Genomic DNA, 57,088 nt, shown 5'->3' on the forward strand with positions numbered 1-57,088 from the left:
CAATAAATCCTTAACCGTCACATTTCCATTTGTCTCTTCCTACCATTAAATGTGAAAGTCAGTATCTGTGAAATCACTCCATAGCAGGATTCTGTAATTTTGTATATTACACATATGTGATGGTAAGTCCCTATTCCGGAAACATCAATCCAAGCTTGTTTGGAATCCTAGTTTCTGGTACGTTTTCCAAATCTTCACAATCAAATCCTATCCAGGTTGCTAAATCTTGGGGTGTCACTACAAAGTTCTATTCTTTAATTTAAAAACATTGTATACGTATGAAACTCATCACTGTCTGTCTCTACAACTTCCAAACTATCAAAACTCATATATCAAATGCCTATATCTATCATATCTCATACTGACCAAACGGTCCCATTTCAAATGATTAATCCAACCATTGATTTCATCACCTAAACCTAAACTTGTTGGAAGTCTTAAATCCAAACTTCTTCCAAGCAATATCTCTTTTCGACACGTCCTCGTATTGTTTTTTAGTCGCCAGTCTCGAAATTGAAGTGCAAATGAGGATGTGCCTTCCTGAGGAATGGTTGTATTTTTTGCCCTCACCATTTTCTGCTTTCTTCTAAAACCTATATACATAAAAAATCGTCATCATAATCTACCAAAGACACAGACCCAATTACTCTTAACGTATACACCTTTGAGATAGAACAAGACTTTACAGCATGAAGACATTTCGAAGAAGATTCTAAAGCACAAATGGCAAAAGGTCGAATTGTGAAAAAATGAGCAGCATGGAGGCATTATCCGATTAGGTGGAGACCAGTAATAGAGCATTTACACCTTTACCATTTATACACCATCACTTAATAAACATAAAGAATTGTAAAATAAAAGTTTAAGGGTTTTTCTATCAAACCCCACATGTTTGCCATTCTTTGTCAGCCTAACCACAATTTTCCAATTTTTCCAGAGTTAGCTAAAGATAGGTGAACTTGACATTTTCAGGCAAATGCCTAATGAATTTATGAATGAGTATGAGAGTGCATCTATCAGAGTCACACACAATATTGAATTCAATACCATGTGGACTGAACTTATAAACAAATATGGCTTGAAAGAGAATCTTTGGCTCAACAAAAGTATGAAAGGCGTGATAGTTGGGTTCCATTGTACTTACGTGGCACCTTCTTTGTTGGCATCCCAATGGTGAAAACACTGAATCTTTCTTTGACACAACTTTACTGGCCAGACACCACTAAGAGAGTTTATCTCACGATACAATCAACCTTGAGAAACGGCGAGAGCAGGAAAGGAAAGAAGATTTCAACACACCTAATCTGCAGGCGGTTCTACAAACAAAGGAACCAATGGAAGAGCAATGCAGAAGGCTTTATACACTAGTTGTTGTCAGTGATGTAGAATCAAGGGTTTAGCTTTCAAGAACTCAGGGCCATAATGTTGTGGAGTTTAGAGAAACAGCATGTAAATACATAGAATCTGGGACAGGATCTTTAGAAATACAAACTTGCCTATAAGATAATGAAGAAGGCGGGAAACAAACTTTGTTGCAAAGGTAAACACATCGGACCCGAGTTCAGTGAAATTTTTGTATTTTGCACTACCTGTTTGGCTTCTTTCTATCTGAGTCTTAGTTATGTAACTAAAAATCATTGACTTGCTTTGGGTAAAATATTTTACAGTGTGTTTGGATCAAAACTCTAGCTATTTATGATCTGGATGGGCATCTCTTTGAATTATCTGGGCTGGAGATATTGTTATGCTGGATTAGATCATAATATTCAGGCCTAACACATTCATCCAATGGCGTGCAGTATAAATACAGAGAATCAAATTCAGACATTCATCAAAATAAACTACATTTCTCTTTATCAATGGCACAACAATTCTATTTATCAATCACACAAATCAGTCCCACCAAATTGACTGGATTTCTCTTCATCAACTCAACTCCATTTAACACATTCATCCAACTAAAAAAAAAAAAAATTGAAATTTTTTTTTGAAAAAGAAACTATCTAATTACCGATGGCAGATGACGAAGACAAAGAACAAGCGTAGAATTGCGAATCCAGAAGATCAACAGCGCAAAGACGAAGAACACCCTATAATGCAGATGGAAGACAAAGAAGATGGTAATGACTGTCTTTTACAAACTTCCCCAAAATGTTTTAACCTAACGCAAATTTTTTTTTTTAAATTTTAATAACATTATGGACGGCCGTCCATAATGAATGGACAGGTGTCCATTAAGTGTGGACGCCTGTCCACCATTAAGGGATGGCCATCCACAAGTTAGGGACGGTCGTCCAGTGTTAAATTTTTTTTTTTTTATTACGAATTACTTCCATTACTTACGGACGCCCGTCCACAATAAAAGGACGGTCGTCTACAAATTGTAGACGGCCGTCCATCGTTTTTATTTAGATTTATAAAAGCCAAATGCATGGACGGGCGTCCAAAAATTACGGACGCCCGTCCAAAAGTAAGGGACTGCCGTCCACAATTGGTGGACGGGTGTCCCCAAAGAAAATTTTTTTTTTTCATATTACAGGCGTCCATTATTTGTGGACACCCGTCCAAAATTAATGGATGGATGGCCGTCCCTAAGGTTTTACAAATTTTTTAATTGTATTTTAATCAGGGACGGGTGTCCTTTAAATGTTGACGCCTGTCCCTTGTATATGGATGCCGGTCCATATAATATAGACGGGCGTCCATGTGAGTGAACGGCCGTCCAAATTTGATGGACGACTATTCACTAGAAAAAAATTATAAAAAAATGGAGACGCGCGTTATACGTAGGCCGATACAGAAATTCGGTATAAACTTTTCGATGTCCGTAGTGTTATTGATTTGTTTGTAGCTTGATTGGTTCACGGTGAGCCGGCTGTGCCGACGTGGGCATATGAGTAACTGTAGCCACATTAAATTAAGGGCATTTTGGTCCTTATACAGTAAATTCTCTGTTAACCAATCCTATTAACGACTGTTAAATCTAGACTGACCTTGAACGGGTTAAAACCCTCTGTTCGTCTCACCAGTATAATCCTTTCTCCACCGACCCTCATTCGGCGTCTCCTTCCTCCTTCCTTCTCATTCATCAAGGTAACTCATTTTTTACTCTATCTTCTTCCTTCCAGTTGTTTCTATGGAGCTATATCTCGAACAAGTTTTTTTTTTTTTTTTTTTTTGCCTTTTTCAAAATTGGTCATAGTTTTATTTTAATTGTTTTGATCAGTTCGATTGGCAGTAATTGTAATTTCTGCTATTTTATTGTTATGCTATTACAGCTAAACCTTTTTCTTTAAACTGATTTTCTCTTAACTGAAAAAATTAGTGTTGCTTGCTTACTTAGAGTCGATTTTCTTTTTCATTGACTATAGAAACTCCACAAATCAATTCATTTTCTTTTTCGTTCTAAGCAAAACAGAATTGAATTCTACTAAGGAATCCGTTTCAAACTAGGTGACTGCAGGTTTTATAAGTTCAAAACAAGAAAATGGTGAAGATAAAATTTTTCTTATTTAGTAATCATACGTAGGATTTAAAGTTAACCTGAATATCGAACTCTGTTTAAATTTCAACGTATGTGGTATGCTTAGTAGGACAAGGCTTGTGAATATACTAGTTATGTTTCGTTTTATGTTAATTTATTTGATATTGGAAAGAAAAGTGCATAACTAATGCTTTTAGTATGTATATATTTTCATTAATTTTGGTTAAATGATGCTTTATTTGCAATGCAGGAGTGGTTGGATTCTCTAGTTTTTTACGTTGCAACGTATTCATGATCTTCCGTCTCCAAAAATGCCTTAAAAGCACAAGGTTCCACCTAAAATTATCAGTATCTTGTACCCTTTTCCATGCTTCCCTCAGGAATTGCTTTCATGCAGTTTCTTCATCTCCTTTTCAATCACAGTTGTTTAGAGCTGGATTAGATCATCAACAAGAACAATATGTAGACTCTACAAGACAACCTGACCTTGATGTTATCATTTCTAAAGTTCGTTTGGGAAGCACTGAAGATGAGGTCTTTCAATCTCTCAAGCAAGATTATGTATGTAATAGTATGCAGCTTTCTCATCGCCTTGTTGATAAGTTGCTTCGACGGTTCAAGGATGATTGGAAATCGGCGTTGGGTGTTTTTAGATGGGCAGGGTCATTTCCAGGATATGAACATACACCAGAGATTTATGATTCGATGGTGGACATATTGGGGAAAGCGAAACGAATGGATCAGATGAGAGCTTTATTGGTGGAAATGAATGAGAGTCGTTTTATCACAATTAATACAGTGGCCAAGGTTATGAGAAGGTTCACTGGTGCAGGGCAATGGGAGGATGCTGTGAAGACATTTGATCAGTTAGGAACTTTTGGATTGGAGAAGAACACAGAAACCATGAACATGTTGCTTGACACCCTTTGTAAAGAGTCCAAGGTTGAGCAGGCCCGTGCAATTTTCTTGGAGCTCAAATCACACATTTCACCCAATGCTCATACATTCAACATTTTCATCCATGGTTGGTGCAAAGTCAATCGTGTCGATGAGGCTCATTGGACTATTCAAGAGATGAAGGGACATGGTTGTCGCCCATGTGTCATTAGCTACTCAACCATCATTCAGTCTTATTGTCACCAATACAACTTCAGCAAGGTCTACGAGCTGCTCGATGAAATGCAGGCTCAAGGCTGTCCTCCAAATGTTGTAACTTACACCACTGTCATGTGTTCACTAACAAAGTCACAGGAGTATGAAGAAGCTATACAAATAGTTGATAGAATGAAAATGGTCGGTTGTAAACCTGATACACTTTTTTACAATTGCTTGATCCATACTCTGGGGCAAGCTGGTCGAGTCCAAGATGCCGTGCATGTTTTCCAGGTGGAGATGCCAAAGAATGGTGCAACCCCTAATACCTCTACCTATAATACCATGATTGCTATGCTTTGTCATCATGCTCAGGTAGAGAATGCCTTTCATCTTCTCCAGGAGATGGAGAATGTAGAATATTGTAAGCCTGACACTCAGACATTTTTCCCATTGCTCAAATCTTGCTTTAAAACTGGGAAAACAGATATTTTCTTGAGCCAATTATTGGATGACATGGTTAATAAGCATCATCTGAGTATTGATGTCTCAACCTACACACTTTTAATTCATGGGCTTTGTAGAGCCAACAAATGTGAACAGGCTTACCACCTGTTTGAGGAGATGATCGGTCAAGAGATAACACCTAAATACCTAACGTGCCGTTTGTTATTGGATGAAGTCAAGCTGAAGAATATGTATGATGCTGCTGAGAAAATTGAAGATGTCATGAAGAAATTATAATCGCCCAATTGCCCGGATGTCTAGGTGAAATATAATTGAGCTTAATTCCTATGCTATTTTCTGATGACCAAATTAATGGATTTTATGTTGTACTACAGCATAGATGTAGCTATAATCATATTTGGCATTTGTTTATTGCTTAAGGCATTAATGTTTTCAAGTGTGTAAATTTGTTTTGAAAATGTAGTACCCATAGAGGGTAATTTGGTATTTGAATTATCTAATAAAGAACACAGTATTAATATTAGCTTTGAATTTTTACGCTCTGAGCATTATTTTAGGTATTTCTGTTACGTTAAATAATATGGTAATGAAATGCGAGTATATAAAGATTATGAATATTTTCTGATCTTATGAAAATTTTGTATATTTCAATGAATTATTGATTATTTAATCATTCTTTGGCTGTGGCAGAATTATCAAGAGGTGTGAAAGCTGGCTGCTTGTGATGGTCATCATTCACAGAACCACAAATAAGCAGAAGTTTAATTAAAGTGTAGGTGATTACTAACACCCCTTCTTCCTTTAAGATTTTCCATGAAATTTCTGACTTTCTTTGTCATTTAACATAACCTGTTGTTTAATATATTGATTTTCGCAATCATACAAAAAAAAAAAAAAATGGCAGCTTTCACATGCCCTTCTTTATGATTATTGTTATTATGTTTTTGTGTGTTTTGACTCTTTGGTTTTCATAGGAGATACTGTGTTACGTGATCTTGTCCATTGGATCCAATAATGAGTCAATTGAATCAGACATCCCGGGATCCCATTATGTTTTTTAACATATGAAAGTGAAAATGGACCCAAGCACTAGACCCACGGCACCTCCTCGTTTTAGTAAAACCATGTGCTAGATGGGGTCAGATTTTTTAACTGATGCAAATTGTTAAGCAGTAATCAAATAGATGTTTTCTTTTTGTATTATCTGGGGTCAGTGACAACTACATCTACAGGCCTTCCTTGCCCTTGTCCCTTTGTGCTTATTTTTTATGCAGGTTCTCCCATTACAAGTTTGATTTGCCTTTGATTGTTGAAATTGATAAACCCAGAGCGAATTCCCTTAAAACAATTGATATCCACTCAAGTCAGAGGCTTAGAGGGGAAATTTTGCTTTAATAGAGTCAGTCGGCAGATGGAACATATCACTCTGAAATCATCATACATAAGCCAAAACTCCCGTTTCCACAATCACTTCCATTTCCATAATACGCCAATAAACAGGTGCAGTAAAACGCCCAATACCAATACTATACTATTATTTTAAACCTTGATAGAACTTTGAGAAAGCGGCAATGCATGAAAATGATCGAAGCCGGTGACAAGATTACAGAACAGACACAGATTATTACAATAACATTTGAACCAGTCACTGTAATCCTTGCTCGATGATTCAAGTGTAAAAACCCCCACTTTTGCTGGATTGGGTCTAGATACCTAGCCCAATTCCAAGGAACCAGAATCGGTCTGTTCCTTGGATTTGGAATTGGAATCGAAATCGATCGATTTCGGTTCCTGGGTACCCAGAATTGGAACTTGTGTTACAGGTTTCGGTTCCAGTTTCGGGTATCTTATAAATTTTTATACGCCTTGATAGTCTAACCGGAACCGACGGTTCCGGTTCCTGGGTACCCAGAATTGGAACTTGTGTTACAGGTTTCGGTTCCAGTTTCGGGTATCTTATAAATTTTTATACGCCTTGATAGTCTAAAAATGACAAATATACCCTAAAAAATTAGTACACCCCTAAAGGTTTATAAAAATCACAAATACACCCCAAGTACCTGTTGGTTCCACCTCGGGTACCCAAACCTCAGTTCCGGGTTTGGTTCCTAATTCTTGAAGTGGTGGAACTGGACTCGGACCCGCATAGGGTTGATTCTACCAAATTTGGAATCGAAACCGACCCTATGTGGGCTAGTTCCGTTCCTACCCAAAGCTGGTTTCAGTTCTACTTTTTACCCATGCTTACCCTGTAATATGTGGCCAGGAACCAAAGTGTAAAGTTGTATATGCATTTTAGGGTACATGCACCGGGAAACACTTGAATAACTAGAAATGAAACTGTGCACGTGCCTCAGATCCTCATGGTAGTGTAGTAATTGACGGAGAAAAGGGTCTCCATCATGGAGTGTTCCCCTAACTACTGGCCAGTCTTTTTATTTGTACTCCCAAGCAGTTGTTCCGCACTAAGAGAAGAGACATCAAGTGTTCAACTGCAAATAATAATTATATCAAAAGGATAGCTATTTATTGACATTTAGTTCTTTGTGGCTCGGTGGCTCCCCCTTCATTTCGTGCATGGCCTAAACAACTTCTCTTCCTTCTCTTATCTTTTCATGGCAAACTAAAGAAACCATGCATTGCATATTTGCATTGACTTGTTCAACTTCAACCCACCTAATATTCTCCTGTCCTAACTGGACAAGTACATGGCCTCTTTAATCAGTTTTCAATGCAATTAAAAAGACTAAATTAAGTCATTAACCACTGGATACATTCTTGCCAAACTTGCATAGTTGGTAGATAAACCTGCAAAATGACAATGTCTTGTGGGGACTATGCAAATAAGTATAAACAAAAGGGGTTTTCTAAAATATGGCAATGAAATCTAGAATGCATGTACCTACCTGTCTCTGTTTTTGTGATCTCCATTTCCAAAGAGTTAACTGAATCTATTAAGGTTTTTCTTTTAAAAGAAAATTTCTAGTTAACGTCGTCATCACTTGGATAACTATTCTTTCTCTCTCTTCACTGCCCCTTCACGGATATTTATAGGAATCTAACTTGTTTTTAGTTATTTTGGGCCAACTTTCTCCACTCTTTTTTTCCCCACCATAAAAAAGTGCTACAGAAAATCTACAATCAAGTGATCAATCTTCCGTTGTCATCTTCTGCAAAACAGTTGAAAGTATGAAGCTTCCTTCCTCATCTGTATTTCCTGTGAACCACAATGCCTCTCTTCGTAATAGCCTCCTTTCATCATCGTGAAACTTCTTTATCAATTGTTCATAACACAAACGTTAATGGTTCCATCTCTTTTAATTAGGTTTCAACTCTCTATTAAAGCTCGAACTTTCTTCTACAGAGACCAGTCATATCTCTCTTTTTTTCCTTTAGTTGTTAGGTGCTAGCTCTCTTTTGTGAGAATAAATTCTTGTCTCTGGATTCCAAGATTCCTGGTACCTTTATCTTTTCACAAACTTTACCATATAAAGAATCTTTTTGTTCTGTACATTCTTAAACTGGCTTCACTTTATCTGTGTCTTCTTGATAGTATCTGAATTCTGTTATCACTTAATTGTCTAAACAACTGGTATTCAAGTTGAACTATCTGCTACAATGCCTCCCTCATACTTTCCTCTTCGTTGGGAGAGCACAGGAGATCAATGGTGGTATGCATCACCTATAGACTTTGCAGCTGCAAATGGCCACTATGAACTTGTTAGGGAGCTTCTCCACCTTGACCCAAATCTCCTCTTTAAACTCACTTCTCTTCGCCGAATTCGCCGACTTGAAACTGTGTGGGACGACGAGGAACAGTTTGATGATGTTGCAAGGTGTCGCTCTCATGTTGCGAGAAAACTACTTCTTGACTGTGAAACAAAGAGAGGTCACAATTCTTTTATTCGTGCTGGCTATGGTGGCTGGCTTCTCTACACTGCTGGCTCAGCTGGGGATGTGAGTTTTGTTAAAGAATTGTTAGAGAGAGACTCTCTTCTTGTTTTTGGAGAAGGAGAATATGGTGTCACTGATGTTCTATATGCCGCCGCTAGGAGCAAGAATTCTGAGGTTTTCAGGCTAGTTTATGATAGTGCTACTTGTATCTCACAAGGGGAATTGGGAGAGAGTCATTCAGTTTTTAAGTGGGAGATGATGAATAGAGCTGTTCATGCTGCTGCTAGAGGAGGGAATTTGGAAATTCTTAAGGAGCTTCTTGGGGATTGTGCTGATGTTCTAGTTTATAGAGATGCGAAGGGATCTACCATTCTTCATTCAGCCTCCGGGAGAGGGCAGGTTGAGGTAAGGGTTCCTCTGTTTTGTACTTGTTCATGAGTTTATATTGCATAGTTTATGTCTTGTAGTTAGCTAGCTCATTATTAAGTTTTTTCATGTTTCTGGAACTGTGCCCACTAAGTTCGTTAGGTTAGGTGGTTATGTAGTAAAGATGTTGGTGGTGCTGTAAAGAACATTATTAGAAAATTAATTTGATCTTTTTGTAGCAATTGAGCAAAAATTTTACATGAGTGCTAATGCTTTTTGGGACTCTCTTAGCTTGATGTTTTGATATTTTATTTGAGTTGGTGTTCTTTCCAATTGGGAAAAGAGGATTAAATGTGGGAGGAAGGTATTCAAAACTAGATGCAGTAATTAAATGTTGATATATGGTCTCCTACTTGTGTGCATGATGTTAAGTTATATAAATGTTAGGCTGCCGATGCCGCTGAAGCGGCAAATGTTTTTTCATCTTTGCATTTCTTGAACTTGCTCAGGAAACATCTTGGTTTTCAATGTCCATATTGACTTTTACATAACCTAGATCCTAATCTGACAGTCCGGTTTTTTAATTTCAATTGAAATCTATGAAGTTCTATGTACTAAGATAACTACTCCATATTCACTTAGGATTTATATCCTTAGCCCTGTTATCTGAAGAAAACATGTACTGTGCTGTCGACTCATCTGGGTTCCTGAATAAAAGCTTATGAAAATTCTTATCTGTAAATCAATAGCCATTTACATGAGCTGGCTGCTGGCCTCTGGATTAGTAACGATTAGACTTATTATTTTTAATATTTGTTAAACTTACAGTTGTTAATTTTCATCCTTTTTGGACCATTGAACTAGGGAATCTTGTATATTTTCTGTATCTTAATTGAATCTTCACGTTGTGACTACATTTTCTGATTAGGGATGGCAAACAGCACTGACCTTTTTTAATTTTTCCATATAATGGAAATTTCGTGAAGCCTGTGCTCGGAGATTCAACCTTATTGCTCATGATTGCGTGTTACAACTCTCTTTCAGACTTCCTAGAAATAATCACTTACATTGTTATAGTTTTATTCAGGTGGTGAAGGATCTTGTAGAATCCTATGACATCATCACTGCCACAGATAGTCAAGGGAACACAGCATTACATGTGGCTGCTTACAAGGGATATTTGGCTGTGGTAAAGGTTTTGGTTGCTACATCTCCCTCGCTGATCTCTGTAACAAATAATTATGGAGACACTTTTCTTCATATGGCAGTGGCTGGTTTCCGGACTCCTGGTTTTCGAAGAGCAGACAGGCAGGTTGAGCTCATGAAGCAGCTGGTAAGTGGTAAAATAATAGACATGCAAGACATAATAAATGTCAGAAACAATAATGGAAGAACCGCACTGCACTTGGCTGTAGCTGAGAACATTCAGTCTAGTCTAGTGGAACTTCTCATGACAGTGCTATCAATTAATTTGAACATCCGGGATGGTGATGGACTGACCCCACTAGATCTACTTAAGCAACAACCAAGTTCAGCATGTTCTGAAATTTTAATCAAGCAGTTGATTTCAGCTGGAGGAATCTCCAATTGTCACGATAATGTGGCGAGACATGCCATTGTTTCACATCTGAAAGGACGAGGTATAGGTGTCAGTCCTGGATCTTCTTTTAGAATTCCTGATGCAGAGATATTCTTGTACACTGGTTTTGAGAATGCATCTGATGCTAGTTGTGATGCAGCAAGTGTAGAGTACAGTTCATGCCGTAGTGAACTAAGTGATTTTGACTCAAGTAACTCACTGGATGGTAAGAAGTTGAGTTATATTAATCATGCTGCAAGGCGTCTAAAGTTTCTTCTTCAGTGGCCCAAGAAAAAAGAGAGAAAAACTGCTAGTTCAGAGATGGGAGTTGATGATCCTTTGGAGGCCTCCAGTGAATATAAAATTTGGGAAAACATTCCCGTTCCACTTCGACAGAAGTATTCAAAATCTCTGTCTTTTCCAAACTGCAAAAGGGTTTTTTCTTTGAGGAGTGACTTACCAAGTCCATCTGCTAAAAAGAAATTTACTGCAGGGCTAACACATGGTGTGATTCAAGCATTGCCACATTTCATTGTTCCAGTCCAATCATCTTCAAGTCCTTTATCGGGGTCATCAATGTCTTCACCTTCAGCAATGGATAAAGAAAAGGGTGTTGATATTTCAGAACCCTCTTGCTCAAATCAGCCTCTGGATCGTAAATTTCCTCAAATGCACCGAAAACAAAATTCCTTGAATAAGAAGTTGATGAATCAGTATTTGTGTGTTGGTGCACAAGGCCTGGCAGTGGAAGTCCCGACTAGCTATATGAGGCCAGATAGAAGTTACAAGCATGTCAGTTCTTTAGTTGCTTGATCTGAATATGTCAAGTATTGTTTGTATAAAACCTACTAACATTCTGTATTAGATATACAGTCATTGATATTTTTGTGTGTATTTTTTTATGCAATGCTAAGAAAAACCTGGACTTGTGGAATATGTACAAGGCTTTTACTATATTTGTATCTACCAGTTTGTTGAGAGCTCAAAGTTACATAAATTTCAATCTGAAACAACTTTTTTCCTTTTCAAATCTTTTTAACCAGTTATAGTTCTGTTTTATGTTTTATTGAGGATAAAAGTACCCAGTTTCTGACACTGAAAATCTTTCAGTGATGAAAGTATGGATTGCGAGATTTGGCGTTGACAGTCGGTAATGTTGAAGCTGTACAAGATATCAAGAATCCCAATCATGAGAAGGCATAGTAGCACACAACTGGATTGGCTTTCCTTCAACTGTTATCTACTCTTGAGGTATTCATACCTTGTCGCTAGGCATTTTGTTGCTTCATCCAAGCGTTGAAACAGTTTCCCGGCTTGTCAAACGAGCACGGTTGCAGCTTTCTTTAATTCTTGTAACATATGTGATTCTCTTTTTCTTGAGTTTTTTCAGAACCCTTTTTCAAGTTCAAAACTTATTAATCTTTCCAAGTCCAAAACTAATGAGAGATCATCTAATTGTGACTTGTACAAAATTTTCCATTATAAGTTTTGATCTTGTATTGCATGCCTTAACCTACACCAGTGAAGACTTGGAAAAATAAACATTGGATTCTATGATTATGACACAGTTTTTCATGAATCAATTCTTTTTTTGCATCAAAATCTCCATGTTCGATTACATAACATGTGAGATGACACTTCAAAACTGTAATTAGGTTAAGCCTAACAGACGTAATCCTACACTAAAATTCGTTTAAGACCAACTAATGGCTAATTATAGTAATATTTCACTTAACAACGATATTTCCTCTTGGAGAATCCGGATTTATTGTCTTTCAAGGAACGAAAAAGAATCACAACCAAAAGATCATAGTAAATCTTTCTAAACAATTTTTTTCTGATATCAGTCGACTAAGGTAATTTTCCTTGGAATCTGGGGACACCATATCCACCAAAGTCAAAAGATTGAATCTGTTTTAAGTGGAAAAACATGGCATGATGCTTAAGAAACCTAGGTTATGGTGATTCAACACGTAAACGGAGCCACCCTGTCAACGAATGGTTGTCCAAGATTCAAGAATCAGTTAATAACAGAACGTAGCAGCTAAAGCCAACACTAACAAACCCACAATTTTGCTTATTATTAGCAATGCCGTTAATGGTTTATGTCTGACTCTTTATCAACGCCCTATCTATATATTGTAGCCATAGGATATGCTGTTCTGATGTCCATCATTCTGTGGCCAACATTGTCGAATCGAATAGCTTTAATTCTTTTCATTCAATTTTTTTAATTTAATTTATTTTTTGAATATGGCGAATCAGCCACAGGATGATAGAACATCAAAGCAGCAGGCCATTGATGATTGGCTTCCTATCACCTCTTCCAGGAATGCAAAATGGTGGTATTCAGCATTTCACAATGTCACTGCCATGGTTGGAGCAGGTGTCCTCAGCCTTCCTTATGCAATGGCGGAACTTGGATGGTATATATATTAGCCATTAAAACATAAAAAAGAATTAGCATAAGATCGAGGTTACCGAGTTTTTATGATTCATTTGTGTTTAATGAATTACAGGGGTCCTGGTATTGCCATCCTAATTTTATCATGGGTCATCACCTTATATACGCTATGGCAAATGGTTGAAATGCATGAAATGGTGCCTGGAAAGAGATTTGATAGGTACCATGAACTGGGTCAATATGCATTTGGTGAAAAGCTTGGGCTCTGGATTGTGGTGCCCCAACAGCTTATTGTAGAAGTTGGTGTCAACATTGTGTACATGGTCACCGGAGGAAAATCACTGAAGAAATTCCATGACACCGTCTGCCCCAGCTGCACACCCATCAGATCTACATACTTCATCATTATCTTCGCTTCTGTCCACTTTGTTCTGTCTCATCTCCCCAACTTCAACTCCATTTCTGGAGTATCACTCGCAGCAGCAGTCATGTCTTTAAGGCATATTACCATCCCTTTAATTTATAACAACTCGGTATATATATCACATACCCATTACGATTTATTCATCAATGGTTAATTTGTTTGCAGTTACTCAACCATAGCTTGGGCAGCTTCACTAAGAAAGGGGGTGAAGCCAGATGTGGACTATTCATACAAGGCGACAACCAACACAGGAGTTGTCTTTGACTTCTTCAGTGGATTGGGAGAGGTAGCTTTTGCATATGCAGGTCATAATGTGGTTTTGGAGATCCAAGCAACAATTCCCTCAACTCCTGATAATCCATCAAAAGGACCAATGTGGAAAGGAGTAGTTGTTGCATATATTATTGTAGCTTTATGTTACTTTCCAGTCGCAATTGTTGGTTACTATATTTTTGGAAACAGTGTCGATGACAACATCCTCATCACATTAGAGAAACCCACTTGGCTTATTGCAATGGCTAACGTTTTTGTTGTGATCCATGTCATTGGCAGCTACCAGGTTAATCCAATTCAATAGTCACTCTAGTCCTCATTATTTCGAAAAAAGTTTTAACATTACTTCCTCTTATTCTGGGAAATATTGCAGATATTTGCAATGCCAGTGTTCGATATGCTTGAAACTTTCCTAGTGAAGAAGTTGCATTTCAGACCTTCCTTTTTTCTTCGCTTTGTTACCAGAACTACATATGTTGGTAAATACATGCCCAACCATTCTTTTTTCTCTCCATTGAATGCAGACTGCTGATAATATAATTTCTTGTAATCTTTTGTTAATTCAGCATTTACAATGGTAGTGGGTATATGTGTTCCTTTCTTTGGTTCCTTGCTTGGATTCTTTGGAGGATTTGCTTTCGCCCCAACAACATATTTTGTAAGCATTGCTTTAGACATTTTCAAACTACAAAAGCTTGTAAAAATTTTTATACTATCAGTTAAATTTTTTTTATGCTTTTATGCTCTCAGCTCCCCTGCATCATGTGGCTTGCCATCCACAAACCAAAGAGATTTAGCTTATCTTGGATCATAAATTGGGTAATGTTCACTTGACCTTAGTCTTATATTAAACTTGTTTTGATTTAAGGGCTAAACTGAAATATACATATACATGCAATTGTTTTTCAGATCTGCATATTTTTAGGTGTTCTGTTGATGATTCTATCACCCATTGGTGGGCTAAGATCGATAATTGTTTCTGCCACAAAATTCGGATTTTTCTCGTAAATTGCTTTTGTGAGATAGAAAAAATGAAGCTGCCATGCGTGGATGAAGATTAGGAGGATTATGTTGGCTTATTGAGGCAGAGCTAAGCACAAATTAGTTTGTGTAATTTGGCTGTACATAAGAGTTGCTCATGTGAATGTGTATTTGTTGACACCTTCCTTAGTTATATGTATAAACAATTAGAAAAATATTATGTTTATTCACGAGTTGTACTAACCGCCTTATTATCTTTGTTAAAATTGCACATGGTACCCGTACTATGCATATAGTACTTGTGCTATACGTTATATTTACAAAGGATAGTAAGATGGTTAGTAAGACGGTGAGTAAGCATAGTATTACTCAAACAATTAAGCTCTCCTTCAACATATCATATCCTTATTTCATCACCTTGTACTCTTTCAAATCTATGTTAGACATTATAAATATCAACAAAAATAGTTTTCTTTTCTGTTTCATCTCTACTTTTGACATTTTAAAATATACTTGAGAAAAATAATAGTATTAACTTGCTTTAATTTTTATTTTGTGAATAATATTATTAGATAGATAACATCGCAGTATATGTCCGTTTGACATCCTTTGTTTTAAAAACCAGATCGAACCAGCCGGTTGGACCGGGACCCAGCAGCTTCTCTGGTCCGGTTCAGGTTTTAGGGGGTTTTTGTAATATTTCAAAATTGTAAAGGTTCATTTGTAATTTTATAGGGGTTTTTTAGAGATATGTCAAAAGTTTAGGGATAAATTGGTAATTTTTTGGGGCATTTTTTAAATAAATAAAATTTGTAGGGACTATTTTGAACTTTTTAGGGGATTTTTTGTAATATATTAAAATTTAAGGGATCAATAGTAATTTTTAAAAAATAAAATTGTCACTGAAGTCATCGGTCCAACCAGTTGGATTGGTTGACCCGTGACCCAGGCAGCAAAACGAGTTACCCTCCGGTCCAAGTTTTAAAACAGTGGTGACATACCCATCTTTGGGTAATTTAAGTGATAGGACAAGTGTTGGGTTGTGTGATTAAGGTACACGGTCTTAGGTTTGAATCACTTGATTTATGAGATTTAAGTAAATGATCATAGTTATCGTGACAGTGGAATACTGTGTTAGTTACCTGGTCTGGACACTTTGTGACATTTTATTTTATTAACTCTTAAATTTTTTTACTCTGTTTTGAAAAGAGTGTGTTTTAAAATAAAATAAATAATGTTATGTTTACAACTAAATCATACAACTAAGAAAAAAACATGGGACAAAATAGTCATTCTACGTTATGCATTTTTGTATGGTTGTATACTTGGTTGTATTATTCAGTTTACAAAGCCAAAGTTGTATGATAATTTAAAAAAAAAAAAAAAAAAATTGTTTTTAAAAAACATTTTTGGGATTTATTAAGGATGTATCCGTTATATCAGTAAAGTAGAAGGGTATAATAGTAATGTTTTTATGTTAAGTAAACCCGCCAAAAACACTGTAACCTTATAAATCTTCCCGCCATCTCTCTGTGCTGTGGAGCTCTCAAGTTGACGATAGAGAAACCCTAGATTGAGAGAGATAGAGTGTAACTGCCATGGAAGACGAAATCAAAGCAGAATTTCAAAAGAGCAGGTTCGATTTCGAAGAGGAGGAAGAAGTTCTCAAGAAATGTAACTTATATTCCTCTTTGCCCATTGAGTTTCTTTCGTACTTGCAAAAACTAATGCCAGTTCTTCGTTTCTTTTCTAGGTCTTACTTTCTGTATAAATTACAATCTCAAGCCCTCTGATCTCGTGACAAGCGGGGAATGGTTATTATCTTAACCGGTAATCTCTGTTTTTTTTTTTTTTTTTTTTTTTTTTCTCACTATAATTATATTTTATTATCTAAAAATTATCTAAATTGAGCCAAATTGGGTTGTAAACTTTAAAATTGAACAAAACAAATGCTGAATTTGGATTCTTGTTTCTTATAACTTTTATGTGCTTTGATTATTGTATTAAATGATTTTTTTTTTTTTTTTAATTTCTCTCGGCTGTGTAATGGGTTGGTTTTGGGCAGGCATTTGGATGAATCAACGGTTAAAAATGCTGAAATGGATGGTTTTATGCTGTATTTGCAAAATGAGCAGAAAGAAGCAGTCATAAATGAGGAGCCCGGTTTGCATATCTACTCAAGTAAAGATGTGGACATGTGAGCAGTTTTGTAATTATTTTACTTGGTTTGTTTGTTAGTTTGAATTAGGTGATATTAGATGCATACACTTTGCATTCTATTTAGCTGACATAAGTAGTCAGCTTCTTGTTCTTCAGGAACTTGAAGCTTTGAATTTGTAGTATGAATAATTCACTTTTTTTGTTGGGATGTCATAGCCAAGATTGAGCAGTCTGTTAGTGAACAGAAGTATATAGTTAATTTGCAGATTTGAGTTCTTCGTAGTTAATTTCCTATAACGTGAATGAATGATGAAGAACCTATAATGTAGGATTTTGAATGACGATGATGAACATATAACAGAAGATGATTTGGGCACTCCTACGGAAAAGTCTTACAAGTTCTATTCAGAGCCATTAGATTCAACACATAAAGCTAATGGGAATGGTTATTCTTCTGGGAAACCGTCAAAACTTGTGACACCCTTTGGGCAACGGACAGATAAGTTTGTGGTTAAATTCAACATCAATAATCTGCCCAATACAGAGAATGGAAGTATTGAACATGATCATGAGAACACTGAGGATGACTTCATTAAAAGGGTTCAATCCCACAAGCAATGTTCCTTGATTATTCAAGGATCAGGACCAGATCCAGGCTGCAGGTTCATGTATGATAGAATTGAAGACAGGGTATTTTATGCTTCTTATGGCAATAAAAACAGTTCTTGTTCTTTTACCTTCATTATGTGTTGCATTTACACAGTTTCTTGCCTATGTAGTTCAATGCTCTTGAAAATCGCATTAGAAAGCATGCAAATGCACTTGTTGCCTCTGGCATCTATGAGGAACTGGCGGACCCAACAGTTGCTTCGCAGGTAATATTTGTGCTGCTTCTGTGGTTCTCTCTCTCTATTTATTTATTGTATGTATATTAAGCTCTATGCATCTAATGTAATTTATTGCTTCAGAGAGGAGTATTTGCTGTTGGAATGATCTGTTGTGATGGGGAGGGCCATTTGAATGACAAGTCCATCTTGTTACAAAGCAGGTATATGTTTTGGACTTTACCTTTTCAAGAGCATCATCAATCTACAACCAGAAGTTCTACTGCTGTGGTAACATGTTGATCTGGGAACTGATGAAATTTTTTAGCCACCTGACAAAAAGGACTTAGGTGCTATATGTAGATGTCCAGGCCTAAGTAGGTGTTGTTGTGTTTTGGCAGTGTTGAACATTCTGGAGGACAACGCATTCGTCTAGACTTACATAAATTGGGCCAGTTTTCCCTTTTCCCTGGCCAGGTAAAAATATACACTAAATCAGAGATAGAACGTGATCCATATTTTTAAATTCTAAATTATACTGAAGATATTGCATTTCAACAGGTTGTAGGTGTTGAGGGGCATAATCCAAGTGGGCACTGTTTTACTGCATCCAAACTGGTAGATTATATTCCTTTGCCCACTGCTGTGGATGTCAATTTGCATCCTGCAAAGAAGCAAGCTTTAGATCAGGAGACACATTCAACTGAGTTGACCTCGAAGGCAGAAGAAATATCAATGGTGTGCTAGCTTGTCCTCTATATCATTAAGATATTAAAATAGTGCTGTTTTTTTATGCTAAACTGTTATGTCACTTCAGTCACTGTTTTCATGTTTTGTGTTTTCCATAAATGCATGTTAACATGCCTAAGACAAACAAGATTAGAACTCTGAGAATTTGAGGAATTTAAGGTGGGCTACTGAACGATAAATTTATGGCTTAAATGTATAATTGTTCTAGGAATGATAAGTGTGTTGAAGGCCCTTTCAAAATATAGGGTTTAAAAACATTCTCCTGAAAATGTATGAATTTCATTGTCTAACAGATCAATTTTTCCCTACTAAGGTAGAGTCTTCTGGTATGCTGCCTAACATGCTTGGAATTTTAGCAACTGCAAAAAAGAACTGAAACACGGTTCCTCTTTAATGTTCAATGCAATTTCTTGATCCTTGTGGATACTTAACACAAGTTTTTATTTTGAAACAGATCATTGCGTCAGGCCCTTTTACCACTACAGACAACTTGTTTTTTGAACCTCTCACGGAGCTGCTAGCATATGCAAGAAGAAAGCAGCCGCAGCTGCTTATGCTAGTATGAATTCATCATTCATTAAATGATGACTGTCTGAAGAATACTGCTGTATTGATTTACAACAGAAACTTAACCTTCTGTCTTACTGACTTTCTTCAGCTGGGCCCATTTGTTGATGTTGAGCATCCACACATCAAGAAAGGAACTATAGACACAAGCTATGATGAAGTATTTCACCTGGAAATTCTCAGAAGGGTATTTGCTAAAGAATATTGGTGCAAGCGATTTAAGGAAAAAGCAATTTATGTTTGTTTAATCTCTTTCTCTCTTTTGTATTATTCAGTTGCAAGATTATGTGGAGTATATGGGTTCTGAAGTACGTGTGATTCTTGTGCCATCTATTCGGGATTCCAACCATGACTTCGTTTTCCCTCAGGTGAGCATATTGGAGAGTAAAGAATAAAATATAAATATTCATGTTCTAAAGTTTTTATTTTAGTTTATTGAAATAGTATCTTATACGCAACATCGATATTGAAATATTACATTGTGCAGCCTGCTTTTGATATTCATCCACCTGATCTCAGATATCAGGTACATGATTTCATACAAGGTTCTTTGAACTTGTGGAGACTTCCAGGTCATTTTTCGTAACTTTTTTTTTTTTTTTTCCTCTAAATCTTGCTTGTTTGCTGTCCAGATAACCAGTCTAACAAATCCAGGAATGTTCGAGGCAAATCAGGTAATTAACAGTTATCTTATTTTAAAATTTTAATTTCCCTTCTTTGTATTGATTCTTATTTGTACTGGTTCTGGTTGCTTTTAAATGCTATGTGGATATTAATAAAAATGAGTATTTTCCATTAACGGCTGTGGGTTTCAGGTCAAAGTAGGTTGTTGTACTGTGGATGTCCTTAAACAGCTTAGTGGAGAGGAGATGTCCAGAATTCCTAAAGATGGGACTTCTAATGATCGTATGAGTAGACTCGCAAACCATATTCTTAACCAGCGAAGGCATGTAGTATTATATTATCTTTGTGGAAATCTATACACTTCATATAATACTGATGGGTCCTGAGGCTACAGCTGTTCAACAGTTAAAAGTGTTTTAACTCATCTTCAATTTTTCAAAACAGCTTTTATCCTTTATATCCACCAGCGGAAGGCATTCCATTGGACTTTTCCCTTGCTCCTGAAGCTCTTAATATCACTTCAATTCCAGAAATTATTATTCTACCTTCAGACATGAAATACTTTGTTAAGGTTAGTATTTGAGCAAAGTACCTAAATTTCTCTCAGCTCTAGCTTCAGTTTGAATACCATATGGCTTTTGAAACCAAATACTCAAATTTTTTGTGTTTTCAAGAATGCAATTTAATGCCATCCTGTTTCCCTTGAAGCACAGGTGTTGTCCCTTGGAGAGAATGAAGGGGAAGAGCAAAAGAAGTGCATCTGCATAAATCCAGGAAGACTGGCCAAGGGAGAAGGTGGAGGCACCTTTGCGGAGCTTAACTACCATGGAAGTCCAGACATGATGAATGCTTCAATTATTGGCATATAATTCTCATATTTCAATACATGTCTTTTACGCCGCAGTCTATATACTTCCTTTAAGATGATTCAGGAGCAGGTCCTCGGATCAGGAAGTCCTCTTGTCAAAATTCTCTTTTTATCTTTTCATCCTAACAACGGTAGAAGCTGCAATATACCAAACCAGGATATTGCCACATTCCAATCATGAGAGGGGAACTTGTCCTCGTGCTTCTGCTAACATTTGGTTGATTATAACTTATACGGTATAATGTAATTATTTGAGCTAGTTCAAGAGGAACCATTATTATTCATTTTGCTTCTCTTGTGCCTGTAATGGTACTGCATTTGGAAGAGCCAAGTAACAACTTAGAGTCAGATTTGAAAACCTAACGGGGGGTTTTAACATTATGTAGTACGTACAGAAAATAGACACCAATTTATACCCTATTAACAAGAGTTACTAAACAGATAATGCCCACTTGTTTGAATAGACCACAAGCCCTTTGGCCACACGGTTTCAAGAAACTTAAAAGGTGTAGATTGTAGAATACTCATCTATCTCAATTTCTTCGAAGCTCTGTTTCTGCTTTCCTTGAACAAGTCGAGCCAATTGTTGAGAATCCACAATATGCTAAGTGCAATTGCACTGATAATTACAACCATCCAAGAAACCCAAGCCCACTTTGGAATCAAACTATCAGCTGCCCCACTTATGTAAAAGACCCCCATCTTGTACACAAACAGAGGTCCAATAACCCCTCTAACGACAGAATAGAAGACGTAAAACGGAGGAGACAAGATTTTATACAATTTGGCAGAAGCTGGTACCCCAGCTTTCCGGAAACTGGCGAGAGTCCATACATTCTGGCAAGGACTCGTAATTTCAGCCAGAATAAGAAGTATAAGGATTGCAGATGCTCCATGATGAACCATGTAGCGACAAGTGACAAATACGTATAACGTAACCAAATGGTGGAGTATAAAGAGAACTTCACGAGGGTAGAAGATTATGTAGTGAAGAAGGTCCATTAAGAAGTAACCGATACTGAATTCAAGAACAATGTTCTGGGAAGTGGTGTTTGGAGAAGCTAAATTACCAAAGTTTCTTTGAGTGTTTATTATGGCGTAGGTGGCGATGAGAACAGCAGGTGTGCCATGAACTAACGAGATGAAGCAACTCGAAGCTCCTGCTCGTTGTTGTGGACCCCAATTGCAGAAAATTAAAAAATAAGCCAAGAGATAAACGAAAGAAAACATGATGAAGAAGGTTGGGATAGTTGGGGTGAATAGAAAGACGGCTGCCATGAAAACCGGCTGCAGGAGGGAGGAAGTTGTGGGCACTGCTTTAAAGTCTTTGACCTATAGAGGAGAGAACTTGATAGGTTTACAGTTGTTGAAGCTTTGAGACAAAGGAAATGGAAGATAATTTGCTATCAGATACAAAGTTCAAAAGCAAGTACGAACGGCGCTTAATAAATTAATATATTTTGATTGAAGAGAAAGGAAAAGCTTGGTGCTTCAATTGACAAATCTTAGCCAATGAAAGTAAAACGTGTACGTGAGTGTGAGATATTTTATACAAACACGTTATACTTTATGCTCACTTACTAGGATATTCGGATATTTTTGTTGAGGAGCTCCCTCAAAGGATCAAAACTTGCCATTAAAAAAAAAAAATAAATAAAAAAAGATAAAATCCAAATCCAATCAAATCTTTGAAAAATAAAGGTGGCGTTTGTTTTATTATTCCTAATCCTATTCCCAAATTACCTATTTATTTTATTATTTAGAAAATACTATTATATTTTATTTAATTCTTTAAACCCCTTAAGTTTATTAACTTAATTAAACACCCCCAAAAAAAAAGTTTAAAAGTTAATAAAAATAACCCCATCCACTCATAGTTGTCAAATTCCGACAACCATCATCGGTGGTGGCCGAAATTTGTCACAACAACCTAAAAACGATCAGAACTAGCCATTTATTCATCAATCTGGTCTTTTCGACCAAATCCATAGTGGATTTGACCAGAAAAATGCCAGATCTAACCGTCAACGACGACCAAAGAAATGGTCATCGTTGACGATCAAGGACGACCATAGATTTGGCCGTCTCTAACGTCTAGATCTGGCCTTTTATGGTTATCGACGACCAAATCTAGTCATAGATCTGGCCTTTTTCGACCAAATCCATGGTGGACCTGACCGAAAAAGGTCAAATCAAAGCACCACCGGGTAGATCCAATCAGTCTACATCATAACGACAGATTCCAACCAGATTCCAACAGTGGTGTCTGGAATCTAACATTATGATGAGTGGGAGTATTTTTATCATTTTACAAAATTTTTATATATTAAAGTGTTTAGTTAAATTAACAAACTTATGATGTTTTTTTTTGTTAATTTTTAAATTTTACCTCGTAATAATCACCCTATTCAATTACCTAATATTATTCTCAAAATCTTATCCAAAATAACAAAACAAGCGCACCCCAAGATGCACCCAAAGATATCTGAGTATAGACATGTGATGTGTCATTTTCCAGTTGTAATATGCTAAATTCTTTCACAACCATCAATTAGTCCACAAATTATATCAATTTATTAAAATGATGACTCAGCCAGAACTACTATCTTACCTTCAAACACACAAAAGATTTCTCCGTCTCCATTGGAGAAAGAACCATACTATACTTACTCACCATCTTACTAACCATCTTACTATCCTTTGTAAATATAACGCATAGTACTGGTACTATATACATAGTACAGGTACCATGTAAAATTTTAACAAAGGTTGTATAACAGTTAGTACAAGTGGTGAGTAAGCATAGTGTTTTTCTTGAAGAAAATAAGAAAACATACATTCATCCATATTCCTAAACAAATGAACAAGTGAGCTTGTCATTTACCTTATGAGATGCAAACGACTTACACAAACCCAACTTTCTACTACTATTTGATATGATATGATATGATAGCGTAAATTATTTTTTGCCTTTTTGGAATTCTACCAAAGTGAATAAAATAGCAGTATGAATCATCCGAAAACTACATTTCCACAACGCCAAATAAAGCCACAACCACTACTACAGTAACATGCTTAAATAAAATTCTTTCCAAACCTGCCTGAGTTGTTTATTATGCAACAACATTAAGTCAAAACTGCCTCAATGGAGCGTACACCAAATCAGGTATAGCCAGTTGATCTGTAGTCTGAGAGTTAGCAGTCAAACTCTGAAACTTAACCAGGCGCAGCGTGTTATTGACCTACATAACCATTCCTCCATCGATGGTGAGCACCTGTGCAAAAACAGTATCAAACTGAGCAACCAAGGACATGAAGTAGGGAGATGATAAAATAACTGACAAAAGAGGGTTTGCCAATGGCATGGCTATGGCAAGGCAGTTTGAATGGAATGGAGAAATTTCAAGACAAGGCGAAGCAAAGAACTATTAAATATAAAGGTGCAATTTACAGTATATATGACATTATAACAAAATAAATTATATACCTGTCCAGTCATGTAACCGGCAGCAGGGTTAAGAGCCAAGAATTCCACCAGTCCAGCAACTTCATCTGGTTGGCCATATCTTCCTGAATGCAGAATAAATTCATCATGATTACAAGCACTCTTGTGTTTCTTTTGCTAAACATATTTTTCTAATTTTGTTAATATTCTGTTCAACTTAACAAATCCTGATTGAATCGGTAAAAACAAGGAAATGAAATTGAGAGGGTTCACCATAAGAACTACAGAAATGTATTTTACATGGATACTTCCAACAACCAGCAAAATTGGTGCCTTCCAATAAATTTCAAGATTGACATCCTCCACCCATGATGAATGATGAAGGTTATGAAGTATAATTAAGACAAGAAAACTTTAAATCCAGCAAAGACTCAATGCACAGTGTAAATTGCAATAAAAGGAATATAGGACCGTATACATACAAAGAATAAACAAGAAATTTAAAGAAAAAAAAATCTAACTTGTACAATCATTTCTCACCTAAGGGGATTGTCTCCAAGATCTTCTTCTCAATGTCCTCCCCAAGTTTGGCAGTCATATCAGATGCAATGAATCCTGGTGCAACAGCATTGACCTGGAAGAAAATAACCCAGTAAATCTCATAAATGGGTATCAGCTGCTGGAATGATTGGGATGTGTCTGATCAAGAAAACAAAATTAATAAGAACTCTACACTACTCACATTAATGTTTCTGCTTGCGTATTCCTTTGCAACTGTCTTTGTCAGGCCAATAACTCCTGCTTTTGCGGCACTGTAATTGGCTTGGCCAACATTGCCAACCAGACCAACAACTGATGCTATATTGATTATCCTTCCCTGCATAATCAGAATTTACTGAGATGAAAATTTATGGTAAAATCACAACTTATCCCCTACAACTACTCATTTAAGTTTTTCTTTATCTGTTATTCTTGAATTTGAACCTAAAATGAAATGCTTCAAGCCAGCATTCCATAGCTCAATTGGTTCATTTTGCGAGCACAAAGTTCCATCCCAGCTTAATGGAGGAGCAAATACATAAAAAACAAGAGGGGCAAGCCATATACCTTTCTCTTCTTCATCATGATTTTGGCTGCTGCCTGCAAAGGATAAACTGTCTCAGTTCCAATAAACTTAAGCACCCAGTAGATAATTAGTAAGACGTTATAAAGGCACACCTGTGTACAGAGGAATACACCAGTGAGATTCAGATCAATAACGTCCTGCCATTGTGATTTCTTCATTCTCATCAGCAAAGTATCCCTAGTGATTCCTGAAACCACAGTAAATAAGTTAAAAGGACTTGATTGAAACCTCTAACTAAGAAGGTACAAGGTAAGTGTTTCCAATAACCTGCATTGTTAATCAATATGTCAATGGTACCCCATGCATCAGTGGCCTGCAGTAGCAACAATTGTGAGCATACCATAATTGAAGATAGGCGTTAAAACAAACTCACCATGAAAAGAAAATATTCGCTTACAGTTTTGATCATTGATTCCACATCAGCTTCTTTTGAAACGTCCCCACCGAAAGTAAGAGCCTGACCACCAAATGCCTCAATCTACAAAAATTTTGTCACAAAAACTGTCACCAGTCATTTCAGTCAAGCAGGAAAATCTGACAAGACCATTATGCCAGAAGAACTTGAGAGAATAAGAACAAGTACAGGAAGCGAAACACCTTGAATAAGAAAATTAGTGAAATACCAATGCTTGGCCAATTTTATCTTCAAAATAGTAATAGTTACATATGAGAGATTTTACGTGTGAACTTATAATATCAATGACAACATCAAGAAAGATGAGAACTTGACAATTAAAACCCCAACAGTTCCAGAAATACAAAAGCAGACAAAATACATGGAACCAAACACAATCATTGCCAAATAATCAGCTATATTTTCTTTAAACACAAAAAAAAAAAGTAAATAAATAAATAAATCACCTCTTTGCAAACTTCTTCAGCTTCCTTTGATGACCTAGCATAATTTACCAGGACCTGTTTAAAGACCAAAAATAATGGATTCACTTTTCGCTGGATCATAAGGTAAATGAAAAAAGTATTTACATAATTCACTAGGAACTTCTTAACATAGTCATTGACAAGAATCATGCAGGACATGCTTCAAGATAGTGAATGAACGCCTCTACTCAAGACGCCAAGCTCCAACCGTCCTAGGTTAGTTGGTGCCTGGTGGTTGATTTATCATAAAGCATCCTACTTTTTGTTTATTATTGAGGGAACAAAACAAGGCATTTCTGCTAATGCCTGAGCATGAGGCATGAAATAGGCCTGCTTTAACTAACCATTCACTAACCTTACATCCTGCTTTCCCCAAGGACAATGCAATCGCTCTACCAATTCCTCTAGAGGCTCCAGTAACTACAGCTACAGGAGCTTCTACATTTTGAGTTGTTTGACCGCTCGCTTGTTCAATAGTCGCAACCTGAGCTCTTACTCCTGCTATAACAATTATAGCCAAATCAAATCAACATTGCAACAAATCAGTAATGGACTCGTAATTATACCTTTCTGAAGCCACTAATAGCTTATCCACAAACAGATATAAGAACAATAACACTTAAATCATGTTAAATGTATTCAAAAAGAACTTCTCACGTACTGAAAACTATCATAATTAGCTATATCTTGCAGTGACTACAAGATTACACACAATTAAACTCAAAATTAGAAATTCCAGATTAACATGTTTCGATCAAATTAAAATCAATCTCAAATATTGCTAAATTGAGTGCCAACTAGATCCGAAAATTAAAACTTATCACCACTTGTAAAACAAGAACCACAGTACCAGAAGAAATGAATGAGCGGCTGCTGCCACGTCTACACTGAAGCCCAACGCAAGGCCGAGACGGAGCCTGAACCGGAGACCATTGGCGAAACTGACCAAGTTTTTGCTCAGCGAATTTGGCAGAAATTGCGGCGGATTTGAAGGCAACAATGTTGGATCCAGCAACGGCAGCCATGAGAGGACCTTTGGAGACTCCTCGAAGCGATAGAATCGAAGCCAAGAGAGTAGCCAGAAATGAAGCTGAGGTGTTGGTTTTGGCGCTTTTATAAAGCAAAAACAAGGAAAATATATATTGTGTTCTCGCTTAGGAATCTCCGGAGACTGATAATGTGGCGATGGAAACGAAGTCCGTGTGACTTTTGTGTGTAGTTGGGACTTGGAGTTGGGAGTTTACTGTATTTGGTGGAAAGTGATTGAATTTGGGTCTGGTTTTTGAAATAATTACCATGCAGCAATTAAGTTTGATAGAGCGTTGGCTTCTTAAGTGGCAATATTGTAGTTTCAAGAATAATTAAGGAGTTTTAAAAGATATCTGAGTATAGACATGTGATGTGTCATTTTCCAGTTGTAATATGCTAAATTCTTTCACAACCATCAATTAGTCCACAAATTATTTCAATTTATTAAAATGATAACTCAGCCAGAACTACTATCTTACCTTCAAACACACAAAAGATTTCTCCGTCTCCATTGGAGAAAGAACCATACTATACTTACTCACCATCTTACTAACCATCTTACTATCCTTTGTAAATATAACGCATAGTACTGGTACTATATACATAGTACAGGTACCATGTAAAATTTTAACAAAGGTTGTATAACAGTTAGTACAAGTGGTGAGTAAGCATAGTGTTTTTCTTGAAGAAAATAAGAAAACATACATTCATCCATATTCCTAAACAAATGAACAAGTGAGCTTGTCATTTACCTTATGAGATGCAAACGACTTACACAAACCCAACTTTCTACTACTATTTGATATGATATGATAGCGTAAATTATTTTTTGCCTTTTTGGAATTCTACCAAAGTGAATAAAATAGCAGTATAAATCATCCGAAAACTACATTTCCACAACGCCAAATAAAGCCACAACCACTACTACAGTAACATGCTTAAATAAAATTCTTTCCAAACTTGCCTGAGTTGTTTATTATGCAACAACATTAAGTCAAAACTGCCTCAATGGAGCGTACACCAAATCAGGTATAGCCAGTTGATCTGTAGTCTGAGAGTTAGCAGTCAAACTCTGAAACTTAACCAGGCGCAGCGTGTGATTGACCTACATAACCATTCCTCCATCGATGGTGAGCACCTGTGCAAAAACAGTATCAAACTGAGCAACCAAGGGCATGAAGTAGGGAGATGATAAAATAACTGACAAAAGAGGGTTTGCCAATGGCATGGCTATGGCAAGGCAGTTTGAATGGAATGGAGAAATTTCAAGACAAGGCGATGCAAAGAACTATTAAAAATAAAGGTGCAATTTACAGTATATAAGACATTATAACAAAATAAATTCCATACCTGTCCAGTCATGTAACCGGCAGCAGGGTTGAGAGCCAAGAATTCCACCAGTCCAGCAACTTCATCTGGTTGGCCATATCTTCCTGAATGCAGAATAAATTCATCATGATTACAAGCACTCTTGTGTTTCTTTTGCTCAACATATTTTTCTAATTTTGTTAACATTCTGTTCAACTTAACAAATCTTGATTGAATCGGTAAAAACAAGGAAATGGAATTGAGAGGGTTCGCCATAAGAACTACAGAAATGTATTTTACATGGATACTTCCAACAACCAGCAAAATTGGTGCCTTCCAATAAATTTCAAGATTGACATCCTCCACCCATGATGAATGATGAAGGTTATAAAGTATAATTAAGACAAGAAAACTTTAAATCCAGCAAAGACTCAATGCACAGTGTAAATTGCAATAAAAGGAATATAGGACCGTATACATACAAAGAATAAACAAGAAATTTAAAGAAAAAAAAAAATCTAACTTGTACAATCATTTCTCACCTAAGGGGATTGTCTCCAAGATCTTCTTCTCAATGTCCTCCCCAAGTTTGGCAGTCATATCAGATGCAATGAATCCTGGTGCAACAGCATTGACCTGGAAGAAAATAACCCAGTAAATCTCATAAATGGGTATCAGCTGCTGGAATGATTGGGATGTGTCTGATCAAGAAAACAAAATTAATAAGAACTCTACACTACTCACATTAATGTTTCTGCTTGCGTATTCCTTTGCAACTGTCTTTGTCAGGCCAATAACTCCTGCTTTTGCGGCACTGTAATTGGCTTGGCCAACATTGCCAACCAGACCAACAACTGATGCTATATTGATTATCCTTCCCTGCATAATCAGAATTTACTGAGATGAAAATTTATGGTAAAATCACAACTTATCCCCTACAACTACTCATTTAAGTTTTTCTTTATCTGTTATTCTTGAATTTGAACCTAAAATGAAATGCTTCAAGCCAGCATTCCATAGCTCAATTGGTTCATTTTGCGAGCACAAAGTTCCATCCCAGCTTAATGGAGGAGCAAATACATAAAAAACAAGAGGGGCAAGCCATATACCTTTCTCTTCTTCATCATGATTTTGGCTGCTGCCTGCAAAGGATAAACTGTCTCAGTTCCAATAAACTTAAGCACCCAGTAGATAATTAGTAAGACGTTATAAAGGCACACCTGTGTACAGAGGAATACACCAGTGAGATTCAGATCAATAACGTCCTGCCATTGTGATTTCTTCATTCTCATCAGCAAAGTATCCCTAGTGATTCCTGAAACCACAGTAAATAAGTTAAAAGGACTTGATTGAAACCTCTAACTAAGAAGGTACAAGGTAAGTGTTTCCAATAACCTGCATTGTTAATCAATATGTCAATGGTACCCCATGCATCAGTGGCCTGCAGTAGCAACAATTGTGAGCATACCATAATTGAAGATAGGCGTTAAAACAAACTCACCATGAAAAGAAAATATTCGCTTACAGTTTTGATCATTGATTCCACATCAGCTTCTTTTGAAACGTCCCCACCGAAAGTAAGAGCCTGACCACCAAATGCCTCAATCTACAAAAATTTTGTCACAAAAACTGTCACCAGTCATTTCAGTCAAGCAGGAAAATCTGACAAGACCATTATGCCAGAAGAACTTGAGAGAATAAGAACAAGTACAGGAAGCGAAACACCTTGAATAAGAAAATTAGTGAAATACCAATGCTTGGCCAATTTTATCTTCAAAATAGTAATAGTTACATATGAGAGATTTTACGTGTGAACTTATAATATCAATGACAACATCAAGAAAGATGAGAACTTGACAATTAAAACCCCAACAGTTCCAGAAATACAAAAGCAGACAAAATACATGGAACCAAACACAATCATTGCCAAATAATCAGCTATATTTTCTTTAAACACAAAAAAAAAAAGTAAATAAATAAATAAATCACCTCTTTGCAAACTTCTTCAGCTTCCTTTGATGACCTAGCATAATTTACCAGGACCTGTTTAAAGACCAAAAATAATGGATTCACTTTTCGCTGGATCATAAGGTAAATGAAAAAAGTATTTACATAATTCACTAGGAACTTCTTAACATAGTCATTGACAAGAATCATGCAGGACATGCTTCAAGATAGTGAATGAACGCCTCTACTCAAGACGCCAAGCTCCAACCGTCCTAGGTTAGTTGGTGCCTGGTGGTTGATTTATCATAAAGCATCCTACTTTTTGTTTATTATTGAGGGAACAAAACAAGGCATTTCTGCTAATGCCTGAGCATGAGGCATGAAATAGGCCTGCTTTAACTAACCATTCACTAACCTTACATCCTGCTTTCCCCAAGGACAATGCAATCGCTCTACCAATTCCTCTAGAGGCTCCAGTAACTACAGCTACAGGAGCTTCTACATTTTGAGTTGTTTGACCGCTCGCTTGTTCAATAGTCGCAACCTGAGCTCTTACTCCTGCTATAACAATTATAGCCAAATCAAATCAACATTGCAACAAATCAGTAATGGACTCGTAATTATACCTTTCTGAAGCCACTAATAGCTTATCCACAAACAGATATAAGAACAATAACACTTAAATCATGTTAAATGTATTCAAAAAGAACTTCTCACGTACTGAAAACTATCATAATTAGCTATATCTTGCAGTGACTACAAGATTACACACAATTAAACTCAAAATTAGAAATTCCAGATTAACATGTTTCGATCAAATTAAAATCAATCTCAAATATTGCTAAATTGAGTGCCAACTAGATCCGAAAATTAAAACTTATCACCACTTGTAAAACAAGAACCACAGTACCAGAAGAAATGAATGAGCGGCTGCTGCCACGTCTACACTGAAGCCCAACGCAAGGCCGAGACGGAGCCTGAACCGGAGACCATTGGCGAAACTGACCAAGTTTTTGCTCAGCGAATTTGGCAGAAATTGCGGCGGATTTGAAGGCAACAATGTTGGATCCAGCAACGGCAGCCATGAGAGGACCTTTGGAGACTCCTCGAAGCGATAGAATCGAAGCCAAGAGAGTAGCCAGAAATGAAGCTGAGGTGTTGGTTTTGGCGCTTTTATAAAGCAAAAACAAGGAAAATATATATTGTGTTCTCGCTTAGGAATCTCCGGAGACTGATAATGTGGCGATGGAAACGAAGTCCGTGTGACTTTTGTGTGTAGTTGGGACTTGGAGTTGGGAGTTTACTGTATTTGGTGGAAAGTGATTGAATTTGGGTCTGGTTTTTGAAATAATTACCATGCAGCAATTAAGTTTGATAGAGCGTTGGCTTCTTAAGTGGCAATATTGTAGTTTCAAGAATAATTAAGGAGTTTTACGGTATTTTAGTAATTATTGCATTCAAAATTAGTTGATCCTCAACCTAACACCCTGGCTCTATTTTTTCTTTTTTTTTTTCCAAATAATTTGGGAATTGGGTTTGGCCGAAACTCAAAATTAACTTCTTGTTTAATTAATTAATAAATAAATAATTAGTATTAAAGAGTAATGATATTGTTTATATACTGACTTATAAATTCTTGAATATCAAATTATTTTGAGATTTTTATGTAAAATCTTAATTTTTTATTTCCAAAAAAATCTCATTAAAATCCACCTCTAAATTAAGAAAGATAAAACAAACAAACAATATATAATTATCAGGATTTTGTTAAATGGGCATATGTGACAACATTTTATTTTATAACTCTAGATTTTATTTTATTTTTGTTATTGTAGTATAAAATTTATATGATCCATATGCAAAACAATAAATGTTGGTTTACAATTTAATCTTACAAACTTTCTCTTATAATCTCGATATAGCAACTCGTAATTGGTCAGTTCACAATTGAACAGGTGAGACACATTGTGAGCTGTCACGTCGGGGTTGTGAGATTGAATTGTAAGAGTAGTATTGCCTATATATGATACAGTAATATTACACTCACTAACTTTCTCTTACAAATACGACTGTTAACTTATAATTGGTTCATTCGTAATGGGTCTCACATGATCAAATGTAAATTAATCAATTACGAACTGTTATATCAATATTAGTGATATTTATTCTATAGGAAAATAATAACTGGAATTTATTACTCATCAATTAAAAATATGAAAATCAGTAACCAAATTAAACATAATAACTAATAAGTACTTCATTAGTTTCTATTAGTAACATAGAACCTAATTCTATCTCCTCCAATAATAACAACAAAAACTAATAATCTACTACTGTTTGAACANTTATATCAATATTAGTGATATTTATTCTATAGGAAAATAATAACTGGAATTTATTACTCATCAATTAAAAATATGAAAATCAGTAACCAAATTATTAAACATAATAACTAATAAGTCCTTCATTAGTTTCTATTAGTAACATAGAACCTAATTCTATCTCCTCCAATAATAACAACAAAAACTAATAATCTACTACTGTTTGAACATATAATGACTCCAAATCAATTCTGAGAAGAACATGACTTCGCGATGACAAAAGCAGGAGTCGCAGCAAGGAACAGCAGCGTCTTCTCCTTCCCATCTTCCTCCGTTCCAATTTTTTAAACAGTCGCAGCCCCTGGAACTGAAATCTTCTGCTTCAATATTGATTGTTATCATATTACGAGTCCACATCCAACGAAAATTCTCTCTTATTTTCATCCTAAACTCTCTTGTTCTGAACCTCTTCAAAGAACCTAGAAGCTTTAAGCCATGTTGCTTTAGCTCACCTCCTGAACATATGAGGATGATACTATAAACATAACTTGACTCAACGTGTCCTTTATCAGCAGCTCTCTTCAAACAATTCAATCCATGATCTGTTTTGGACGTACTGAAATATTCATACAAACCTAATATGTATAACCATTCTGGGTTTCCACTCTCTTCGCAACGTTTTAAGAACCTGGAGACTTGTTTGGTCATATTCCACCATGGAAATATGCCAAACTTGTCCATGGATGCCTTCTCAAAGATGAAATCATCGTCTGATGTTTGAAGAAGATATTTACAACTCAACTTGGCATTAATAAGATCGGTTAATGACTTTGAGGCAACAAGAGCAAGAACCGTAATAATCACCTCTTTCGGAAGAGATTCTATGGACGCGCCAACTTTCTTTCGACCTTTTGCTCTTTGCTTGAATGATTTACTTCTTCTTCCAACAGCCATTAATGAACCTGGAACCAAACTGAAGTTTGGATAAATATATAACACAGCACCGGTTCCACCGGAACCACTAACTTTTTAACGTGATAAATTGACGAGGTAATAGATTCACACTTGGAAAAGGAAATAACAATACGGTTCCTTTTAGGTTTTAGGGTTTATTTAATAATTGAAGCCATCAGGACTCGTGAGATTCATGCATGGCAGCATCTAATCCTTCTTTGACCCGGAGTTGAATTCTGAAATTGGAAAGTTTTTAATTACTACTCAAAGACCAAAATCCAACAACGTGATAAATATGTTCAATGCTTGTTTCAGGCTCCAAAGATTATTGCTCGATTTAATATCAAGCTCGACAGTATCGATAGGCAGGGGCGGATCCAGTCCACCCATGGCCCACCCTCAAATTTTTTTTTTTTTTTTTAAATACTAATATATATAATTTTTAGATTTTGATCCACCCTAACAAAAATATTAATATGTAATTAGTTTTTATTTTGGCCCACCCTAAAAAAAATTTATGGATCCGCTACTGCCAACAGGTCACCAGATGCATTGTCCTTGTATTTGCTGTGAGAGCTTACAATAAGAGTTCCATGGAAAAATTCTAACCCCAGTTTCATCATTTGAGGGAGTTTATATACAATGTTTGTATAGAGGAAAGAGCGAAAAATAAAGGAATTACAATAGATTTGAAATGTAACTCCGATATTCTTGTGATTGGACGCTGTGATTGGGCAGAGATTGCTGTTAATCTGATCATTCCCCCGTAATATCTGGGATTTGAAGTTATCTAAGAATCGATTGAATGATCATTCGGACTGTTCGCAATTAGCTTGTGCTAGGTCGAGCTATATGTCGACAAGCTTATACTGGGTCGGACAACCAGTAGAGTCGGACTGATCATGGGTCGACTTAATACCTCGTAACTCACCGAGTTTGATGGTAAAATCACACACAACACTAAGCTAAGAATTTTTTTTCAATGAAATGCAACTAAAATCCCAAAACATTAGAAAAATTAATTAGTATACTTATAAATTATTGTCTATAAATCTTGAATGAATATCAAATTATTTAGGCATTTTATGTAAAATATTAATTTTTATTAAATTAAGAAAGATAAAACAAACAATAAATATACAATTATCATGATTTTGTTAAATGGCAATCTGTGACAACATTTTATTTTATAACTCTAGATTTTATTTTATTCATTATAGTATAAACTTTATATGATACATATGCGAAAAATAATAGCTGGAATATGAAACTCAGTAACTAAATTATAATTAATAATTCGTTCATTAATTTCTATTAGTAACAAATTAAGGAATCAATATGGTTAGCCTAATTATGTCTCATCTAATGATAACAACAAAAACTAATAATCTACTACTGTTTGAACAAATAATAATGACTCCAAATCAATTCTGAGAAGAATATGACTTCGCGATGACAAAAGCATGAATCGCAACAAGGAACAGCAGCGTCCTCTCCTTCCCATCTTCCTCCGTTCCAATTTTTTAAACAGTCGCAGCCCCTGGAACTCAAATCTTCTGCTTCAATATTGATTGTTATCATATTACGAGTCCACATCCAACGGAAATTCTCTCTTATTTTCATCCTAAACTCTCTTGTTCTGAAACTCTTCAAAGAAGCTAAAAGCTTTAAGCCATGTTGCTTTTGCTTACCTCCTGAACACACGAGGATGATGCTATAAACATAACTTGACTCAACGTGTCCTTTATTAGCAGCTCTCTTCAAACAATTCAATCCATGATCTGTTTTGGACGTACTGAAATATTCATACAAACCTAATATGTATAACCATTCTAGGTTTCCACTCTCTTCGCAACGGTTTAAGAACTTGGAGACTTGTTTGGTCATATTCCACCATGGAAATATACTAAACATGTCTATGGATGCCTTCTCAAAGATGAAATCATCGTCTGATGTTTGAAGAAGATATTTACAACTCAACTTGGCATTAATAAGATCGGTTAATGACTTTGAGGCAACAAGAGCAAGAACCGTAGTCATCACCTCTTTCGGAAGAGATTCTATGGAAGTACCAACTTTCTTTCGACGTTTTGCTCTTTGCTTCAACGATTTACTTCTTCTTCCAAGAGCCATTGAATATGTAACCAAACTGTAACTTTGGATAAATATATATAGCACAGCCCCGATTCCACCGAAACCACTAACTTTTTAACGTAATAAATTGACGAGGTAAGCGATTCACACTAGGAAAAGGAAACAACAATACTATTCTTTCAAGGTTTGGGTTTATTTAAGGATTGAAGCCATCATGACTTGAGGGATTCATGAATAGCTTGTCGGCAGCCCTCTACTTCTTTGACCCGGCTTTGTATTCTGAAATTGAAAACGTTTTTATTACTAATCAGAGACTAAAATCTAACTTTGATTAAAAAGATGAATAATTTTAAGGGGATTTCTAAATAAAAGGTCGCATGGTGAATTTTTGTCCATTTACAAACACGAAAAAGACTTACGGTTCGAAAGTGATAATGATTTCGTCCATTGTTATAACAGAGAAAAAGAATATCATTCATTTTTATAGCAATCCAACGAGTGGTTAAACTAAATCATGTTGACCTTTTTACCAAAAGCAATTGGTTATTTTAAATAAATAAAAAATCTGTGTGGATTGCACAACATCAAATCTATATCAATGTTTTAAAATCCAAGTGAAACCCAGCAAAGTTGCCAGGTTCCAGGTTGACCGGTTTAACAGACAAACCGGTTAACAAAAACTTTTAAAATTCAGCAAATACACTTCTAAAAATTCGTTAAGTCTCTATAAGTTTAAAATTTAGCAAACACACCCCAAATACAAATCAACTGACGATTGATTGGCGGCGACGACGCCCCAGATGCAACCCTAATCGTCCTTTGAGCCCATTCCTCTTAAAATATACGTAAGATCTGGCCGAAATAGATTTGATTTCAGCCAGATCTCACTGATGCTGGCATCGACATTCTAGGGGATGAGCGCCAACGTCGACAACCCTCCTTATCACCCAGAAATTACTCCCCTCTTCCTCCCAACCAAAACCCACCCTACCCCACCCTTGTTAACCTCGCCAATCGTCGGCAAAAACCAGTTGTTATTGCTGCCAGTTTCGTTCGATTTACTCACCGGAAATCAACTCCATCATCATCATTGCATTCACCGACACTTTCTCTTCAAAAGCCCTAACATCCCAATCATCAATTGTTCGCCGATCATCCCCCCAAATCCTAGGGTTTTGGGTGAATAAGAAAAATATAAACCCGGCCCATTAAAGCTTTCGAGTCCCAATTGAACCGGTCAGGCCGGACCGGGTTTTAAAACATTGATCTATATATAAAAATATATATGAACTTATAAGAAGATGTCATCGTTTTCAATTGAGACAGAGATTCGGCGATTTACCATATATAGCAGAAAATGGGTAATAAAAAGTCACAAATATGTGATACAAACTCCTCAAAAAGGCTACTGAATACCGATCAGATGACAATCTGTTGTTTACATTGATGTAAAACAGCAAAAAGCTTGATGATTTAGAAAATTATAATTGCAAAACTCAAAAGCCTATCACCAAACTAAACACTTCTCTGCATCTGCGCTGGTTTTTTCGAATTATTTTTAGGACGAACCTTCACAAAAGCTTTTTCCAAATCCTGACAGAACAATCAAAAGATTAGAGTCTTCGTTTAAGAAACTGAATGTCACAAGCAATTTGCAGCAAGTCAATTTATGGCCAACAAAACCAACTTTAACTAGAGAAAAAAAGTAGCATTTGAATTCTAATCAGTAATTATAACCCTTTGATAAGTTATGAAGAACTTCGAAACTATTCCAGAAAGGAGATATCCCTATTCGTTATGTTGGCAGCAGAAAGTATTCCCCATAATGATCATTCTCCTCTCCCTCTCCCTCTCTCCAATCATTAGAAAATATTTCATTGCCATTGGACTAATGAGAGACACTAATACGGAGCTAGCATCTCTCCCTTCCCCCCTCACTTGGTACACCACTAGAATGATTTGGAAGTCACTGGGGAAAACCCAAAACGGAATCTTGCCTTGACAGCTTAGATCAAAGGAATATCATACAAATGCAATCTAGTATCTAATATTCATCATAAGTCAGCCTACCAAGATCAAACAAGAAATTAATGGTAAATTGGAGCTTGGTATGAGCTCCTTCATGAGTTCCCCACTGGAAGCATGCAAAAAAGAAATCGGTATGTTAAATTTATACATTTTATGGACCCGCACGCTACAGTCTGACCAGTTCTAGAAAAACAAACTATAAACGGAAATGATCCATGGTAAATCTCTACTTACCTGAACAGGTTCTGCTCTAGATGTCTCCATAGTCCAAAGATTTTCCAAATTGTAATAAGCTCTGGCCTTCTCATCAAGCGCATGAACAATCACTTTTCCTAACAAACAAGGATACCAGCCAACAATGTAAATTTGGTATACAAAGGCATATCAGTACCATGACCATTTGATATTAATGATAATCAACAAATATTGCATAAAACAGAGTCACTTTGTGCTTCTAGGTAAGGTACAATACTCATAATAAATAAGATGCAGTATATTTCTACGAGGAGATGCTTTCCTTCTAATATGGCTTGCGAATAAACTTGGTCAAATCATTATTTCCACACAATAAATTAAAATTTAGATCTGCTTATCAATTTTAACTTATGGTATCATAAGGATATACAAAGTCACAGGGCAAATCACTTCGAAGCAGCTATATTATAATTTAGTGAGCCGAGAATCAGCACAAACCAGAATCAATGACAACCCATTTTCCCGTCTCTTGCCCTTGGACACTAGGTAGCATTAACCGCCGAGCTCCTATTTCTTTCTGCTTTTGCTTAGCCTGTCCATGCAACTAAAAATATCAGTATATCACAATATTCAGAAATAAACAGCAAATGAGCAATGTCATAGGGAAAAAATAAAAAATATAACCAATAAGTTGCACTCTTCCCAACAATTAATTTCTGAAAAAAAAAAAGCATTTCTCACATTAAATTAAACGAAGAAGAACAATACTGCACTGAGCCTCAACAATGAACATGCTGAAAGCTAATTAATAGCTCATTTTAGATAAAGTAACACCAAATTGTTACATTAAAAACAAAATTAAAATTTTTTTTTTCCCTGAATTTCCCAAACAACCAAACAGATTATTATATTTTCAGGTCTCATTTATAACTAAAAAATTATAAACAAATATATAAATACAACATTAAGTAATTGAAACATAAATTGAAATAAAAACGTTATTTTGCTTTCAAGCAAACATAGTACAGTACTAGGGTTTAAACTAAAGAGTGAGGGAACAAACGAACCTGCCTTGTAAATAAGAGCTTGAGCGATGTTCTTGACGTGCCACGTAGACCTACCAGTGGCAACCACCATGAAATCCGTCCAATCACATTGTTTTCCGACCGGTATCACCTTAACGTCGTCTGCTCTCACATCAGTCAGAACCTTCTCCACATCTTGCAAATTCAATAACCCTTCGTTAGTTCTCACGAAAGTGGACATAAAAGAGAAGCTCTCATTCCATGAAGCCGACGATTTCGGCAGATTGAGAGAACGATATCGTAGAGCCGCCCACATCTGATGATCACGCCAACAACATCCGCCGCTGCAGGGTTTGTATTTCCTAATTCCTGTAGGAAATGAAAGTAATGAATGAAACTAAACTAAACTAAACTAAACGTCGTCGTATTGAAGAATACTGCCTCCGAGAAGCGTTGTTTAAACGACGTAGTTTTAACTTTGACTTTTGATACAAAAGTAAAAGTATAGTCAGCGGTTGATATTTACCTTTGGCTTTTAGGAGACAATTACACAGCTCATCTTAATAGAAGTAAAAGAGTTAATGCGGCTTATCTGCCATTGGATGTAGAACCAAAGTACGATTCGACTGCGGAGCGAACCGTTCAGACAAACGACACGTGTCACGGAAGAGACACTTGAGCTTAACATTCACTTCCCAGCTTACTCCCGTCACTTCGTCATCATTAATAGATATCACAAGCCCACGGGCCTCACGTGTAATCCCGAAAAGTAAAAGTTGAAAAGAGAGGTCCAAACTTACCCGGATCACGCTAAAGTAGTAGCTTCCTCATAAATAATTTTTTATTTTTTAAATAAATCATTTAAATTTAATTAAAAAGCATTTATCATGTTTTATTTAAATGACTAGTTCTAAGAAGATTGAGAGTGTTTTACAGTAATGAAAAGTTAATGCAAAAAATAATAATAATAATAAATAAGAGATACGAAGTCAATTTCAGAGTGAGATTGATCTTTAATTTTTATCCAAATTCCAAAATGATGACAACAACCCTAAAAACCCACAAATTAACTAGTCACAATCAAGTTTCATAGTACCGCCAAACCACCTAAAGTAAGGTTACAGATAGTGCCAAATGATAATGATTTTATATACAAATAATATTTTAATTCATTATTAGAATCTAGCCTTTTAAGTTTTCTCCACCACCCAGGCAGGCACCCACCAATTAAAACGACATCATTCTAAACATTTTTAATATACATATATATAAATATTACTTTGCTATTATATATTGTCTTTTCTCCAGAAAAATTAAAGTGCAAATTATTATAATTCACTGTTTCATAAGCCATGCCAATGCCAACGGGTAAATACATCAGTTGGATTATTCTTTTAAAAGGAAAGAATAATGATGGTCTGCCCAAATAATGTGCAAATTAAATGTTTGTCGTATTAAATAATATAGTATAAAGTTGTTAAAAATTTAATAATTACTTTATCGATTATTATTGTGGAATAAAAGCATTTATTTCTCTTATTTAATTGGGAGATCCAATATTATTCTGTCCGTATTTTTATCATACTCCCAATTAGATTTCCTTAAGAAATAAATAATTTTTTTTTTTAAAGATAAATAAAAAAATTTAAGACAGCTGAAAATGATAAAGAAAAAGAAAATAAAATAAAATAAACAAAACAAAAAGCAAAAAAGAAAAAAAGAAAATCACACACAGCAGAGAGAAGAAGCCGAGAGAGCAAAGGAAGAAACGAAAGCTTGCTACGGAGGTAAGAAGCAAATCTGAGAAACAACGAAGACGAGAACAAGAAGAAGAAGTTAATTCTGTGGAAGCAGAGGGAAATGCTGAGTTTCCATTGAAAGTTTGGAACCGATCGATCTATAGAGTTCTCGATCTGTGCGCTTGACAAAGCATTAAATGCGTTAGATCCAAGTGTTTGGTACGGCATTCATGGCGACTGTAATTGCCATTTAAGTTAAGCATTTTTTGGCGCTTCAAATTTGAGATCTTAGTCGACTTCTCAACAAGCATTCAGTGTTCTGTTGAAGATATTTTTTTTACTTCAATTTACGGTAAGTGAAGCTTAAGTTTGGGTTTTAGCACTATAAATGGCGAATTTAGTTTAAGCTTAACTGGAGGTTAAAGAAGTTGGATTTTAGTCAAATTAGGGTATCGTTTTTTAGTAACTGTAACCTCTGGAATCTTATGTGTGACAAAGTCTAGGGTTTCATGATTTAGGTGATCAATTTAGGTGTTGTATGGATAGGAAACTGAGTCTGTGCGTTTCGAATTTGAATTTGTTTAAGTTATTTTGTTAATTCCTGTAATTAGATTCTGTTGATCATTTTCAACGCTCTGGTATTGACAGTTGAGTGTTATGTGTAGGATTTGGTTGGTAAAATTGGAATTAAATTAGTTCCTTGAACTTGTGGAAGCGGTAATTTGTGTTCAAGTTGCTGTTTTCTTGGTACAGAAGGACTTAAATTGTTTCCTCTGTGCGCTATATCTGTATGTGAATGTGGGCTATTGGATTTGGCACAAGTGCTGCTTCATGTTGGATTGTAAGGAGAGGTTGGAGTTGTGATTTTGGAACTAATTTGGCTGGTGGAGATGCCTCCTTCTCCGGCATTGAAGTGTTCTCCTGGGAGGGAGCTGAGAGGGGAGAATCACAAGCGTGGGCGAAGTTTTGAGAGTGGGTTGCTTTTCAAAGAGAAAGATGACGATCTTGCTTTGTTCAACGAAATGCAGACCAAAGAAAAGGAGAGTTTTTTGCTTCAGTCTACAGAAGACTTTGAAGACACGTTTTGTAATTTTCTAAACTGACTTCTGTATTTTTAGGTTTGGGTGATATGAGTTGTGGAATTTTGTTTGTCCGTTTCCTTTGTCCTGACAGTGCTGACTCATTCTTGTTGATTTTGGATTGTTATTTACAGCTACAAAATTGAGACACTTTTCAGATTTCAAGCTTGGAATCGCAATTCCAGGCCGAGGAGAGAGTAGTGAACTGCTTAATGCAGAAGGGGAGAAGAATGATTATGATTGGTGGGTCATCTTACTTTTTCATGTCACTAATACTCTGAACTTTCATTGTTGATTCTCTAATTCTCTGACACTCAACAAACTATAAGTTGTTCTCTAGTGAATAGTGGATTCAACAAAATTTGTTGCTAAGGCAAAGTTGTCCATATTACACGTGTAATTGAGTAATATATATGGCTGATGATTAAGGCATTCCGTCTAGGAGCTAGGTATCTATGGCTTGCCAGCAATAGCCTGTTATTTCACCAATCTTAGTGAATGTTTGTCATTTCATTACTTGCACTGCAGTTTATCTCCCGCTTCATGCTACTGTCTTATAATGCTTTTCTATTTTTGGTTGTGTGGAAGGCCTAACATTTATTGATTTTGTAGGTTGTTGACGCCTCCCGACACCCCTCTTTTTCCTTCCTTGGATGATGAGCCAGCACCAGTTAATGTTGCACGGAGGGGGAGACCACGGAGTCAACCTATTTCCATATCAAGATCATCCACTGTAGGTCATCGATTTTTTCATATGGAATATTATTAATTGCTTCTACTTTCCCAAAAAGTGTAGTAAATACTTGGTATATACTAGTTTTATATGAAAAGAACTTAATATATCTTGAGTTTGAATTTTTTACATTAAATGTGCACCTGTATGCAGATGGAGAAGAGTTACAGAAGCAGTAGAGGCAGTGCAAGTCCGAATCGCTTAAGCCCATCACCTCGTTCTGGCAATAATTCGTTCCAGGCAACAAGAGGGAGGCCATCTTCAGCGCCTCATTCCAGTCCAACTCCTGCCCAGCGACCTGCTACTCCCACACGGAGACCTTCTCCTCCCCCAAGTAAACCCTCAACACCTGCTCCTAGGTCTTCTACTCCAACTCCACGGAGGGTGAGTACAGGGTCCAGAGGTACCGTTGCTTCATCTGGGGTGAGGGGAACTTCCCCGATAAGGACAAGCCGAGGGAACTCTGCTTCTCCAAAAATAAGGGCGTGGCAGTCAAATCTTCCTGGATTTTCCCTTGAAGCACCACCCAATCTCCGTACTTCCTTAGCTGATCGACCTGCTTCATACGTGAGAGGTTCATCACCGGCATCCAGAAATGGTAGGGATTCCGCTTCAAAATTTGGCAGGCAATCAATGTCTCCAACTGCTTCTAGAAGTGCCAGTTCATCCTATAGTCATGATCGGGACCGATTTAGCTCTCACAGTAAAGGTTCAGTGGCATCATCTGGTGACGATGATATTGACTCTCTACAATCTGTTCCTATGGGTATCTCAGACAGCTCTGTTTCAAGGAGAGTTGGCTCTTTTTCAAATAACAGAGCTCCAGCCTTTTCTAAGAAATCCCCTAAAATGTTGTCTGCAAGTTCTGCTCCAAAAAGATCCTTTGATTCCGCTCTTCGTCAAATGGTATTTTATTTTTTATTTCATATGGGCTATGTGTTTGACTTCTCACATATCTTTTAACAGCTTCCATGGAGCATCTTATCATATGTCTTTTACTCAATGTTTGTAATTGCACTGAACTACAAATGTTTCATGCATGTACTTGTCTACATCTTCTGGAGAACATCATAATCAATGATTTTGTGTAGGATCATCGAAAGAGCCCCCAGAATATGTTCAGACCACTCTTGTCTAGTGTCCCCAGTAGCACTTTTTATGTTGGAAAAGGCAATTCTGCTCATCGCTCATTGATATCTCGGAATTCCTCTGTCACAACCAGCAGTAATGTGAGCTCTGATCAAGGTACAGCTGTTGCACATGATAATGAAGGGAGTGATCGCCACCAGGATGATATGACTAGTGATTATGTGAAAGTACCGTATCCTGAAGTTCAAGAAGAAATCTTTGCCTTTGATAAGGTGGATGCATTAGGTGAAGAAGTTGAGCGTGAAAGACATGATAAGTCATCTAACGTTCAGCTTGGTGGCTTGGATAGGGACCCTGCTATTAAAGGTGATCCTGATGCCTTTGAGGAGTTCAGCTACCGTGGTAGTGATATGGAAACAAATCCAACTACTAACGATTTGTTTGTCAGGATTGATTCTTCTGAAGTTGGTAGTTTCGATGATATAAGACTTTGTTCAACATGCGGTCTAAGATATTGTGTCACTGAACCAGTGGAAGGAGACATTTATCTTTGTCCAGATTGCAGAAAGCAAAGTGATCTTGTGGCTGTCAGCAACCATGAGCCAACTATATTAGGTGCTAAGAATTTCTCGGAGTTGTCTAAGAATATATCTGATGAGAATAAATCGTCTGAGGAATTAAAGCCTCCATTTGCTGTACCTGAACTGTCATCACAAGTTTTTGATTTGGTTGAACCAAAGGTTTCTGAGCATGGAGAGAATGCTGAGCAAAGCCAGACTTCCTGTTCTGAGCAAAGCCAGAAATACTCACGAGAAAATTCTCTTGCAAGGTCTCCTGTGGAGGGAGGTGAACAAAAGCTTAATTACCTGCAAGAGATTGACCTACCTACCGTTGGCCATGATCTACCTGGTGAGGACAATGGAGGTCAGCAGTTGCAGCTCTCAAGAGACTATTTAGATAGGAAGGTTGACTTTTCGGAAGGTGCTGGCATTTCCTTACTGCTGAAGAGGTCAAGTAGTAGCAAGGGGCCTGTTGTTCAAGGCAGGACTTTCACTGCCTCTACCATACCTTATGAAGATCTGTCTTACACAAGGGATAGTGCAAACAGTTTTAGAAGTTCCGTAGGACATGGAAGTGCAAACAGTTTTAGAAGTTCCATAGGACATGGAAGTGCAAACAGTTTTAGAAGTTCCATAGGACATGGAAGTGCATCTGCATCATCCTCAGTCGATTTCAGCTCATCAAGACAAACAGAGTTTCGTGTACAACGGCAGTTGAGTGGCAGGAAATCTGACATGGAGAATCACAGATATGATGTAAATACAAAACCTCAAAGCATTGGGTCATCTTTATCTGGGAGTTCAAACCATACTTATCAGGCTTTTGGTCTTCCAAGAAGCACGAAAGAGGTTTCAGTGAGCGATATGAAATACGAAGATGTAGAAGGGTCACCTGTCACTTCTCAATCTGAACTGCTAACTTCAGAAAATAAAGAAGCACGTGTCGCTAATACTTCAGTTCCCGAGGAAGGTAATTTGGGACGTAATGAAAGTAGTCGAACAATGGATGCTTCTACCTCAGAATTGTCAAGCCATATGGCTAGCATTCAGTCTGAGCAAAATTCAGTAGCATCCTTTCGAAATTATGGAGAACATGTATCATATGAAAATGGAGAAGACATTCCAAATCATACGAGGAGTGTCTCTGATGTAGAAGCATCAGTTAGTACTCCAGAGTCTTCTGATGAGGAAGAACATACCATGCTGAATTCTGGCCATGATGCAGTGGATATAGCAGAAGCTTCTGCTCAAATCTCCTTGACTACAATAACAGAAATAGAAATTGAGAAAAAATTTCGAAGTTCCCATAGTTCACAGAGCGGAGTTGTCTCTCCCAGGTCAATAAGCATCATGAATGAATTTCAGGAACCTTCTGTTCATCCACCTTCAGATAATGATATATCAGCTGTTCCAGAGCCCAGCCCCTCAGATAATGCACATGGCATTTTAGGTGTGTTTGTCTTACTGTTTTTTCCTCTAATAATCTTTCTAGATTAACTCAATCTCCTCCCTTCAATATAAATTTTATGCATTTTTAATGACCCGTATCCACTTTTCATTCATTTAAAAAAAATTATGACATGGCAATATTAATCTCTTTGTTGAACTGTAGACACTGTTTAAGTATCCGATATTGGTTTAATATATTATACAATGTTGCTAATTTCCATTATCTTCTAGCTTTTTCCTTGTTTCCCGTTGGACTTTAGTAGATTTTTCCTTTTGACTTCGCTTTTTATGTATTCTTAATTTCTTACAGCAACTATGCCTCAGGCTTAATATTGCCACTAAAACTACTCATTTGCTGTAATTTACTTAGATTTTTAAAGGGGATTTTATGGTTCTCTGCCAGTCTTTCTTTACGATTATCTTCTTTCCATCCTCCATATTTTCGTGAGCAGATACTTTTCTTCTGCGAGATTGATTTGCTAAATGATTTGCCATCTTTGTTCTTGATGGAAATCTTCCTTGTCATGCTCCAATCTCCATTAATCATGTCCACTAATTTGCATTTATATCGCACATGAAAGCTGTGCAACTTATTCAGGCACCTTCATTCCTATAGTTATGCTGCTGGTTTAGTTAAATAATTTTTTGAAATGTTTCTATTCTTTTTTCTTTTTTTTTTTTTTCATAGTTTTAAACATACTTTATTTGAACAGTGAACACTGTATCATATGTGAAGATGACCCAACCACGATCTTGAACTGTAGCTGATCTAATTAAATCCACATCTCTCATCTTATATGGTTGCTGGGTTAAAAACATTCTCATTTTGTTTACAATGATTAGTTTTTACAACATGATACAGTTTATCTACACTCACAGCATATTTTATCTGATAAAACTTTGTTTTGAGATAGGTGTAGTAAGTTAGCTCGGTTTTGATAAGTTTCCCTGCATGTTTGACAGAGGATTCAACTGTTCTGGTAGAGTCTCGGGGAGGAAGTAAGGCAAGAAGCCTGACACTAGAAGAAGCAACAGATGCAATACTTTTCTGCAGCTCCATAGTCCATGATATGGCCTATGAGGCTGTAACCATAGCAATGGAGAAGGAAAGTTCAGTGCCAGTGGAAGGTTCCAGGCCAACAGTAACAATATTGGGAAAATCTAGTTCTGATAGAAAGAACCAACGAGGCAGGACTGTTGGTAAACACACTTCAAAATCCCAAAAAGCAAGGCAGAGGCGGGTAGAAACAAACACAAAACCCCCCTCAAGTGAGACTGAAAACGATGAGAATGCGGATGAATCTATGATTCGCAATGTTGGGCTTCCTAATAAGGTGGATTGTATGAAGCCTCCAAAGCTGGAATCCAAGTGCAATTGCACAATAATGTGAAAGTCTTTCATTCAAACCATGCATCACGGTGTGTGTCCCTCCAGTCTTATATATATAATATATATCTATTTATATATTTGGGGAGGGGATGCTGAAATGAAGAAATGGTTGTAATTTTATTGGTTTTGTGTTTGAAGGGCTGTTTGGATAATTGGCAATTGGTTTTTTGTTGGTTCAAAATTTATTTGTAAAAAAAACACCACTTGTTGGTGGCATAATTGTAAAGTTGTATTGTCAATGTCATTAGGCTGATGATATTAGTGAGAGGCATTGGAGGGTGGTGCTTGCTCTACTCCAGTCGCCCCATTCTTGTTAGTTATTTGTTTAACTCAGGCCTTCCCCTGCGCTGTACTGCCGGTTAAGTGTGAATTAGAATAGAACCTACTCATTAATTTTTATTGTGTGCTTGTGAATCGATATAACCCCATTTGGATAAGCGAAAGAGAACGTGTGTTAGTTATTCAATACCAGCATTAATTTTCCCCTATTCTATTCCGATTATTGGTCCGTTTCAATATTTTCTCCCATCTTATTCTTATTATTTTTAAAATAAACATTTTTTTTTTCCTATTTTGAAAATACCATTATATTTTATTCGATTATTTTTTAAATCCCCTAAATTTGTTAATTTAACTAAATACCCCCCAAAAAAAGTTTCAAAATTGATAAAAACACTCCCACTGCTTACATTTGCCAGATCTGGCTACCACCATCGGAAGGTTGTCGAAATCTGATAGAATGACATACTATCGACTAGATCTGACCGGTAGTGTGTCGATATAGTCTTTTTCGATCAGATCTAACTTGAATCTGATCGGAAAAATGTCAAATCTATGATCAAAGATTTTGCTGTTGATAGTCAGATCTACGATTTTAGCTAGTCATCAAAGATGGCTAAGATATGGTCATCGTTGACCATCAACGACAGCCATATCTTTGGCCATCGTTGACAACCAATCGTTGTCAAATCTGACCGTTAATGGCCAGATCTAGCTGTAGATCTGACCTTTTTTCGGTCAGATCCACCGTAAATCTGACTGAAAAATGACATATTATCATACAACTAGTCATATCTAGCCGATCGTGCGTTAATACAGTTATTCTGACCACCCTCTGACAATGGTGATTAACTGTCGATATTTAATGAGTGGATGAGAGTATTTTTATAATTTTTATTACAAGAATGTTTAATAAATTAACAAACCCAAAAGACGTTTTCATTCATTTTTAAATCTGAGCTTGTTATATTACTATCCAAGTCTTACTATTTCAAAAATACTAAACAAACACACCTGCGATTCTTATTCTCCCTGCCCACTTTTCCCGAGGCAAAAACCATATGCCACAGTAACTGATGTCGACTGCTCTACGGCACGATGGTCCAAACTTTAATTCCAGGTGTTCCCACTTCGTTATAGACCATAAATAATATTTAAAATGAGATTAAGGGCGTTTTCGACATTTCATTACGATTAATAGTCTAAATTATTTGGCGGGAAATTCAGAACACACGCAGGTGAATCTCAAAATTTCCCTCTCATTTCCTCCGAAACCTCTGAATGGAAACTGATTCGGACTCCGACGGCTCTCACGTCTCCGCCACCCCTCCCAGAGACTCTAATCCTCCGTCGCCGCCATCATTATTGAAACTTCCTCGGAGGACTCTTTGCAACTCTTCCAAATCCAAAGTTAGAGTCAAACCATCCTCTCGCTCAGAATCCGAAAAAACAACTAAACCTACACCCTCTCAACCGGACCCACGGCCACCCAACCCTACTCCCCTCCAAACTCTACCCTTCCAGATTCGCCGTCCATTCACTCAAAATTTCTCGACCTCGGTCACCGATTCCCTCGAAACCGTTCCAGCTGGCTTCTTCTCAAAACACGCGTCCTTCTCAAAAATCCATAAAACCTCTCTCAATTTCGAAAATGACCAATCTCTCCCTCCTCCATCTAATCCGGAAACTTCTGAAATCAAAAGTGATGTTGTCAAGGTGAAGAAACAGATTAATTTGGTCAGCGTGGATGTGCCTTTGCCGCCGGTGAAATTACGAAAATCTAGCGGAGAAGGTAACTTCGTGAGGTTGAATTTGACTCGCGGGAAACGTAAATTCGTTAACAAAGGTACAAGAACCAAAAACAGTTATGCATCATCCTGTGGTAGGAAATCTTATAGGAGAAGTAAGTCAAAATTAAATAAAAAGGAACAGAAAAATTTAAGTGGTGAAGAAGAAGATCTAGTAATTGAAGCCGCGCAACAGAATCAAAAGAAAAGAAAATTAGCAAGTGATTTAGTTGATGAGGCAGTGAAAGCAGTTAAAAATGAGGCGTCTGATGAGAATCTAGTGAGCTTGTTGAAGCTTGTGTACGGTTATGATTCATTTCGTGATGGACAGTTGGAGGCAATTAAGATGGTGCTTGAAGGAAAATCAACGATGCTGGTTTTGCCAACTGGTGCCGGGAAGTCGTTGTGTTATCAGATACCGGCGATGGTTTTACCAGGATTAACTCTGGTTGTCAGTCCGTTAGTAGCGTTAATGATTGATCAGTTGAGACAGCTGCCTCCTGTGGTTCGAGGCGGTCTTTTGAGTAGCGGTCAGGTGATTGATGCATTTTGATCTTTTGCTTTTAAACTTTTTGATTGATTATGATTGCTGATGTTTCTTGTTGTTTTAGAAACCTGAAGAGGTTACTGAGACGCTGAGGTTGCTTCAAGAAGGTGTCATAAAGGTGAGTTTGCCAACAATTTGAGTGATATTATGATGTTTTTGAATTTGTTATTTGGTTCTATTACACATTGTAAAAATATTAAATTGCAATTTGTTTAGTTTCCGAACTATTATGTGGCTTACATTTATACTTTAGTTGCCAACTTTATAATATTGTTCTTTTTCAAATGGGTTTATTGTAGAGAAGTTCTGATATGCATATCATGTGATTCACAAGTACGAAGCTAAAGATTTATTTTGGTGGTTTGTACTTCAGGTGCTTTTTGTTTCTCCAGAAAGGTTTCTAAATGCAGAATTTTTGTCAATATTTTCTGCTACTTTGTCTATATCAGTTATTGTTGTGGATGAAGCTCATTGTATATCAGAATGGTGAGTGGTTGCACTGTCTCTTTTCTGATTGGATTTTATTTTATCAAGTCCTCAAGCCATACATGAAATTTCCATATATGCTTATTTAGACAGTGAACATGTCAACAGGTCACACAATTTTCGGCCCTCGTACATGAGGCTTAGGGCGTCTTTACTTCGAGCAAGACTCAATGTTGAGTGCATTCTTGCAATGACTGCAACTGCCACAGTCACTACTTTGCATGATGTTATGTCTGCTTTAGAAATCCCAGCTAGCAATCTCATTCAAAAAGCCATATTAAGGGACAATCTACAATTATCAGTATCTTTGAGTGGAAACAACAGGCAAGTGATGCTGCTTCTTTTTTTACTCCTTACTTTTTATCTTGTATAACCTATTCAATAAATCTGTTGAATTTAACATTTAATTCCTTTAATTTACTAGAACGAAAGAGCTGCTAAGGTTAATCAATTCTTCTCCCTTCACGGAAGTTCAAAGTATTATTATATATTGCAAATTTCAGGTAAGCATTTACGTTAACATAATATAATGCTTTCTAGTCCTTGGTTCCTAATGTTTATTTAAGATTATTCTGTAGAGCCTCTTTGGTTGGTTATCCTTAAGTTAGTTTGGTTCCTATGATGTCATTCAGGTCAATGCTCATCAATTTTCATCCTGTAATCATGTGTCTCTGTCCTGTGTATCAGCTTCCAGTTTCCAGATTAATGGACTATATCCTAATTCTGCTAGGCGTGAAACAAAATGTTGTTCATAATCGTTGGTGGCCGTAGGGTGTTTTAAAGATCAATATACATGTTTAATGAGAATTAAGTTTTATGGATTGCAAAGATGAGCTTTGTTGCTTGATATTGATTGGTGACTAACACTTGAATATGAATTTTACAGTTTGAAACTGATCTTATAAGCAGATACTTATGCGATAACAATATCTCCGCAAAGGTGAGAATTTCATTTCTCTTCTCAGTTCATTTTTTAATTTCTTCATCTAACTGCATCCTTAATATTTAGTGGTAAAAACTGAAAAAGGTTATTGGCTATTGTTTTCTAGAGTTACCACAGTGGAATCCCTGCTAAGGATCGCAGCCGTGTACAGGATTTGTTTTGCTCTAACAAGATCAGAGTGGTGAGTCAACTATTATTGTACCCGTTGAATCCTGAATATCTGCATTGGTCTAATTATATGCAAATATACCTGTCTCTTCATTCAGGTCTTTTTAAACTTGTAGTTGTTGAATAATTGACTTCCATTTTTCAATTAAAGGTCGTTGCAACTGTGGCATTTGGCATGGGACTTGACAAGAGGGATGTTGGAGCGGTGAGAAAAAAAACTATACTCATGAGTAATGTGTTGCTTTTGCATTCAATCACATGAACTGGTATGCTGCCTTTGGTGATTCTATGAAGTAAACCATCAGTTTGGCATGCCAGTTGCTTTTCAATCTTGTGGTGTACAGAAGGGATATGCCAAATTTGGTTGCTTCTCTGCTCCAAATTTCTGAGGATTGCGTTCCAGAATACTGATTCTAATAGAGATACAGAAATAGGATTTTTTCCTGAAAATTAAAAAAAAAAAGAGTTTAATTCATAGATTAATATGATAATCAGTTTGGTTATTCAATGACAATATAACATTCAATGCTGATGTTGGAACATTAGAATTAAATGCTGTAATGAGATTACTTTTTTTACCCTTGTAATGCTGCTGTCATCACATGCTTTGATGTTGACTATTGTTCTGCACTTACTGGTGCACCGACGTATAGTTGACTTTATTGACAATGACATACCATGATATTTTTTGTTTTATTCCAGGTAATTCACTACAGCATGCCAGAAAGCTTGGAAGAGTATGTTCAGGTACATATTTCATTCTAAACTACAATTTCTTTGACAGGTCTGTACGTCAAAGTTTGCTGAACGAAATGAATGATAAACCTTTTGTAGGAGATAGGACGTGCTGGACGAGATGGGAGGTTGTCCTATTGTCATCTCTTTTTTGATGATATCATATACTTCAGGCTCCGTAGTCTTATGCATAGGTGGTCAACTTATGGTAGTTTTCTCAGTTGACAAATATTTTATGCTAGGGTTTTAAAGCCTAGAATTGATTTACAACATTTTGACTCTCAGCGATGGAGTAGATGAATATGCTATAAACAAATTCCTCTGTCAAGTTTTCTCGAATGGCAAGAATTCCTGTGGGAAAATTTATTCATTAGTCAAGGAATCAGCCTCTAGGAAATTTGATATGAAGGAAGAGGTATGGTCCTTGAACTCTTCTTGCATCAACTTTCTGAATGATACAATATTTAGGAAACAGATACGATAGAAATAAGGATAAATATATCTAGACATCTGATATTTGTCTTAAATATTAGACTCGTTTCATGTGGTTTTCAGTATATCACAGACCCCTTATGATTTGTCATGATATCAAATGCAATTTATGTTTTATGAAATTTAGGATGAATATCACCTAAATGGCTAGACCCATAAGAATGAGAATCATTAAACTGTTGAAGGCAGATGTTATGTTATTATAAAATCATAGGGCTGAGTTTGACAACAAATCTCAGGGGACTAAGTGTTTTTTCCTTCAAAATTATTGATTCTCGTTAAATAGTTTTGTGAAAAATATTTTTAGGAAGTTACATTATCAGACCACAATCTTCATGTCTCCAAATTATGTTGGTAGCCTGATGATTATTCTAGTACCTCTCTTACTAGGAGAAAATTGTTGCCTGTCAATAAATATGAGCTATGAAGCTGAGCTTGTCTCTGCATGTTTTTGTATTTCTTAATGCACATAGACATGTGCCCATGCACATTATATTCTTCTTGGTGCTTGAAAAGTGCGGACAATAGTGAAGCAACTTATTCTTGAACTTCCTCTGGCATACCACATACTCCATAATAAGCTGTGTTGCTGGGTTTTGATTCTATCAGGTGATGCTTACTCTTTTAACGCGCTTGGAGTTGGGTGAAGTACAATACTTGCGTCTACTCCCACAGCTAAATGCAACTTGTACTTTGAATTTCCATAAGGTAATTCTTTTCAAATGGCATGTTCCATAATAAGCTAGCTTGCATGTTTTAATGACTTCAGGGATCAAGGGAGGTTATTCAAGCCTTTCAGGTGCTTTTGCAGCACTATTAGACCTCTCAACGTAAATTAGAGGGTGTGATTCCGTTCAGTTTTTGCTTTTACTAGTGGAGTATGCTAATAAAAGCATCATTTAATAGTTAATCAAATATGTTTCAGCCTCGTTGTAAAAGTATTTGAAAAGCACTTAGTTTTGGATAATGTTCATCTAATTTGTTCTACTTCTGTGATGTTACAATACCCCCATATTTTGTTGTCTAAATACTTTTGAAATTTGCTAGTGCAGACCACTCCAACATTGCTTGCTGACAAGGATAGTGTCGTCTCAGCAATTCTAAAGAAGTGAGTATACTTGTACTTCTGAAAATACAAAGCTATTGAATCTACGTCAAGTTATGAAACCCTTTGTGATCAACCTTTCAGGTCTGAGATTAAACAAGGGCAATATGTGTTTGACATTCCTACTGTAGCAAACAGCATTGGGGCTACAGCTACTGATGTATCAAATCAGTTGCTGAATTTAAAGGTGGGGATCTTTTGACAGAGTAGTGTTAGTGTGTGGCAGCCATACATAAGTTTGCCTAGAAGGAAACCTTCTTAATCCTTCCTAACTTCATATTTTACATGTTATCATCTACTAAATACCTCCTTTTATCTCTTTTTTTGCTGGACATTTTAGTTGATGGGAGAAATAACATACGAATTGAAGGATCCTGCCTATTTTTATACAATTGTGGAGCTCCCTAGTGAATTTTGTACTCTTTCAGCACATCTTACAAAATGGTTATCAGAGGTCGAAATTTGCAAGGTGATTAGTTCTAATGTAATTTAAGCTGGTTTTCATTTGTAGTGTAATGACAATATATTCAATGCTTTATACGCCAGAAGCATAAGTTTAATTATATGTAGTACTTATACTAGGTGTTGCACCATAGACATAGTAGTAAGCTGTGTTTTTCAGAAGTGCGTCATGCTTCATCCAAAAATCAACCAGGCCAGTTTCTTCGGCACTTTTCTTCCAAGATTGTAATATAGGAGAATTTATTAGGTTATTAAGCACCAATGTGCACTATCAGCTATGAAGCGCTTTTGTTTCTTCTTTGGTATTTTCCTTTTCCTTTTTATTTATTTTGCTATACTTCAAAGGTACAATTTAAAAGTTACAGCAATTCATTTGGTATTTTGTTGTAGCCCATCCCTGAAGTCAATAGTTCAGGTTGATGCTGAATTGGGTTTAACCACATAAATAAACACATATGAAGACATATCTGCTCTTCATGAAAATTATATTTTCCATTTCTATAACCTACTATGTTTTCTTCCCTGATTTAGGTAACCAAATTGGACACAATGTTCAATGCTGCAGTTTTTGCTGTGAACATGTGTGAGAAGGCACATGGCTGCTATGGTTCACAACATACCCCTTGCTTGCAAAAGAAGATTTTGGATTACTTTAAGGGAGATGGTGACTGTAATGTCCCTGATAAGATTGGTCAGAGCAGGTAAATACAAACTTTTGCTGTCTTCATTAGCTATACTTAACTTTTTCTATGGTTTTCCCTTTTCGGTTTTAGATGTTCATCGGACTGATGGTGCTCTCATTTATATTTTCAGCCCATTTCTACGAGCAGATATAAAGGTAAGGGTTTTCACTGGTGTATTTAGGTTCTGTTCTCAAGGCAACTCACATTTGGCAGTGTTGTTGATACTTGTTCTTTTTTGGGCATCATAGGTGTTTCTGCAGAGTAACTCACATGCGAAATTTACCCCTAGAGCTGTTGCAAGGATAATGCATGGCATTGCAAGCCCAGCATACCCTTCTACAACTTGGTCTAAAACTCATTTCTGGTAAATTAATTCTACTTGTGGCAGTTTGTCAAACTTTTCCATGTGAGACAATTTTGTATTCTTCCTTTTCATCTCAGTGCATTTGAACCACTTGCTCATTTTGTATACTGTGTAGTGATTTGCTTAAAATGCATCAAAATAATTCCATACTTTCACCATGGCTGGATTAATCATGCTGAATATTTTTGTACACTTTACAGGGGAAGATATACGCAAATAGACTTCCAAGCCGTAACGGAAGCAGCAAAGACAGAGCTCTTGAATTTTGTTGGGAAGAATGTGCCTTAGCTGCTTAGAATCGTGTAATATCTTACAACAATTGAATTGGAGGGCCCTTTGAAGGTAATACCATAATATTAGTGTAATTTTTCTTATCAGAAATATAACTTTTATCAGCTTCAGTGATCACAAACTGGATGTATAACCTAAGATAGGAATTGAAAGTGCAACTCGGAACCTTATACAGTAAAACATCTCTATAGTGATACTCTATATAAGAATAAATTCTATATAGTCATAAAAAATTATATTCCCAATGAGGGATAGTTATAAATAAGAATAAACTTCACATTATAACAAGTTATAATTTTTCTAATTTCTGTCATAACGAAAGTTATCTTCACATAGTAATAATTATGCGTATATTGTAAAAAAATTTATTATTTGTTACATTAAAGGTTTAAGATGAAATAAAATATTTATTTAAAATTGTTTGAGAAAATGATTTATATTTTAGAGTTGTTACATCTTTTAACATGTGAGTATATTACTCGTTAGCATGGACATGTTTTTGTTGAAGACAAAATATTTATAGCTTCTCAAGCATATTTGGAGCTTCTTGGCACAAAACTTTTTGTATTTTCGTATTATTATCTTTATGATTATTTTCTTTTTTTTCTTGTGTAATTGTAGCAATGATTTCTTTTTTAATTAAAGTATACATGACTTGTTCATTTAAATTATTAAGGAAGACATTAATATCCATTCGATTAGTGTAGTAAAGTTATCAAATTTGATCACTCAATTTTACAATGACTTTTTTATTTTTCTCATTCACTTTATTTATAATTTGTAATTCATCGACATTAGGGGTTTTAATTTTGTAATGCTTAAAACAATTAGCAATTATATGTGATTTTACATCTGTTTAACCATGCAACAATTGTATTTATAATTCTATCAAAGATACTTATCTTTATTGTTTTAAGACAAGATCTTTTATTCGTTTAAAAAGTAGGTAATTGAAGCGTTGAATTAAAATCATAATACTATTAAAATATGAATTGAAATTTTAATACTGTATTATTAAAATAAAAATTATAAAATAAAATTTTTTTATAACTATAATTTTTTTATAATAATAAAATTAATTAATTTTATTATTATTATGATTAAGGAGAAGTTTGATTGTATTTTGATGTTGACTACTAATAAATTTACTGTTGGTGCTACTTTATACAGCAGGTAACATGCGTTCTCAAATCACTGACTTCTTTGAATTAGAATGTCTGAATAAGCAGAAGAATCCAACACATATAAATGTACATTCATATCATTTCTTTCTTTCTTTCTCTACAATAATACATGATTTGGGGCCCAAATCATAGATCCCAAATCCATCCCCCAGATGACAATTTGGCGCATCCTGTTTGGAAGCTTTTTCTTGGCTGAGCATTGAATAATTGCTCTACATTTATTAGTAGCTTTCCTTTTTCATGCAATAATTCATTAAATGCTTGGAGTATTAGCATTCAATGTAATCTGCCAGAAGAGGAAGAAAGATAACAGTGGTGGAGTTCCCACATGTCAGATTTTTCTACACAATACGTGGCATAATTTTTTGGAAGAGAATTCGGAGATTTCAGTTCAGAGTTAATAGTTGGGTTTGA

The 57,088-nt window shown here is 36.2% G+C and overlaps 11 protein-coding genes across 20 annotated transcripts; 6 read left to right on the forward strand and 5 right to left on the reverse strand.

Moving 5' to 3' along the window:
- Window positions 1-2,852: 2,852 nt before the first annotated feature.
- On the forward strand, window positions 2,853-6,248 carry LOC116128746 (pentatricopeptide repeat-containing protein At3g04130, mitochondrial). Of its 4 annotated transcripts, XR_004127807.1 has the most exons (4): window positions 2,853-3,093; window positions 3,735-5,344; window positions 5,735-5,816; window positions 6,019-6,248. XR_004127807.1 is itself a non-coding variant. In XM_031414502.1 (3 exons), the coding sequence occupies exon 2, from the start codon at window positions 3,776-3,778 to the stop codon at window positions 5,318-5,320; it is 1,545 nt and encodes a 514-aa protein (XP_031270362.1). In that variant the 5' UTR covers window positions 2,853-3,093; window positions 3,735-3,775; the 3' UTR covers window positions 5,321-5,344; window positions 5,735-5,893. The 4 variants fall into 4 exon arrangements, 3 of the variants coding, with proteins under 3 accessions (XP_031270362.1, XP_031270356.1, XP_031270373.1); XM_031414502.1 differs by lacking the exon at window positions 6,019-6,248 and having other exon boundaries at window positions 5,735-5,893; XM_031414513.1 differs by lacking the exons at window positions 5,735-5,816; window positions 6,019-6,248 and having other exon boundaries at window positions 2,854-3,093; window positions 3,735-3,813; window positions 3,908-5,618.
- Window positions 6,249-8,064: 1,816 nt separating this feature from the next.
- LOC116128812 lies at window positions 8,065-11,888 on the forward strand. The gene is made up of 2 exons (XM_031414578.1): window positions 8,065-9,343; window positions 10,392-11,888. The coding sequence occupies exons 1-2, from the start codon at window positions 8,663-8,665 to the stop codon at window positions 11,694-11,696; spliced, it is 1,986 nt and encodes a 661-aa protein (XP_031270438.1). The 5' UTR covers window positions 8,065-8,662; the 3' UTR covers window positions 11,697-11,888.
- A 1,248-nt stretch (window positions 11,889-13,136) lies between these two features.
- On the forward strand, window positions 13,137-15,064 carry LOC116128729 (lysine histidine transporter 2-like). Its single transcript, XM_031414483.1, has 7 exons — window positions 13,137-13,309; window positions 13,403-13,786; window positions 13,877-14,270; window positions 14,358-14,463; window positions 14,551-14,642; window positions 14,735-14,803; window positions 14,894-15,064. Exons 1-7 carry the CDS (start codon window positions 13,137-13,139, stop codon window positions 14,990-14,992), a joined length of 1,317 nt encoding a protein of 438 aa, XP_031270343.1. The 3' UTR covers window positions 14,993-15,064.
- A 1,445-nt stretch (window positions 15,065-16,509) lies between these two features.
- LOC116128224 (DNA polymerase alpha subunit B) lies at window positions 16,510-21,031 on the forward strand. The gene is given in 17 exon segments (XM_031413937.1): window positions 16,510-16,639; window positions 16,719-16,780; window positions 16,782-16,795; window positions 17,031-17,162; window positions 17,455-17,815; window positions 17,905-18,000; window positions 18,094-18,173; window positions 18,351-18,426; window positions 18,511-18,687; window positions 19,154-19,258; window positions 19,358-19,453; window positions 19,542-19,634; window positions 19,754-19,792; window positions 19,899-19,940; window positions 20,082-20,212; window positions 20,335-20,461; window positions 20,604-21,031. Coding segments are annotated over 17 exon segments (1,863 nt in total). The 5' UTR covers window positions 16,510-16,563; the 3' UTR covers window positions 20,760-21,031.
- A 55-nt stretch (window positions 21,032-21,086) lies between these two features.
- LOC116128226 (TLC domain-containing protein At5g14285-like) lies at window positions 21,087-22,271 on the reverse strand. Its single transcript, XM_031413951.1, has one exon. It carries the CDS (start codon window positions 22,034-22,036, stop codon window positions 21,287-21,289), a length of 750 nt encoding a protein of 249 aa, XP_031269811.1. The 5' UTR covers window positions 22,037-22,271; the 3' UTR covers window positions 21,087-21,286.
- A 1,322-nt stretch (window positions 22,272-23,593) lies between these two features.
- LOC116128417 (3-oxoacyl-[acyl-carrier-protein] reductase 4-like) lies at window positions 23,594-27,439 on the reverse strand. Of its 2 annotated transcripts, none has more exons than XM_031414144.1 (11): window positions 27,059-27,439; window positions 26,564-26,709; window positions 26,191-26,244; window positions 25,727-25,807; window positions 25,597-25,642; window positions 25,422-25,516; window positions 25,311-25,343; window positions 24,946-25,080; window positions 24,744-24,837; window positions 24,246-24,328; window positions 23,594-24,033 (listed from the first exon to the last, which is right to left on the reverse strand). In XM_031414144.1, the coding sequence occupies exons 1-11, from the start codon at window positions 27,231-27,233 to the stop codon at window positions 24,001-24,003; spliced, it is 975 nt and encodes a 324-aa protein (XP_031270004.1). In that variant the 5' UTR covers window positions 27,234-27,439; the 3' UTR covers window positions 23,594-24,000. The 2 variants fall into 2 exon arrangements, with proteins under 2 accessions (XP_031270004.1, XP_031270009.1); XM_031414149.1 differs by having other exon boundaries at window positions 24,001-24,033; window positions 26,564-26,706; window positions 27,059-27,233.
- Window positions 27,440-27,953: 514 nt separating this feature from the next.
- Window positions 27,954-31,781, reverse strand: LOC116128344 (3-oxoacyl-[acyl-carrier-protein] reductase 4-like). Of its 2 annotated transcripts, none has more exons than XM_031414060.1 (11): window positions 31,403-31,781; window positions 30,908-31,053; window positions 30,535-30,588; window positions 30,071-30,151; window positions 29,941-29,986; window positions 29,766-29,860; window positions 29,655-29,687; window positions 29,290-29,424; window positions 29,088-29,181; window positions 28,588-28,670; window positions 27,954-28,375 (listed from the first exon to the last, which is right to left on the reverse strand). In XM_031414060.1, the coding sequence occupies exons 1-11, from the start codon at window positions 31,575-31,577 to the stop codon at window positions 28,343-28,345; spliced, it is 975 nt and encodes a 324-aa protein (XP_031269920.1). In that variant the 5' UTR covers window positions 31,578-31,781; the 3' UTR covers window positions 27,954-28,342. The 2 variants fall into 2 exon arrangements, with proteins under 2 accessions (XP_031269920.1, XP_031269923.1); XM_031414063.1 differs by having other exon boundaries at window positions 30,908-31,050; window positions 31,403-31,577.
- A 1,174-nt stretch (window positions 31,782-32,955) lies between these two features.
- Window positions 32,956-33,865, reverse strand: LOC116128222 (putative F-box protein At1g67623). Its single transcript, XM_031413921.1, has one exon. It carries the CDS (start codon window positions 33,765-33,767, stop codon window positions 33,030-33,032), a length of 738 nt encoding a protein of 245 aa, XP_031269781.1. The 5' UTR covers window positions 33,768-33,865; the 3' UTR covers window positions 32,956-33,029.
- A 3,264-nt stretch (window positions 33,866-37,129) lies between these two features.
- LOC116128572 (protein Iojap-related, mitochondrial-like) lies at window positions 37,130-39,483 on the reverse strand. The gene is made up of 4 exons (XM_031414315.1): window positions 39,156-39,483; window positions 38,583-38,676; window positions 38,124-38,221; window positions 37,130-37,454 (listed from the first exon to the last, which is right to left on the reverse strand). The coding sequence occupies exons 1-4, from the start codon at window positions 39,423-39,425 to the stop codon at window positions 37,377-37,379; spliced, it is 540 nt and encodes a 179-aa protein (XP_031270175.1). The 5' UTR covers window positions 39,426-39,483; the 3' UTR covers window positions 37,130-37,376.
- A 1,338-nt stretch (window positions 39,484-40,821) lies between these two features.
- On the forward strand, window positions 40,822-47,421 carry LOC116128430 (serine/arginine repetitive matrix protein 2-like). Of its 5 annotated transcripts, none has more exons than XM_031414178.1 (8): window positions 40,822-41,200; window positions 41,514-41,934; window positions 42,062-42,170; window positions 42,540-42,660; window positions 42,814-43,566; window positions 43,752-44,913; window positions 44,950-45,759; window positions 46,722-47,421. In XM_031414178.1, the coding sequence occupies exons 2-8, from the start codon at window positions 41,739-41,741 to the stop codon at window positions 47,147-47,149; spliced, it is 3,579 nt and encodes a 1,192-aa protein (XP_031270038.1). In that variant the 5' UTR covers window positions 40,822-41,200; window positions 41,514-41,738; the 3' UTR covers window positions 47,150-47,421. The 5 variants fall into 5 exon arrangements, with proteins under 5 accessions (XP_031270038.1, XP_031270034.1, XP_031270027.1 ...); XM_031414174.1 differs by having other exon boundaries at window positions 43,752-44,877; window positions 44,914-45,759; XM_031414167.1 differs by having other exon boundaries at window positions 43,752-44,857; window positions 44,894-45,759.
- A 1,287-nt stretch (window positions 47,422-48,708) lies between these two features.
- LOC116128842 (ATP-dependent DNA helicase Q-like 5) lies at window positions 48,709-55,487 on the forward strand. The gene is made up of 19 exons (XM_031414611.1): window positions 48,709-49,749; window positions 49,826-49,879; window positions 50,135-50,247; window positions 50,356-50,571; window positions 50,672-50,750; window positions 51,134-51,187; window positions 51,297-51,371; window positions 51,510-51,563; window positions 52,061-52,105; window positions 52,193-52,287; window positions 52,379-52,508; window positions 53,195-53,293; window positions 53,638-53,693; window positions 53,775-53,877; window positions 54,031-54,159; window positions 54,684-54,853; window positions 54,966-54,990; window positions 55,084-55,199; window positions 55,400-55,487. Exons 1-19 carry the CDS (start codon window positions 48,709-48,711, stop codon window positions 55,485-55,487), a joined length of 2,742 nt encoding a protein of 913 aa, XP_031270471.1.
- The last annotated feature ends 1,601 nt before the right edge of the window (window positions 55,488-57,088 follow it).

The sequence above is a fragment of the Pistacia vera genome, unplaced genomic scaffold (genome assembly GCF_008641045.1).
Source record: "Pistacia vera cultivar Batoury unplaced genomic scaffold, PisVer_v2 Contig1055, whole genome shotgun sequence".
Lineage (NCBI taxonomy): Eukaryota > Viridiplantae > Streptophyta > Magnoliopsida > Sapindales > Anacardiaceae > Pistacia > Pistacia vera.

What these genes read in the sequence shown, in the direction of transcription:
- LOC116128746 (XM_031414502.1), top strand. Translation starts at nt 3,776, where the DNA reads ATGATCTTCCGTCTCCAAAAATGCCTTAAAAGCACAAGGTTCCACCTA.
- LOC116128812 (XM_031414578.1), top strand. Translation starts at nt 8,663, where the DNA reads ATGCCTCCCTCATACTTTCCTCTTCGTTGGGAGAGCACAGGAGATCAA. An exon ending in CCGGGAGAGGGCAGGTTGAG is followed by an intron (nt 9,344 to 10,391) that starts GTAAGGGTTCCT and finishes AGTTTTATTCAG; the next exon opens with GTGGTGAAGGATCTTGTAGA.
- LOC116128729 (XM_031414483.1), top strand. Translation starts at nt 13,137, where the DNA reads ATGGCGAATCAGCCACAGGATGATAGAACATCAAAGCAGCAGGCCATT. An exon ending in GCAGCAGTCATGTCTTTAAG is followed by an intron (nt 13,787 to 13,876) that starts GCATATTACCAT and finishes ATTTGTTTGCAG; the next exon opens with TTACTCAACCATAGCTTGGG. An exon ending in TCGCCCCAACAACATATTTT is followed by an intron (nt 14,643 to 14,734) that starts GTAAGCATTGCT and finishes TTATGCTCTCAG; the next exon opens with CTCCCCTGCATCATGTGGCT.
- LOC116128226 (XM_031413951.1), bottom strand. Translation starts at nt 22,036, where the DNA reads ATGGCAGCCGTCTTTCTATTCACCCCAACTATCCCAACCTTCTTCATC.
- LOC116128417 (XM_031414144.1), bottom strand. Translation starts at nt 27,233, where the DNA reads ATGGCTGCCGTTGCTGGATCCAACATTGTTGCCTTCAAATCCGCCGCA. An exon ending in TCATGATGAAGAAGAGAAAG is followed by an intron (nt 25,081 to 25,310) that starts GTATATGGCTTG and finishes CTGATTATGCAG; the next exon opens with GGAAGGATAATCAATATAGC. An exon ending in CTTGGAGACAATCCCCTTAG is followed by an intron (nt 24,329 to 24,743) that starts GTGAGAAATGAT and finishes TTCTGCATTCAG; the next exon opens with GAAGATATGGCCAACCAGAT.
- LOC116128344 (XM_031414060.1), bottom strand. Translation starts at nt 31,577, where the DNA reads ATGGCTGCCGTTGCTGGATCCAACATTGTTGCCTTCAAATCCGCCGCA. An exon ending in TGGAATCAATGATCAAAACT is followed by an intron (nt 29,987 to 30,070) that starts GTAAGCGAATAT and finishes TTGCTACTGCAG; the next exon opens with GCCACTGATGCATGGGGTAC. An exon ending in TCATGATGAAGAAGAGAAAG is followed by an intron (nt 29,425 to 29,654) that starts GTATATGGCTTG and finishes CTGATTATGCAG; the next exon opens with GGAAGGATAATCAATATAGC.
- LOC116128222 (XM_031413921.1), bottom strand. Translation starts at nt 33,767, where the DNA reads ATGGCTGTTGGAAGAAGAAGTAAATCATTCAAGCAAAGAGCAAAAGGT.
- LOC116128572 (XM_031414315.1), bottom strand. Translation starts at nt 39,425, where the DNA reads ATGTGGGCGGCTCTACGATATCGTTCTCTCAATCTGCCGAAATCGTCG. An exon ending in CTCAAGCTCTTATTTACAAG is followed by an intron (nt 38,677 to 39,155) that starts GCAGGTTCGTTT and finishes TTGCATGGACAG; the next exon opens with GCTAAGCAAAAGCAGAAAGA. An exon ending in ATGGGTTGTCATTGATTCTG is followed by an intron (nt 38,222 to 38,582) that starts GTTTGTGCTGAT and finishes CTTGTTTGTTAG; the next exon opens with GAAAAGTGATTGTTCATGCG.
- LOC116128430 (XM_031414152.1), top strand. Translation starts at nt 41,739, where the DNA reads ATGCCTCCTTCTCCGGCATTGAAGTGTTCTCCTGGGAGGGAGCTGAGA. An exon ending in AGACTTTGAAGACACGTTTT is followed by an intron (nt 41,935 to 42,061) that starts GTAATTTTCTAA and finishes TGTTATTTACAG; the next exon opens with CTACAAAATTGAGACACTTT. An exon ending in ATTCCGCTCTTCGTCAAATG is followed by an intron (nt 43,567 to 43,751) that starts GTATTTTATTTT and finishes GATTTTGTGTAG; the next exon opens with GATCATCGAAAGAGCCCCCA.
- LOC116128842 (XM_031414611.1), top strand. Translation starts at nt 48,709, where the DNA reads ATGGAAACTGATTCGGACTCCGACGGCTCTCACGTCTCCGCCACCCCT. An exon ending in GTCTTTTGAGTAGCGGTCAG is followed by an intron (nt 49,750 to 49,825) that starts GTGATTGATGCA and finishes TTGTTGTTTTAG; the next exon opens with AAACCTGAAGAGGTTACTGA. An exon ending in ACAAGAGGGATGTTGGAGCG is followed by an intron (nt 51,564 to 52,060) that starts GTGAGAAAAAAA and finishes GTTTTATTCCAG; the next exon opens with GTAATTCACTACAGCATGCC.